Source organism: Brachyistius frenatus, unplaced genomic scaffold (assembly GCF_029030835.1).
Source record: "Brachyistius frenatus isolate BFR_SWC_R1_liver_20210118 unplaced genomic scaffold, ASM2903083v1 Contig_100, whole genome shotgun sequence".
Lineage (NCBI taxonomy): Eukaryota > Metazoa > Chordata > Actinopteri > Embiotocidae > Brachyistius > Brachyistius frenatus.
Window position 1 is genome coordinate 1 of NW_027210699.1, and position 67500 is coordinate 67500.

At 45.0% G+C, this 67500-nt stretch overlaps 5 protein-coding genes across 10 annotated transcripts in view; 3 read left to right on the forward strand and 2 right to left on the reverse strand.

Annotated features, from left to right (window-relative positions):
- Window positions 1–15169: 15169 nt before the first annotated feature.
- Window positions 15170–23904, forward strand: sh3gl3a (SH3-domain GRB2-like 3a). Of its 3 annotated transcripts, XM_069711456.1 has the most exons (10): window positions 15170–15247; window positions 16998–17070; window positions 17177–17320; window positions 17512–17645; window positions 19015–19173; window positions 19913–20016; window positions 20199–20308; window positions 20392–20424; window positions 21299–21364; window positions 22229–23904. In XM_069711456.1, exons 1-10 carry the CDS (start codon window positions 15233–15235, stop codon window positions 22429–22431), a joined length of 1041 nt encoding a protein of 346 aa, XP_069567557.1. In that variant the 5' UTR covers window positions 15170–15232; the 3' UTR covers window positions 22432–23904. The 3 variants fall into 3 exon arrangements, with proteins under 3 accessions (XP_069567557.1, XP_069567555.1, XP_069567556.1); XM_069711454.1 differs by lacking the exon at window positions 21299–21364 and having other exon boundaries at window positions 15182–15247; window positions 22229–23903; XM_069711455.1 differs by lacking the exons at window positions 21299–21364; window positions 22229–23904 and adding an exon at window positions 21070–21289 and having other exon boundaries at window positions 15182–15247.
- A 9591-nt stretch (window positions 23905–33495) lies between these two features.
- Window positions 33496–34707, reverse strand: gjd6 (gap junction protein delta 6). The gene has a single exon (XM_069711481.1). It carries the CDS (start codon window positions 34705–34707, stop codon window positions 33496–33498), a length of 1212 nt encoding a protein of 403 aa, XP_069567582.1.
- A 6506-nt stretch (window positions 34708–41213) lies between these two features.
- On the forward strand, window positions 41214–46411 carry LOC138628434 (E3 ubiquitin-protein ligase MARCHF3). The gene is made up of 4 exons (XM_069711482.1): window positions 41214–41353; window positions 42064–42259; window positions 44956–45162; window positions 46253–46411. Exons 1-4 carry the CDS (start codon window positions 41214–41216, stop codon window positions 46409–46411), a joined length of 702 nt encoding a protein of 233 aa, XP_069567583.1.
- Window positions 46412–48841: 2430 nt separating this feature from the next.
- lmnl3 (lamin L3) lies at window positions 48842–56357 on the reverse strand. 2 transcript variants are annotated; one of them, XM_069711470.1, is made up of 12 exons: window positions 55657–56357; window positions 55123–55279; window positions 53670–53795; window positions 53202–53372; window positions 52980–53105; window positions 51874–52094; window positions 51566–51785; window positions 51132–51239; window positions 50919–51035; window positions 50632–50739; window positions 50503–50541; window positions 48842–49208 (listed from the first exon to the last, which is right to left on the reverse strand). In XM_069711470.1, the coding sequence occupies exons 1-11, from the start codon at window positions 56049–56051 to the stop codon at window positions 50503–50505; spliced, it is 1788 nt and encodes a 595-aa protein (XP_069567571.1). In that variant the 5' UTR covers window positions 56052–56357; the 3' UTR covers window positions 48842–49208. The 2 variants fall into 2 exon arrangements, with proteins under 2 accessions (XP_069567571.1, XP_069567572.1); XM_069711471.1 differs by lacking the exon at window positions 50503–50541.
- Window positions 56358–59442: 3085 nt separating this feature from the next.
- Window positions 59443–67500, forward strand: part of adamtsl3 (ADAMTS-like 3) — a 183190-nt gene continuing 175132 nt past the window's right edge. For all 3 annotated transcript variants that reach the window (XM_069711465.1, XM_069711466.1, XM_069711467.1), the window contains exons 1-2: window positions 59443–59652; window positions 61417–61543. In XM_069711465.1, the coding sequence (XP_069567566.1) occupies window positions 61484–61543 (60 nt within the window). In that variant the 5' untranslated portion in view covers window positions 59443–59652; window positions 61417–61483. The remainder of the gene's footprint in view (window positions 59653–61416; window positions 61544–67500) is intronic.

Below are 67500 nucleotides of genomic sequence, written 5' to 3' on the forward strand. Positions count from 1 at the left end.
TGTGTGTGTGTGTGTGTGTGTGTGTGTGTGTGTGTGTGTGTGTGTGTGTGTGTGTGTGTGTGTGTGTGTGTGTGTGTGTGTGTGTGTGTGTGTGTGTGTGTGTGTGTGTGTGTGTGTGTGTGTGTGTGTGTGTGTGTGTGTGTGTGTGTGTGTGTGTGTGTGTGTGTGTGTGTGTGTGTGTGTGTGTGTGTGTGTGTGTGTGTGTGTGTGTGTGTGTGTGTGTGTGTGTGTGTGTGTGTGTGTGTGTGTGTGTGTGTGTGTGTGTGTGTGTGTGTGTGTGTGTGTGTGTGTGTGTGTGTGTGTGTGTGTGTGTGTGTGTGTGTGTGTGTGTGTGTGTGTGTGTGTGTGTGTGTGTGTGTGTGTGTGTGTGTGTGTGTGTGTGTGTGTGTGTGTGTGTGTGTGTGTGTGTGTGTGTGTGTGTGTGTGTGTGTGTGTGTGTGTGTGTGTGTGTGTGTGTGTGTGTGTGTGTGTGTGTGTGTGTGTGTGTGTGTGTGTGTGTGTGTGTGTGTGTGTGTGTGTGTGTGTGTGTGTGTGTGTGTGTGTGTGTGTGTGTGTGTGTGTGTGTGTGTGTGTGTGTGTGTGTGTGTGTGTGTGTGTGTGTGTGTGTGTGTGTGTGTGTGTGTGTGTGTGTGTGTGTGTGTGTGTGTGTGTGTGTGTGTGTGTGTGTGTGTGTGTGTGTGTGTGTGTGTGTGTGTGTGTGTGTGTGTGTGTGTGTGTGTGTGTGTGTGTGTGTGTGTGTGTGTGTGTGTGTGTGTGTGTGTGTGTGTGTGTGTGTGTGTGTGTGTGTGTGTGTGTGTGTGTGTGTGTGTGTGTGTGTGTGTGTGTGTGTGTGTGTGTGTGTGTGTGTGTGTGTGTGTGTGTGTGTGTGTGTGTGTGTGTGTGTGTGTGTGTGTGTGTGTGTGTGTGTGTGTGTGTGTGTGTGTGTGTGTGTGTGTGTGTGTGTGTGTGTGTGTGTGTGTGTGTGTGTGTGTGTGTGTGTGTGTGTGTGTGTGTGTGTGTGTGTGTGTGTGTGTGTGTGTGTGTGTGTGTGTGTGTGTGTGTGTGTGTGTGTGTGTGTGTGTGTGTGTGTGTGTGTGTGTGTGTGTGTGTGTGTGTGTGTGTGTGTGTGTGTGTGTGTGTGTGTGTGTGTGTGTGTGTGTGTGTGTGTGTGTGTGTGTGTGTGTGTGTGTGTGTGTGTGTGTGTGTGTGTGTGTGTGTGTGTGTGTGTGTGTGTGTGTGTGTGTGTGTGTGTGTGTGTGTGTGTGTGTGTGTGTGTGTGTGTGTGTGTGTGTGTGTGTGTGTGTGTGTGTGTGTGTGTGTGTGTGTGTGTGTGTGTGTGTGTGTGTGTGTGTGTGTGTGTGTGTGTGTGTGTGTGTGTGTGTGTGTGTGTGTGTGTGTGTGTGTGTGTGTGTGTGTGTGTGTGTGTGTGTGTGTGTGTGTGTGTGTGTGTGTGTGTGTGTGTGTGTGTGTGTGTGTGTGTGTGTGTGTGTGTGTGTGTGTGTGTGTGTGTGTGTGTGTGTGTGTGTGTGTGTGTGTGTGTGTGTGTGTGTGTGTGTGTGTGTGTGTGTGTGTGTGTGTGTGTGTGTGTGTGTGTGTGTGTGTGTGTGTGTGTGTGTGTGTGTGTGTGTGTGTGTGTGTGTGTGTGTGTGTGTGTGTGTGTGTGTGTGTGTGTGTGTGTGTGTGTGTGTGTGTGTGTGTGTGTGTGTGTGTGTGTGTGTGTGTGTGTGTGTGTGTGTGTGTGTGTGTGTTGTGTGTGTGTGTGTGTGTGTGTGTGTGTGTGTGTGTGTGTGTGTGTGTGTGTGTGTGTGTGTGTGTGTGTGTGTGTGTGTGTGTGTGTGTGTGTGTGTGTGTGTGTGTGTGTGTGTGTGTGTGTGTGTGTGTGTGTGTGTGTGTGTGTGTGTGTGTGTGTGTGTGTGTGTGTGTGTGTGTGTGTGTGTGTGTGTGTGTGTGTGTGTGTGTGTGTGTGTGTGTGTGTGTGTGTGTGTGTGTGTGTGTGTGTGTGTGTGTGTGTGTGTGTGTGTGTGTGTGTGTGTGTGTGTGTGTGTGTGTGTGTGTGTGTGTGTGTGTGTGTGTGTGTGTGTGTGTGTGTGTGTGTGTGTGTGTGTGTGTGTGTGTGTGTGTGTGTGTGTGTGTGTGTGTGTGTGTGTGTGTGTGTGTGTGTGTGTGTGTGTGTGTGTGTGTGTGTGTGTGTGTGTGTGTGTGTGTGTGTGTGTGTGTGTGTGTGTGTGTGTGTGTGTGTGTGTGTGTGTGTGTGTGTGTGTGTGTGTGTGTGTGTGTGTGTGTGTGTGTGTGTGTGTGTGTGTGTGTGTGTGTGTGTGTGTGTGTGTGTGTGTGTGTGTGTGTGTGTGTGTGTGTGTGTGTGTGTGTGTGTGTGTGTGTGTGTGTGTGTGTGTGTGTGTGTGTGTGTGTGTGTGTGTGTGTGTGTGTGTGTGTGTGTGTGTGTGTGTGTGTGTGTGTGTGTGTGTGTGTGTGTGTGTGTGTGTGTGTGTGTGTGTGTGTGTGTGTGTGTGTGTGTGTGTGTGTGTGTGTGTGTGTGTGTGTGTGTGTGTGTGTGTGTGTGTGTGTGTGTGTGTGTGTGTGTGTGTGTGTGTGTGTGTGTGTGTGTGTGTGTGTGTGTGTGTGTGTGTGTGTGTGTGTGTGTGTGTGTGTGTGTGTGTGTGTGTGTGTGTGTGTGTGTGTGTGTGTGTGTGTGTGTGTGTGTGTGTGTGTGTGTGTGTGTGTGTGTGTGTGTGTGTGTGTGTGTGTGTGTGTGTGTGTGTGTGTGTGTGTGTGTGTGTGTGTGTGTGTGTGTGTGTGTGTGTGTGTGTGTGTGTGTGTGTGTGTGTGTGTGTGTGTGTGTGTGTGTGTGTGTGTGTGTGTGTGTGTGTGTGTGTGTGTGTGTGTGTGTGTGTGTGTGTGTGTGTGTGTGTGTGTGTGTGTGTGTGTGTGTGTGTGTGTGTGTGTGTGTGTGTGTGTGTGTGTGTGTGTGTGTGTGTGTGTGTGTGTGTGTGTGTGTGTGTGTGTGTGTGTGTGTGTGTGTGTGTGTGTGTGTGTGTGTGTGTGTGTGTGTGTGTGTGTGTGTGTGTGTGTGTGTGTGTGTGTGTGTGTGTGTGTGTGTGTGTGTGTGTGTGTGTGTGTGTGTGTGTGTGTGTGTGTGTGTGTGTGTGTGTGTGTGTGTGTGTGTGTGTGTGTGTGTGTGTGTGTGTGTGTGTGTGTGTGTGTGTGTGTGTGTGTGTGTGTGTGTGTGTGTGTGTGTGTGTGTCCGCTGTCCAATCAGCTGCCGTCTTTGTTGAACATTAGAAGTTAGTTTTGTTTTCATGCTGAACGATGAAGGTCTCTGTCTGAGGTCTCTCCAGTTATCTCGGTGTTGTTAGCTAAAGTCACTCCTTCTTATTAGTTTTCTGGAGTTCCATCTGAAAATAATCCCTCATTCATTAGAAAAGAAGATTCAAGAAGACCTGTTTTTGGGGGCGTGTCTGTTTGATTGACAGGCCTGTGGTGCAGTCAGGTTACAGCTATCGGTGGGCGGGACGTAGTATTGTCAGGTTTCCGATCAGATCGGTCAGATCCACCGCTGGCTCCTCCCCCAGCTCGTCCAAATATGGTCACTTCCTGCTCCAAACCGCTCCGAACTAACAAGATGGTGACGGACAGAATCTGAACTGGAGGATTCATAACGTTCACAAACCAACAATGACATCACTGATGGATGATGGTTGATGACATCACTGATGGTTGATGACATCCCTGATGGATGATGACATCACTGATGGGTGATACTTCATTCCCACGCAGCGCCCCCTCATGGACAAAAGAAATCTCTCTAAGAAACATCCATTATAACTCATCAATATTACACTGTTTCATCTTAAAAGCCTTAAAATGCACTGTAATCATTCGTAAACACACTCATCTGTGTTTAATGTCCACAATAACAATTTAAACCTTCAGTGTGGGACACAAACACAAACTGTGTAAAAATAATAACAACCCTGGAATGATTATTTTCATTGTTGAGTATTTGTTTGCTCCATCAATTAATCCTTTAATTTGGAAATAACATTATCACTATTAAAAAATTGTCTGTCTCTATTTCCACAAAGACGCTGGAGCCTCTCAACACACTTTTGGTAAAAATCATCTTAACGTGGAGTTGTGTGACCCAAAGACATTTGAAATATGAGGGGCTTCAGAAAACAACATTTATAACTTTTCTGAAACATAACTTGAAGAGAAGTGAAGCAGTTTTTGATCTGTGGTTTGAAAGCGCTGCAGGAAGCTTCATTTTTTTCAGTTCCTACGTGGAGCACGAAGAAGATTAGTAAAACATCTGCTGCTGAGACGCACAAGAGGAACTTTCACATTATGTCAGTCTACCATCATAATCTGTCTTTTGTTGGGCATTTAAGGAAAAATGAAGGACATGATAGTTTTCTTTCTTCTGTCAGTCAACTCACAGAAATGAATTTAAATAAATGAACAAATCTGAGATGGTGGTGATTTAGAGGACATAATTTACAGGTTCTGGTCCAGTAACTATGACAACAGAAGGATGAAAACGCATGATTTACACAAAAGCATTGATCATAGTTACAAATGTGAACATGAAGAGTGATCCAGAATAAATAAGGAGCAGCAGTGTGACTGTAGTTGTGAGACGGGTGTTATTTTCTGAAGGTGTTTCACCTGATAACAGATCTGTTGTGGTTCTCAGCTTCCTGAACAAAGTCCACAGCCGTTTGTCCAGGTGGAGTTTTATGACTACTATTCCCGTCATCTCACAAATGATGACATCATAAAAACCCTCAGTAACTCAGTTTTCTGTCCTCCACTGTGACTCGTCTACCTCTTCAGGAAATCACACGACATTTCACTCCCAATAATTCAACCAGTCACATTTGGTCACATTTGTAGAAGCTTTCAATGTTGCATAATTTAACAGTTTGTCCACGGTGAAGCATCTCAAACACTGACTTCATCAAATAAAACAAGTCCTCATGTACAGTCAGCTCTTCATCCTCCCTTCATCATCAGCATCATCATCATCACTGGAAAAAACTGCAAAACAGGAAGAAAGGATGTTTATGGGAAATGTGGTCCGACCACGAGAGTCAGGCTGTTAAATACAATTGTATAGGCTGTTCCAGTTGCACTTCGTTTTCATAAAGTCTGTGTTGATTGAAGATGATTTCAAAACCGTTTAAAGCTTTTATTGTTGGCAAAGATGCAGCCGATGTATCTGCGTTTGTAAAGAAGCGTCACTTTTATGACTTTGTAAATTTGAGCCTAAAAAAGGATGAGAACTAAACTATTTGAGGTGTTGTCATAAGGAGGAAAACTGGATTCACCTACGGTATCATGATTTTTTTTTATTTTAAAAATTTTAAATCAATATGATAAAATAGATAAACATATTATTCAATATCTAATTTAAAATTTAGACTGATTTGGTGTAATAAAAGCTAACAGTTAGCCCTGGAGCTGGCTGGTTAGCCTTCAGCATTAATGCGTGAACAAAGCGGACCAAACAAACAGCATGAAAGGTTTCCTGCTCACAGTGAATAAACCCTCACTTTTAACGGAACAATTCAACTTCTCGTCAGTCTCTCTAGGAAGTCGCCATCTTGCGATCGCAGTTATTAATGCAAAATCAAACAAACTGCAATTTGCAGGAGCTTCAAATTTTAAAAATTCCTGCAAAACAGGTTGTCATCAGAATCTGTGCCGAAAGTGTTAAAACATGAAGTAAATCTTTTCAAACAAAACTCTCTTTATTAATAAAAATAACTCCTCATTTAATCAGAAAGTCTCTGCTGCTGTTTTCATCACCAAATAAAACTGTTCACTGGAACAAGAGGAGAAACAGGAAGTGACGGGGTTTGTGGGAAATGTGTTCTTCACATTAAAATGATGTGATTAAATGTTTGTGATCAAAGGAAGTGATTCCATATTACTGGATGTTAAATGAGTTTTCTCCACACGTCCAGTTGTCAGAGACGTCTCTTTGTTTGTTTCATCCAGCAGGTCTATGTGTTGAATGAACATGAATTAAACAGCATCTAAACCTCTTATTTTGAAAGGCTGATGTCGTCCTTGTTTCTATATTCCAGTCACAGACGGTCTGTTCTGGAAACATACGCAGCTTTTAGGACCTTTTAGGAGCTTTTAGGAGCTTTTAGGAACTTTTATCTCCATCGTTCTAAGTTCAAAAAATAAATAAAGATTAGAACTAAATTTCTTTGTGATGTGCAGCATGATTATTATCACAGAAGGTGATTACACATTTATTCCTTCATCAGGTAGTGCTTAAAAAAAAAACACATTTTTCTTTCTCGACTAGCAATGTTATGCAAAAAAACTCCACAAATCACATTGCAATTTTTTAGAAAATGCGTCACAAAACCACTGAAATCCTGGAGGGTCTATCTGACAGCTGGCTGTTGTTGTCCAGAAGCATTAAGTTCACTGCAGCAAAGCTTATTGTGGAGTCCCAGAATAACAGTTCCTTTAACAGGAAACAACAGTTTTACACTTTCTCATAAACATGAAAACTGACAGTTGTGTGAAGAATAAAAACAGGAGAGTTTTAAAGAAAACCTTTTTCACTTTCACATCAGCCGGTAAACAGGAAGTGACTGAAAAAAATAGAAGAAATGATGAAGAAGCGTTGAGGTGCTGTCAATCAATGTGACAGGTCAGAGACGGTCTGAAGCTGTCAGTCAGGCAGCATGTTAACATCCCAACGTTAACGTCTGGAACCTGTGAGTCAGCAGCCTGCAGGGAAGCATGCCTGAGATACAACCGACACCTCGGAGAACAGGATCCATCCATCGTTAATGATGATGATGATGATGATGATGATGGTCGCCCGGCGGTCTGGCAGTTTATTAACATTTCAGCAGCTCATCATCATTATGTGCAGCTTCACTGTGACGCCGATCAGCCACTTAATGAGCAGCTGATACATGAGACCCAGAAACAGAAACAGGCAGTCGGTGTGGATGAAGTCCTAAAGAGTGAAACGAGATCTGGAAGCTTTTCTTTAACCAGAGAAACCTCTCTGCTTCCAACATGTCCAGATAACTAGTCTTCCCTTCGGTCTCGTGTTTCAGTACTTTAAAATCTTCTCACACTACATTTGTACAACATACATATGGAAAAATGTGTATAATGTATAATGTAATTAGTGTGTAGGGGGATTCAGCTCCACACATATCAAACTGTGTGACAACAGTCTTTAAGTTTTATCTGACTGAAAAACGTATGCAGAAACAGTCCGTCCAACTGCAGCACACGTAGAACATCACAGGTTCATTATGTAGAAATGATCTTCCTCGAACAGACCCGGTCCATCTCTCAGCTCCTGGTAGAGGCGGTACCTTCTCCTGGTGGTAGAGGCGGTACCTTCTTCTGGTGGTAGAGATGGTACCTTCTCTTGTTGGTAGAGGCGGTACCTTCTCCTGGTGGTAGAGGCGGTACCTTCTCCTGGTGGTGGAGGCGGTACCTTCTCCTGGTGGTGGAGGCGGTACCTTCTCCTAGTGGTAGAGATGGTACCTTCTCCTGGTGGTAGAGGCGGTACCGTTTCCTGGTGGTAGAGGCGGTACCTTCTGTTGTTGGTAGACGCGGTACCTTCTCCTAGTGGTAGAGACGGTACCTTCTCTTGGTGGTAGAGGTGGTACCGTCTCCTGGTGGTAGAGGCGGTACCGTCTCCTGGTGGTCAGAGTTTCTTCCAGTTCAGAAAATAACAGAAACTTATAGGAACGTATAAATCTGAGATCTGAGTGGTTTCATTAGTTTACAATCTGTCTGGTTGATTTTATGTTCCATGTGGCCTGATTGAAGGAATAATTACTTGTGAGAACGGTTCATCTGCTGGTGACACCACTGATGGTGATGGACATGTGTCCATGCTCTGGAAAGCCCTCTAATGAGCCAATTATTTGGACAGGCAGGATTAACTCGAAGGAGGATTAATCCGATCACGTCATGCCATCCTGTCTGTCTCCATGAAAAACAAGATTAAATCATTTTCTTGTCGATTTTTCAGTTGATCAGGTGCCGACTTGGCGTGTCGGTTCCCTGTGTTGCTGGTTCTGTATGTTGGGTTAGACACATCTGACTGGCCTGAAGGGAAACATCAGCAGTAGGAGATCCTCTATTTATTTAAAGTAAAGGGAATCTATAGCAGCACCTTTGGTACAAACGGCCTCGTAGAAACGGTAGTTAAAGCTCTACCAGTGTGTGTAGTGTGAAAGGTGTGTCGGCCAGAGACCAACGCAAACAGACGATTCATCCAACGCTGCAGATCTACAGTTACTTCTCTGTTTGTCTTCAGTCTGATGAAGACGACAGTTCAGTTACAACCACAGACTGGATAGAAAAGTGTTCGTAGATTCTGGCTCTGAAAAATGGTTCCGATCCAGAAGTGTCTTAAACTGCAATACCACCGAGTGCCATCAGTTATCTCGGTGTTGTTAGCTAAAGTCACTCCTTCTTCTTAGTTTTCTGGAGGTCCATCTGAAAATAATCCCTCATTCATTAGAAAAGAAGATTCAAGAAGACCTGTTTTTGGGGGCGTGTCTGTTTGATTGACAGGTCTGTGGTGCAGTCAGGTTACAGCTATCGGTGGGCGGGACGTAGTATCGTCAGGTTTCCAATCAGATCGGTCAGATCCACCGCTGGCTCCTCCCCCAGCTCATCCAAATATGGTCACTTCCTGCTGCAAACCGCTCCGAACTAGCAAAGATGGTGACGGACAGAATCTGAACTGGAGGATTCATAACGGAGCATGAACATCCAAACAGTTTATTTTCTAATGAATGAGGGATTATTTTCAGATGGACCTCCAGAAAACTAATAAGAAGGAGTGACTTTAGCTAACAACACCGAGATAACTGATGGACACATTTTATTCACTATGGATTTGATGAGAGAAGTTGAATGGGAGTCTATGGAGCCGGAGGCTTTTTGGAGCCGACCTCTAGTGGCACTCGCTGGTATTGCAGCTGAAGACACTTCTGGATCGGAACCATTTTACAGACCTGGAAGTTGTGAACACTTTTATATTCAGTCTGTGGTTTTAACTCACTGAGCTGGCTACTCTTCATCGACTCGTCCAAGCTGTTCAACCTCTTGGTTTTTCCGTTAGTAAATATTACAACGCCTTATTTCACAAGAGTGGCGCTGCAGTGGTGACCAGATGCTTTGCTGAGCACAGCCAGCTCGCTGTCAATGTCCTGCATGTTTTGTATGTATTGTTTACTATAAATTACCGAAAGGATGGACAAAAGGTTCCAGCTGTTGCCGTTGGAAACGCCTGCTAAGACAGCAAGGCCACAAATATGTCCCGAAACAAAACAGGATAATCATTATTGTTTATATTACTGAACACGAGAAGAGAGTAGAAATCTGTTCAGCTTCTTCAATAAACGTTTCAAATTCTTGTTTGGTTGTTCATGATGCCAGCTGTAGTTCACTGGGCGGCTCCAGTTTTTATTAAAGTAAAACAGAATTACAACATATTATTTTGATGTAGTGCCTCAGCGGTGCTGTAGTTTCTCCTCCTTCTGGCCGCTGCAGTTTTAAACTCCTTCAGGAGCCTCAGAGAAACAATATGAGTTCCTGTGTACGTGCTTTACTTCACCGAGAGATTCCTGGTTGTTGTCGAGGGAACGTTGGTTGTCACATAACTTCTCTGAGGAGAAAGCGTGGCGGTGAGTCACCGAGCTGCACACTCCTGTTTCTCACTTTCTCATGACTCGGCATTCTTTTGCTCCATCCTTCCAGCGAACTCCGAATTCCTCATAACTTGTCCAGACAAATTTCCTGCAGGATGGACTCGGCTGTTCAGCTGAGCTGAATCTTATCTGCGTATCAGCGTAACCAGAACGACCTTTCATTAACCTCTGTCTGTAAATTCAGCCCTTTCCTATTAACCCCAAAATCTGAAGTCAGATTTCCTCCAAGTGGTTAAGATGAGACATTTTTTAATTAGTTTCAGTAAAAAAAAACTTCTTCATACCAGAATTATTCAGATAAAAGTGTCGGACCTGATGGTAAATTCAATTTCCTGTGAATAAGGATGCTCTAATTTGAACACAACTTTCCTGCTGCAGCCGACTCTTTCTGCAAACTTCTTCCTCTGTACAGTGAGGTGTTTCGTTATACCTGCTATGTATGAGGGATTAACATTTCAAGCATAGTACCATAAACTAGTTCATTTCCTGTCAGTGCTCGCTGCAGCGTTTTAGATTAATAACATGTTGTGATCAGTTGTGTTCAATGCTGCGTTGAGTTCTAGAAGAGCAAGTATGGATACGAGTCCTTGGTCCGAGGCGGTGAGAAGCCCATCGGTGACTTCACTGCTGGTTTTCTCCTGTAATGTAGTCGACATACTGACCAAAAACCTTCAAACAAACAGACGGTCACATGATTAATCTGTAACAGCTTTTTCAAGGGTTTTAGAAGAAAAGTGGAGTTTGGATGAAGGTCTGTAGACAAAGACACCCATATCAAGGGAAGTCTTTTCAGTGGAGGTTTAATTACAGCAACTTTAAAAGTTTGTGCTGTACAGCTTTTCCATAAGTTTATCAGATCTGATACGTTAAAACAGCCTTGAGAAGTTGGGATTGTTCGTCCTGCATGTCTGTACAAATTACACCTCAGTGTAAAGCATCATTTCATAAGCAATGTAAAGGATTATTCGTAGTAAAAGGAAATAACGATGATATTGAGAGCTCGTGGATTATATCGTTGGTAATATGTTAACTTAGACGATGTTATCGACTTTATAGTTGGTGAACTGACACTTTAAGCAGGTTCAGTGAACTTCATACTGAGGAGAAAGACTGTTGTGATGTCTACATAAACTTATCTCATGCGCACAAATTAATTAAACATGGAAACAAAATAATTAAAATGTGGGAATGAATGAACTAAAACTTAAGAACAAATTAATTAAAATGTGGTAAATAAATAAATTGAAACATGGGAATGAATTAATGAAAACTTGGGAAATAAATAATAAAAACATGGGAACGATTAAATTTTTTTCTCTCTATGGTCACTATGTTACGGAAAGACACAAAAGTCTCGGTAAAGTACTAAAACCATTATTAACTTGCTGTGTACTCGTGTGTGTTTTTATTAGTGTTCAGCTGCTTGGTCATTATTCAGTTTGTTTAGACTGAGAAGTCCGACAAAAAAGACAAAGATGTTGTGCTGCTGTGTGTGTGTGTGTGTGTGTGTGTGTGTGTGTGTGTGTGTGTGTGTGTGTGTGTGTGTGTGTGTGTGTGTGTGTGTGTGTGTGTGTGTGTTGAGTAACAGGAACACAGACACACAATGAAAGAAATGACTGCAGATGATGAACAATGGCCGCCGCTGCTGTGATGTGAGTAGAAGTGAACTTCCTGCTGGAGATCCCAGCTGGCTGCAGAGTGCCTCCATGTCCGAGTCGGCTGGAACGGTTCGACTCAGAGTGATTGTTCAGCTTTGTGTTCGCTGGATCGTTTCAGCTCTAATGTGAACATGAGACGGCGTCAGTGGGGATTAAAAGCAGGGCTGGAAACAGTCATTTACTGCTGTAATGCATCTGGCTGTGGAGCAGGTTGTTGTTTATTCAGACTTGAGCCACACAAACCTTCTAAACCTCAGAGGGTTGAAAACTGCCATTAACATCCATCCTGGAATATCCAATCACTAGTGGTCAGATCTGAGTGCAGGTGGGAACCTCAGACTGGATATAAAAGAGTTTGTAGCTTCAGGTCTGTAAAATGGTTCCGATCCAGAAGTGTCTTCAGCTGCAATACCAGCGAGTGCCACTAGAGGTCGGCTCCAAAAAGCCTCCGGCTCCATAGACTCCCATTCAACTTCTCTCATCAAATCCAAAGTGAATCAAATGTGTCCATCAGTTATCTCGGTGTTGTTAGCTAAAGTCACTCCTTCTTATTAGTTTTCTGGAGGTCCATCTGAAAATAATCCCTCATTCATTAGAAAAGAAGATTCAAGAAGACCTGTTTTTGGGGGCGTGTCTGTTTGATTGACAGGCCTGTGGTGCAGTCAGGTTACAGCTATCGGTGGGCGGGACGTAGTATCGTCAGGTTTCCAATCAGATCGGTCAGATCCACCGCTGGCTCCTCCCCCAGCTCGTCCAAATATGGTCACTTCCTGCTCCAAACCGCTCCAATCTGGCAAGATGGTGATGGACAAATGCTCTCGATACCTCGTTCTATCTTTGTAGTACTTTAATTTTTTAATTTTCTAAACACATAAAAACGCCATCAAAAACTTAGAAAGATGTTGCAATCTTAAAACAATGTTAAACATGAAAGGGGCCGTCTGTAAGATGTTTAGTTTAAAACCTTCCAGTGTGTAGTTACCATCCAGTGACGCTGACCTGACTGCGTTCCTGCTGAGTGAACCGTTAACGCTAACAGCAGCGATGTATCGACGGCTGTAATAATATAACGTCAGCAGTGTTCCTACCATCAGTCATCACATGCTGTCAGAACATCTGACCCTGTCGACCTCTGGGCCTCTGGACAAAGTGCTATTAAAAAAAATTTGATTTAATTCTTACAAACTTCAAAAGCACCTCTAAAACAGCCTTTTACACTTTTTGTCTTGGTTATCCAACGTGTACGTAAACAGAAGTGTTACCATGGTGACCGGTGGTTCTTCAGGGGACTTTCTCAGAAAACAGTTCATCTAAAAACATGGTTGTAATATGTGACGAATGATTTTCAAGGGCCAAGTAGCATGTTTGCAGCGACCCTGTGCAAAAATAGAGCGGGACCACACGGTTCATTTCACTGCCCCCCCCCCCTGCCCTAGAAAGGCTCTGGCAGTCAGGTTGGGCTCATTCCTCCACACTGAGTCTGCTAATTTTACCCGGCTCTGACCCACTTGGTGCCTACAACTGTGCTCCGGCTGGCAGCGCTGATTCTGGAGCTCCGGTCTCACCACCTGCTCCGGGAACCGAGCAGCAGCCTCTCTTTGGACCGAATTGTTTTGACGCATCTAGTATTAAAAAAAATGTTACCAAACAACGAAAAAAAACAGCTTTTCATTTGACAACACTTCAGTCTGGCTACATTGACTGAAGGTTTCTATTTCTTTAGGAAACATCTTTATATTCTAGTACAGAAAATAACCTGGGTTACAGTCTCTCCTTTAAACTGCAGGCACATTGGTCACATGACACGACTACAACTTGGTAATTGTAGTCTAGTGGGATTAAAAGTAATTTCTCCTGCTGTCCGAGGGTTTGATGGAAAAGAGACTGCTCCTGTTGCATCACCAGCAGGAAGCTCAGATCTTATTGAGGAAGTATTCCCAGAGCCAGAGGTGGATCTGACCGATCTGATCGGAAACCTGACGATACTACGTCCCGCCCACCGATAGCTGTAACCTGACTGCACCACAGGCCTGTCAATCAAACAGACACGCCCCCAAAAACAGGTCTTCTTGAATCTTCTTTTCTAATGAATGAGGGATTATTTTCAGATGGACCTCCAGAAAACTAAGAAGAAGGAGTGACTTTAGCTAACAACACCGAGATAACTGATGGACACATTTTATTCACTTTGGATTTGATGAGAGAAGTTGAATGGGAGTCTATGGAGCCGGAGGCTTTTTGGAGCCGACCTCTAGTGGCACTCGCTGGTATTGCAGCTGAAGACACTTCTGGATCAGGACCATTTTACAGACCTGAAGCTACGAACTCTTTTATATCCAGTCTGTGTTTGAGATACTTTGAGAAGTGTCCAGCGCTCATGAAGACGTGTGAAACTCAGGTGATGACGTTGAACAAACTACTTGGAACACTTCCTCACAGAGGTCGTAGCTTCCTGCTGCTCTGTCCACATCACGCTGCGCCGCACTGTTCACGCACAACAGGACCGTCTTAACCTTCGTAGAGTCCAAACGTCCAACACCGATTCCCACAATTCCTACAATGGGAACCATCCCATAATCGCCATAATTCCAACATCTCCAGAGAAAATGATGTTCAGCGCGGAAGAAACAAATATACCGACTGGATTCTGTTCAAGAACAAAGACATGATTATAATCTAGTCATTATAATGTTTCCTCTGATTTTGTTTGGTGATTTATTCACTTTTGAATGAAATATAAACAATATTTCTTTGCACTTTACTATTCTGTTGAAAACCTTTTCTTGTAAAGGTTGTTGTTTTGTGTGTCTCAGCTGTTGAAGAGATGAACTCTGCTACCTGTGGTGGTTTTTAGAGACATTTCATACTTGTGTTACACCAACTTCCACCTTTGTTGCATCTGCGACAAACCAGTGAACCGTTAGAGTCTGTTTAATATTCTGCATGTGACACCTGATGCTGTAAACAGGTTTATTATGGTTTGACCCCCCAGTTCTCCCTTTTTTAACGTAATGACAGATTGAGCTGAACTGAAGTCCAGCGTAGTGAGCTGGTATTCCACCTTCAAGATGAAAATGAATGAACTTGTGGATTTCATCTAAAAGTGAAGTGAAGTAACTTTTAAATTTCAATCACTGCAACTCACAGAATCCAGAAAGTTGAGAAACGTGACCTGCAGTCTGAAGTTTCCTTCTTAACTGGCTTGCTGCCCTCAATCTTTCAGTATTAGTGAAGTTATAATCCTCTTTAATCACCCTCCTCTGTGAGCCACATATTTTACCAGCATGCAGTGTTACAGCTGCTCTTCATCAACAACAGCAGCTTATTGATCTGAAGAATCACAAATGTAAATCTCTTTTTACTTATGTTTTCTGTAGGCTAACAAATTACATTCATAAGTAATAATAACTATTTATGCAGCACTTTTCTTTTATCTATATAAAAAAAGTTTGAAATAGAGTTCAAAGTTTTGTTCAAACTGGAAACACAACTGTATTTAAGAGGAGTCGGAGGATTCGTCTTCATTCATCTGCAGATCAGTTCTTCTTATCTCAGCAGCGACAGACGGCGAGATGATGTCATCACATAAATCCTGGTGAATAATGGAGCAATGTGGTCACGGATTTACTGAGATGTGTCTGGATGGACACACACACACACACACACACACACACACACACACACACACACACACACACACACACACACACACACACACACACACACACACACACACACACACACACACACACACACACACACACCTGCGGAGCTTCAGGTCCGTTGTGTTCTTCCTCCATGATTGGTTTTCTTCTCTGTGTGCAGCTGCTCAGTGAGAAGATCAGCGGGGCGGAGGGCACCAAGCTGGACGAGGACTTCATGGAGATGGAGAGGGTGAGTTCAGACGTCTCACTGATGTCATACAGGACAGGATGTAGAAACAGCTTCCTGAATTAAAGTTCTGTCTCACTCGTCTTTTGGGACGGTCTCTGAGTTCCTATATTTTCTGAGTTATGTCATCAAAATGATGAAATCCCTCCACCAGCCAGTCAAGTTTCACTTTACATCCAGTCGACAACGATTCAAATGTTATGGCGTCAAATAATGTTCCGAAAAGGGTTTTTGCAGGACATTAGGATGTCACAGGGAAGTTCACCTTTTACCTTTTGGATAGAAAATATCATCATTTTGTTATTTATTTATTATTATTATTATTTTATGCTGTTAGATATTTGAGTGTAATTTTTTCACAATTAGCAAATGAGTCACAGTGACCTTTGACCTCCAAAATCAGTTCATCAGCCTCAATGAACGTTAAAAAACTTGATGGGAGTTTTCTAAAGCTACTTGTGTCAAATATTCAGTTAAATCAAAAATCCAAAGCAAAGTGTGATTTGAATAAATATGAATTAAACACTGATAGAGGCTGATTTCTTTGTGTTTCCTGGAACCTGAATACAACAACATGTATTTCTAGTTCTGTTTCTTTTGTGTCTTCCAGTGAGCACAGATTTAGATTTTGGAGACATTGTTCTCAAACCTGACAGGAAGTCGTTCCTTCACCACAGCTGTTGGCGCTTTTATTTCCAGACCTGCTGGTTCCACTTGTTTGGACCAGAAACTGGATTTTTATCTCCGTTTGGTTCCAGAAAAAGTTTCCACGGAACTTCTTCACGTTTCTGTTCTGACTGTTGAACAGACTTCAGCTGCTGACGACGCAGATTCACGTTGGAAGAAAGTGAAACGAAACACAAATATTCTGTTTGTTGTCGGGTTGAAATAGATGTAAAATCTACAAGAAGCAACTACATGTTTTTTCTTTTCTGTTCTACATTGTTTGAGCATCACAAACACCAGATGAACATGCGTAAACGAGTGTTTATTTGTAATCATGATGTGGTTTAAGAAGAGAATGAAAAACAACAGAAGTCTCCTAGATGACAGCATCCCGATAAAAAACAGCACCATGGAAACGGCCTTTTTGGATTCACTTTAATATATTTATTGAAATTTTATTCAAAAAGTCATGTAATATTCAGTTATGAGCTCTACTTGGACTCCTGTAGCAGTAAGTGAAGATAAAAGAGGTAAATCAGGTCAAATGGGCCAAATAAGGTTTGTAATTTTACAGCCAATCACAATACCCGATCTTGTACTGTTGCTAGGACACTGGTTGACATGTAACAACAGTTCTGATTGGTTGGAGGTTGCTCATGTGGGCGGGGCAGATTGTTAAATGAAGTATGTCAAAGAAATGATGTCATCAGAGGCCGACAGCAAATCTCTCATTGCTAATAAGGATGATACAGAAAGGACTATTCAGCTCATTCATTTTTATGCATTTCCCCATTAAATATTTGTTCATCTTTTTATTGAATGAACCGTATTCACAGTGTTGTTACTGACTGCTGATACTCGAACTCTCAGAGTTACAAAACTATTTAACTTTTCACCATTTTTTTAAACAAATAAATATTCACGAGACCGATGCCAATTGAAATAATATCATTTGATCCCATACATAACTTATTAGATGGTCGTATACATCGTTTACCAACAAGTGGCCCATTTTCACTGACTTCTGTATATTTAGTCCTCCACTGAGAGAAACAGACACGTTAACCTTTCTGTCTCGTCCAATCAGAAAATCGAGGTGACCAACAAGTCCATGTTTGACCTTCTGTCCAAAACAACGGAGTACCTGCAGCCCAACCCAGGTAAACCCCGCTCACACCGAGAGGTTCATCTGGTACGTCATTTCCTGTTCCTTTATCTCACACTTCTACAAACAAACACTCTATTATTGGTTGTTTTCCTCCAAAGCCTCTCGAGCCAAACTGAACATGCTGAACACGGTGTCGAAGATCCGCGGGCAGGTGAAGACCACCGGCTACCCTCAGAGCGAAGGCCTGCTGGGAGACTGCATGCTGCGCTACGGACACGAGCTGGGAGACGAGTCCGTGTTCGGTACCAGACCGCATCCTCCAGCACTTTAAATCACTGCAGGGAGGCGCTGATACACTCATGGAGCGGGGCGGGAAGCAGGAGCCCGTGATGTCGTGATAGATTTGAACTATTCCGAAATATCATAACTAACTCGGACTGGAAGTACGTGTTAGAGATGAGTTTGCATTTGTAAAAACGTCTGTGTCCTGCAGGCTGCGCTCTGGTGGACATCGGCGAGGCCATGAGGCAGATGGCCGACGTGAAGGATTCCCTGGACATCAACGTCAAACAGAACTTCATCGACCCGCTGCAGAACCTGCAGGACAAGGACCTCAAGGAGATCACGGTACCTCGCAGTAGCCGTTAATAAATCAGCTGATCTATTAACGACGTGCAGTTCAACATGGTGTCCATTCTGCATGTTTGCCTGCATACATCTGTAATATTTGGCGTTTCTACTCCAACATGTCAAATACTGGGAGGAGAAATGTAAACACATAAATTTATCAGCTGTGATCATATATACTGAACCTGACAGTAGAAACAGGAGAAGTGATTGTTGTGTATTTTAGTACGACTGAAGGTTTTAATCAGATGAACATCAGGAGAGACGGCTGCTCTTATTGTGAAGGGACACGGCTGCTCTTATTGTGAAGGAGACGCAGGAAACCAAAGAATACGTAGAGAACGAGCTTTTACACCCGTTAAACATTTCTGATGTCAGAGGCAGAAATTATTCAGACAGGTCGTCTGTCCAGAGATGATATTTCTGAGTTATTGAATGAACTGAAAGATGATTGACAGCCAGCAGCGTACTGTAGGTATCCTGCTATCAGTCCAGTTCCTCAGGTGAGCTGTCCGTGGTCCTGAAAGCTTCCCACAGAGAGCACAGGTAGCTTCATAAAGTCAGCTGCTCCTCACAGAGAGATGTGGACCTGCTGTGTCTTTGTTAGAGGATCTCATCCACCGTCCTCCTCTTTTTTTGCCGACTTTTTATCACAAGCCGTTTTTTTTCTTCTCTTAATATCTTTCCATCGTCTCTTAATTTCATCTATTGATCTTTTTGTTTTTCCAATATTGACTTTCTCGCTGCTAATTTCCTATGTAGCGTTTTGTTCTTGTTATATTTATATTTCTTGGGATAAAAATTTCCTTTCGCTTTTGTGGCCTTTTCATGGCTGGAATCTAAAGAGTGATTTGCACCTGATATCAGTGACGCAGTTACTCGTAGTAAATCACCGCAAAACGGCTGCAAAATAAATGTGCAAACTTTTGGAATAAACATGCAATTTAGTACCTTCATAAGAGATGTTAGTGAATCAGGCCTTCAGTGTTGTGAAGGTTTGACTGACAGCGTCGACAAACTTGATCTCCATCCTTCAACTTGCCCTCAAAGTCGGTTCATGTTGACAGTGTTTGCAACACAGAGGAATGTGACGACATCACTTCTGCAACCACCTCAATGTCCCCTTCAGTTCATCTGAGCCACCTGTCAGTCATGAAAAATAAAATGTCCCCTTCAGAATAAAATGCATTTGATGATGTCACCAGTCTGTCAGAGATCAGACACGTTAGAGCAGGAAGAGAGAATAAAGATTCCTAATCAGGAAGGCGAAGGAGGATATTATAGATGTCAGACTTTCAGGCTGCTCTTCATGGTTCGGCGTGTCTGCTGAAGATGTCTGTAGACATGTCGTCTCCGTCGTTGTCTGCAGCACCACCTGAAGAAGCTGGAGGGCCGGCGGTTGGACTTTGACTACAAGAAGAAGCGTCAGGGTAAAATCCCCGACGAGGAGATCCGGCAGGCCGTGGAGAAGTTCGAGGAGAGCAAAGATCTGGCGGAGAGGAGCATGTTCAACTTCCTGGAGAACGACGTAAGAGAGAAGTTGTTGAGTGACATCACTGAAATAAATGATAAACTGATCGGATGTGACGTCGTCTGAAGATTCAGCATCTGTCCACATGTTAAACTTTAATGTGCAAGTTAATATTATCACGTGTAGATGGAACATCTACAGTGCAGATCTGTAATATGTCATAATGTCATTTATGCTTTTTATTAATATCTGTATTTTATTTTGGGATATAAAACTGAGATCAGTCACCTCTAATATTGACCTTTCCATTTGAAAGTTACTCATAAATTTTTTTTTTTTTAATGTGTTTAATTTGTCAATTGCAGCTGTCAGCACATCATCAGTCATCTCAGTCTTTACATCAGCTTCACCTGATACTCACCGGCTCTGATGATCTGACAACCTGCTGAGAAAGTTTTTCTGTTGCAACTAGCAAGAAATATTTCAAATATTTCCTAATTTCAAAAAAGAAATTGCCAGCATGTTTTACTTTGAAGTTCCTCCAGATGTCTCAGATTTATTCACAGTATTATCTGATAGAAATCAATAAAGTGATCTTTGATTGTCAATAAACTGATTATTTTTTTTATTTTTTATTTTTTTACAATGTACTAACATGATAAACAAAATCAGATCATTAAACCATGCTTTATTTTAATATATTTCTGGACCAGTAACAGAATAGTTTTTCAAAGTCACTTTGCTGGAGAGTACGTTCACGTGTGTTTTCTTGTGTAATTGTGGACGTGGCCAACAGGTGGAGCAGGTGAGCCAGCTGTCAGCTCTGATCAAGGCTGCATTAGAGTACCACCAGCTGTCCTGTGAGATCCTGGAGGAGCTGAGCGGGATGCTGCAGAACAGGTGAATATTGTTTTATTTTATATTTCAACTCTATTTGTGTTTTATGCATTTATTTCTTTTCTATATTTTGAAATGTTCCCTTATATGTCAAACACGTCTTGCTGTAAAGCACTTTGTGCTGCTATACAGATAACGTTCATTATTATTATTATTATTATTATTATTGATATTACTATCATCAGGATATCCAGCGCCAGCAGCCGGCCCAGGAGAGAGTTCAAACCGAAGTCGATCAGGAGCAGCGTGGAGACTCTGGACCAGCAGCACAACGGCCTGTCGCTCAGGTCCACCGGTATGAAGCTGTCTTTATTCATCTGTGTCACCTCCATCTTCACTGTCTGCTTTGAGTTATTTTATCTCTATTTCTCCCCACAGATACGCAGATCCACCACACACTCAATGGCAAAAGTAGGTCTTCTTTTATACAGCGTTTCAGACACACTCACTGTGTCTCTGTTCATGAATGCAGATCACATTTAAACTGCTGTAGCATGTATTCAGTGTGAGTGGGAGCGTTTATTAACTTGTCGTCATCACCATGACGATAACATCATGTAACATCCATACTGACACATATAACAGAACTGATCTGTTACTTCTAGATCTAGCTGAACTCCAAATTCAATTATTTTTTTTTTAAGTAAATTAAAAATAATGAGTTTAATATATCTAATGTCTAATATGGAAAATTTTACTTTTATTCAGCAATGAAACAAGTATTGAGTGACGCTTTTCATTATTATGTAAATTATATGCAGATTCTGTGTAAGGCCCGAGCTCCTTGCCCCGCCCCTCTGACCCCTCTGACCCCTCCTATCCACGCCAGAACGGTGACAGGAAGTTGAAACTGGAAAACAAAGGATTGGCATTGAAACCTGTGACATTTAAAAAGAAACTGAGAGTGTAACAAAGATCTTTGACTAAAAGAAGACAAACATGAAGAATAGATCTGAAGATTGACATTGAAAAAGGCATCATAATGCAAACAATATAAAAATAAAATAAGATTGTAATAATATTATAATGTTTTAATGATTGTGTTTTATTTTTCAGAGGAAGTGTTTTTTAATGCCAAACCCTCCTGTCACCGTTCTGGCCCCTATCCCTCCTGCTCATCAGTTGTTGTTATCTGAAACGTAACTTGGCGCCCTCTGCTGGTAGACGTCCGACACTGCTTGTGCAGAGGCAGCACACATCCGGGATGATTCTTTCATCATGTGCTCAGTGTTTTGTGTTGTCTGGCGCTCACCAGCATCTCCATCTGTCTCTCCATCTCACCCAGCTGATCATATAACCTCTGTCCCACTGTCATGGCCTGAGAGCCCTGCGACCAATGGCAATATTCACCGTGAGTAACACTCATCATCCCGCAGAGTCACGGACTCCTCACATGGATCAAACATGCAGTTTTCTAATGAGTTTGTCAGTTCTGATCACAGACTGAATATAAAAGTGTTCATAGCTTCAGGTCTGTAAAATGGTTCTGATCCAGAAGTGTCTTCAGCTGCAATACCAGCGAGTGCCACTAGAGGTCGGCTCCAAAAAGCCTCCGGCTCCATAGACTCCCATTCAACTTCTCTCATCAAATCCAAAGTGAATAAAATGTGTCCATCAGTTATCTCGGTGTTGTTAGCTAAAGTCACTCCTTCTTCTTAGTTTTCTGGAGGTCCATCTGAAAATAATCCCTCATTCATTAGAAAAGAAGATTCAAGAAGACCTGTTTTTGGGGGCGTGTCTGTTTGATTGACAGGCCTGTGGTGCAGTCAGGTTACAGCTATCGGTGGGCGGGACGTAGTATCATCAGATCGGTCAGATCCACCGCTGGCTCCTCCCCCAGCTCGTCCAAATATGGTCACTTCCTGCTCCAAACCGCTCCGAACTAGCAAAGATGGTGACGGACAGAATCTGAACTGGAGGATTCATAACGTTCACAAACCAACGATGACATCACTGATGGTTGATGACATCACTGAAATTTATAATTTCCCTAAGCTTTTAACGACATCTCAATGGGATGGTGTTTGCCCAGTTGTCACGGAGACGGCTCAGTATTCGTACTGAATATGGACAACTGAGCAAACTCCCACTGAAGCTCTTTCAACCTGTTTTACTGATGGACGGTCGTCCACAGTGAAAGTAGTCCTGCGTTGTGTCCTCAGTAACCAGAGTCCTCTCTGATGTCCTCTCTGATGTCCTCCCGTGTCCTCCCCAGAGTCGGAGGTGTTGGACCAGCCGTGCTGTCGCTCCCTCTACGACTTCGAGCCGGAGAATGAGGGTGAGCTGGGCTTCAAAGAGGGCGACATCATCATCCTCACCAACCAGATAGACGAGAACTGGTATGAGGGCATGATCCAGGGTGAGTCCGGCTTCTTCCCCATCAACTATGTGGACGTCATCGTCCCGCTGCCTCAGTGAGGACCGGCAGCTCGAGTCCCCCGCGGACGTCCACGCGCCGCCTCCGTCCTCGGACCCGGAGACGCACGCTGACCTGACGAGCTCGCAACTCAAAGACAAACGTCCATCTTGTGATTTTCACGCCGAGACATGGAGGTCGTCGTTCTGTCCCGACTTCAGAGCAAATGATTCCAGTTGTTTTGTTTCTCTTTGATATTTATGAAACTGAAGCCATTAACCGGGACGCTCGGTGAGGTCGGACCACTCGGGTCCTCCGGTTCTGGACGAGGTGAAAGCGTCTGTAACCCAGTTCATCCTCTGACTGAAGACATCCTGACTGCTGCAAACACCTTTCATCACATTAACATCACGTTATCTCAGCGATCACATTTCAAACTATTTGGCTAAAAAAAACCTCAAACTTAATTCCTAGTTAGCGAAGAAGCTAACAAGGTTAAAGGTTAAAGGTCAATGTTTAGAGGGTTGCTTCACCCAGAAGACACGTCCTGTCCACTGATGGAGACTCTTTGGTTTGTCGGGTTTCTACAGCTACCAAAGACATTCAGTAGAAGATCAGGCTTGTGTTCATTTGAGTGAACCAGCCCTTTAAAAAAACCTTCATTTCTGTTATTATCCAAAAACAAGCCTTGTTGTTTTGCCTTCAGGTGAAATCTGCCAAAGTTGAAATATAACTGCAGTTTATTAGTAGTTGTTTTTGTAGTTTTTAACCACCTTTTCTGTCCAGAATTAAAAGATTGGGACATTTTTTAAAAGAGCTTTTGACGGGTCAAAAAGAAAAGAACACGAGCAGCCAGAGAAGAAGACAAATGATTGTTTGATCTGAGCAGAAGTTCAACTGAAAGCAGAACCAGAAGCTGCTTCTCATGATCTGATGGAAGATGTTGGTGAAGTTCACATTTAGAGACATGACGAGAAAAACTCATCATTGTCGCACCGTTTCCTCGTCGTGACCTTTCGGTTTGATTCGAACTCCGTGAAGTTAACGTGTTCGTTAGCGACGTGTTTCATCGTCTGACTGCTCGTGTTTCAGCGGCCATGTTTTAATACGTCTTTGAAACTAAAATACAAAAATACCATCTGACCAGAATCAGATCAGACATCAGATCACAGCTTTTTCTTTCCCACACAAACATTCCTGATCTGTTTATTTGAGTTGAGTTTTCCCTGTGAGGCTTTGAAGCCTTGTCTCTCGGACTCCGGTGGAGGTTCGGTGTTTCTGATGTTTCCTGCCGGCTCGTTGCTCCGCCTCCTGCTGAACTCTGCCTGTCCGCCTGCTGTGCTCTTAAAGGACTCGGAGGAAGTGATGTGAGCGCCGTCGCTCTGAATGTCCGTCTCTCTGTTTACATGTTTGGACTGGCCGGCCGTGGCGTCTAGGGGCGTCGGCCCCGTGGCGTCTAGGGGCGTCGGCCCCGTGGCGTCGAGGGGCGTCGGCCTCGTGGCGTCGGCCCCGTGGCATCTTGGGGCATCAGCCCCATGGCGTCTTGGGGCGTCGGCCTCGTGGCGTGGCGTCGGCCTCGCGGCGTCTAGGGGCGTCGGCCTCGTGGTGTCGAGGGGCGTCGGCCTCGTGGCGTCGAGGGGTGTCGGCCTCGTGGCGTTGAGGGGCGTCGGCCTCGTGGCGTCGGCCTTGTGGCGTCGAGGGACGTCGGCCTCGTGGCGTCGAGGGGCGTCGGCCTCGTGGCATCGGCCTTGTGGCGTCAAGGGGCGTCAGCCTCGTGGCGTCGAGGGGCATCGGCCTCATGGCATCGAGGGGCGCCGGCCTCGTGGCGTCTAGGGGAGTCGGCCTCGTGGCGCCGAGGGGCGTCGGCCTCGTGGCGTCTAGGGGCGTCGGCCTCGTGGCGTCGAGGGGCGTCTGCCTCGTGGCGTCGGCCTTGTGGCGTCGAGGGGCGTCGGGCTCGTGGCATCGAGGGGTGTCGGCCTCGTGGCGTCGAGGGGCATCGGCCCCGTGGCGTCTAGGGGCGTCGGCCTCGTGGCATCGATGGGCGTCGGCCTCATGACGTCGAGGGGCGTCGGCCTCGTGGCGTCGAGGGGCGTCGGCCTCGTGGCGTCGAGGGGCGTCGGCCTTGTGGCGTTGGCCTCACGGCATCGAGGGGCGTCGGCCTCGTGACGTTGAGGGGCGTCGGCCTCGTGGCCTCGTGGCGTCGGCCTCGTGACGTCGAGGGGCGTCAGCCTCGTGGCGTCTAGGGGCGTCGGCCTCATGGCATCGATGGGCGTCGGCTTTGTGGCGTCGGCCTCGTGATGTCGAGGGGCGTCGGCCTCGTGGCATCGAGGGGCGTCGGCCTCATGGCATCGAGGGGCGTCGGCCTTGTGGCGTCAGCCTTGTGACAACGAGGGGCGTCGGCCTCGTGGCGTCGAGGGGCGTCAGCCTCGTGGCGTCGGCCTCGTGGCGTTGAGGGGCGTCGGCCTCGTGGCGTCGAGGGGCGTCGGCCCCGTGGCGTCTAGGGGCGTCGGCCTCATGGCATCGATGGGCGTCGGCCTCGTGACGTCGAGGGGCGTCGGCCTCGTGGCGTCGAGGGGCGTAGGCCTTGTGGCGTTGGCCTCATGGCATCGAGGGGCGTCGGCCTCGTGACGTCGAGGGGCGTCGGGCTCGTGGCCTCGTGGCGTCGGCCTCGTGACGTCGAGGGGCGTCAGCCTCGTGGCGTCTAGGGGTGTCGGCCTCATGGCATCGATGGGCGTCGGCTTTGTGGCGTCGGCCTCGTGACGTCGAGGGGCGTCGGCCTCGTGGCATCGAGGGGCGTCGGCCTTGTGGCGTCGGCCTCGTGGCATCGAGGGGCGTCGGCCTTGTGGCGTCGGCCTCGTGACAACGAGGGGCGTCGGCCTCGTGGCGTCGAGGGGCGTCGGCCCCGTGGCGTCTAGGGGCGTCGGCCTCGTGGCATCAATGGGCGTCGGCCTCATGACGTCGAGGGGCGTCGGCCTCGTGGCGTCGGCCTCGTGACGTCGAGGGGCGTCAGCCTCGTGGCGTCTAGGGGCGTCGGCCTCATGGCATCGATGGGCGTCGGCTTTGTGGCGTCGGCCTCGTGGCGTCGAGGGGCGTCGGCCTCGTGGCATCGAGGGGCGTCGGCCTTGTGGCGTCGGCCTCATGGCATCGAGGGGCGTCGGCCTTGTGGCGTCGGCCTCGTGACAACGAGGGGCGTCGGCCTCGTGGCGTCGAGGGGCGTCGGCCTCGTGGCGTCGAGGGGCGTCGGCCTCGCGGCATCGAGGGGCGTCGGCCTCGTGGCGTCGAGGGGCGTCGGCCTCGCGGCATCGAGGGGCGTCGGCCTCGTGGCATCGATGGGCGTCGGCCTCGTGACAACGAGGGGCGTGGGCGTCGGCCTTGTGGTGTCGGCCTCGTGACGTCGAGGGACGTCGGGCCTAGTGGCGTCGAGGGGCGTCGGCCTCGTGGCATCGATGGGCGTCGGCCTTGTGGTGTCGGCCTCGTGACGTCGAGGGACGTCGGCCTCATGGCATCGATGGGCGTCGGCCTTGTGACAACGAGGGGCGTCGGCCTCGTGGCGTCTAGGGGCGTCGGCCTCATGGCATCGATGGGCGTCGGCCTTGTGGTGTCGGCCTCGTGACGTCGAGGGACGTCGGGCCTAGTGGCGTCGAGGGGCGTCGGCCTTGTGGCGTCGGCCTCATGGCATCGAGGGGCGTCGGCCTTGTGGTGTCGGCCTCGTGACGTCAAGGGGCGTCAGCCTCGTGGCGTCGAGGGGCGTCGGCCTTGTGGCGTCGGCCTCGTGACATCGAGGGGCGTCGGCCTCGTGGCGTCGAAGTGCTTTTTCTTAAAGATGAGGTCTGTGTTGCACCGACGCTTCAGATTCTCTCCTCCTTTGTGTGGTTGTTGCTCTTTGTGTTGAGAACCTATCAGATGTGTGTCAAGGTTCATGTGACCACAGAGGGTCTTTGTACGAGAAACAATCCATGATGTCACTTCCTGTAAGGTAGAGCAGAAACATGGTCGTATCACATCTTTAAATCTGAAGTGGAACGTTTTCTAATTGGATAGTTTCTATTTTCTGGTCATCTCCTGTTTTTCTGTCTCATTTCGGATCATTTAGGAGTTTTACTCTGAACTCCTCCAACAGAAACAGGTTTTAACCACATCTCACCTTGTTTACTGCCAACAGGTCGATGTGGATGGAAATCATACCACGTTAAAAGTCTTAGAAATGAACTTCGCAGATGTTCTATGAAGAAAAAGATGTTCAGTTTATTTGATAGATGTCGAGGATGAACTGAATTCATGGCTTTTTCTTTAAATATACACAAATATACCAGATGAACTGCAGTTCCCATGATGCAATTCAGCAAGAAACATGTATTAACTCAGAGATTAGAACTGTAATTAGCCCCGCTACTGCTGGACAGAAGCTAAAGTTCATCAGTTCCTGCAGGAAATCAGGATCTGGTGAATTATTCATGTGAATTCAACCGATCTCTGAATCAAAGTTTCTGGTTCCGTTAAATCAGAAGAGTTTAAACAGCCTTCCTGTTGAATTTATATGATTTTAAAAGAAGTCAGTTTACTGTTGGATTCTGGGTAAATTTGGATCAATGCAAGAACTAGAACATCAACATTGGAGAGCAGCCGAGGCTCATGGGTAATGTAGTATTTATAAATGTCCACCGTGCTAAAATGAAGGACGAAGACTGAAATGGAAATACAGGAAATGTAAAAAATACAAACCTGATGTTCAGCTTTTAATTTGAAACATTTCCATTTCTTTATTAAACATTTATTGGATTTTCAGAAACTCCCAGAAACAGGTTGTCCCTTCAAACTCACAAACCTGCAGCTGCTTCGATGTTCATGGCGTCGCATGATGAGTTTGTTTCCGTTGCCACGGTGACAGGACACGATGCTCTCCACAAAACAACGGCAGGTTTTTTATTTCAAAGGTTTTGGTTTCTGATTTTTTTGATGGTTGCACTTGTTGTGAAACATTTCCATCTCTAACTATTTGAAGATGGAGTGAAAGTAGGAGGAGCTTGTTGCTCCTCAGAAGGAGTCCCTGTGGTACACTAACTTCACGTCAGCTCGGCCACGAGCTCCGTTTTACTGTTTCAGTAGCATCATTTATGCAAATGTTTTATAGATGTTGTAAATGAATATATTAATAAATATATTGCATAAATAAATGACGAGCAAATATTGATCCAACATCACTTGTGTGTTTTCTTTGTGTGTATTGATCTGTGATCGATGAGGTCGAGATGTCAACCTGATAATGTTGTTATTTATACACGAGGAGGCCAATCACACACAGCACACATCAGTGTGTAGACCACAGTGTGTAGACAACAGTGTGTAGACAGTGTGTAGACCACAGTGTGTAGACATCAGTGTGTAGACCACAGTGTGTAGACAGTGTGTAGACCACAGTGTGTAGACCACAGTGTGTAGACATCAGTGTGTAGACCACAGTGTGTAGACCACAGTGTGTAGACAACAGTGTGTAGACCACAGTGTGTAGACCACAGTGTGTAGACAACAGTGTGTAGACAGTGTGTAGACCACAGTGTGTAGACATCAGTGTGTAGACAGTGTGTAGACCACAGTGTGTAGACAACAGTGTGTAGACAACAGTGTGTAGACAACAGTGTGTAGACAGTGTGTAGACCACAGTGTGTAGACGACAGTGTGTAGACAACAGTGTGTAGACAGTGTGTAGACCACAGTGTGTAGACATCAGTGTGTAGACAGTGTGTAGACAACAGTGTGTATACCACAGTGTGTAGACCACAGTATGTAGACAACAGTGTGTATACCACAGTGTGTAGACCACAGTGTGTAGACAGTGTGTAGACCACAGTGTGTAGACATCAGTGTGTAGACCACAGTGTGTAGACCACAGTGTGTAGACAACAGTGTGTAGACCACAGTGCGTAGACATCAGTGTGTAGACCACAGTGTGTAGACCACAGTGTGTAGACAACAGTGTGTAGACAGTGTGTAGACCACAGTGTGTAGACATCAGTGTGTAGACAGTGTGTAGACCACAGTGTGTAGACAACAGTGTGTAGACAACAGTGTGTAGACAGTGTGTAGACCACAGTCTGTAGACGACAGTGTGTAGACAACAGTGTGTAGACAGTGTGTAGACCACAGTGTGTAGACATCAGTGTGTAGACAGTGTGTAGACAACAGTGTGTATACCACAGTGTGTAGACCACAGTATGTAGACAACAGTGTGTATACCACAGTGTGTAGACCACAGTGCGTAGACAGTGTGTAGACCACAGTGTGTAGACCACAGTGTGTAGACAGTGTGTAGACCACAGTATGTAGACAACAGTGTCAACCACAGTGTGTAGACCACAGTGTGTAGACCACAGTGTGTAGACAACAGTGTGTAGACAGTGTGTAGACCACAGTGTGTAGACATCAGTGTGTAGACCACAGTGTGTAGACCACAGTGTGTAGACAACAGTGTGTAGACCACAGTGTGTAGACATCAGTGTGTAGACCACAGTGTGTAGACCACAGTGTGTAGACAACAGTGTGTAGACAGTGTGTAGACCACAGTGTGTAGACATCAGTGTGTAGACAGTGTGTAGACCACAGTGTGTAGACAACAGTGTGTAGACAACAGTGTGTAGACCACAGTGTGTAGACCACAGTGTGTAGACAACAGTGTGTAGACAGTGTGTAGACCACAGTGTGTAGACATCAGTGTGTAGACAGTGTGTAGACAACAGTGTGTATACCACAGTGTGTAGACCACAGTATGTAGACCACAGTATGTAGACAACAGTGTGTATACCACAGTGTGTAGACCACAGTGTGTAGACAGTGTGTAGACCACAGTGTGTAGACCACAGTGTGTAGACAGTGTGTAGACCACAGTATGTAGACAACAGTGTCAACCACAGTGTGTAGACCACAGTGTGTAGACCACAGTGTGTAGACAACAGTGTGTAGACCACAGTGTGTAGACAGTGTGTAGACCACAGTATGTAGACAACAGTGTCAACAACAGTGTGTAGACCACAGTGTGTAGACCACAGTGTGTAGACAACAGTGTGTAGACCACAGTGTGTATACCACAGTGTGTAGACAACAGTGTGTAGACCACAGTGTGTAGACAACAGTGTGTAGACAACAGTGTGTATACCACAGTGTGTAGACAACAGTGTGTAGACCACAGTGTGCATCTGGCTTTGTGTTACTTTGTGTCAACATGACGTGACCGTTCCGCTGACAAATGGAAGAATCTGAAACTGACGTCGGACGAACAAACTGGTTTCGACCAAGCGACTCCGTCATCCTTTCATCGATGACTCGTCTCCACATGGAACATTTATACACTCAGAAGAAGAGTTGTCAACACATCCACAAACCGTTCTGCCCAAAACTCACATGCCTGGAAAACACATGAAAGCACAAGTTTAAATGTCTCCAGCTTCAAGATCCACTCAACATACCAATGTAGTTACAGGCAAAAACATTTTGGTATCTTCATGAAAATGTGATTTTTTTTTTTTTTTTTTAAACAGCACCGAGTTCATCTGATGAAGATTTTCTCCCAGAAAAGCTGCGTGTGAAGACTTACTACGAGGACATAACCTCGATATCAACATCGGGACTCCAAATGACCTTTGACCCCGCTGTGATTATATAAATATATGTATACAGCTCTGGAAAAAATGAAGAGCCCACTCCAAATGTTTGTTAAATCAGCATCTCTACGTGTACAGCAGCTGTTCCATTCCAGTCTGTTGAATTCACCTGATCCTACATAATGAGGTACTGATCAGGTGATCACCTGAACCAGATCTGATTTAATGAAGAAAAGTATAAAAACCAGTGCTGTGGTCATCACTATCCTCTTACAATAGGACCAGCTGGATCGCAGAAACAGTGCTACTAGAACCTTCTAATGTAATTGGAATAAAAATTTAAAAAAAAGTGACTATTGACCAAAAGAGTTAAAAAGAAAAGTTTTGAGTTAGAAAAGAAAGATTCAACTCTGGTTTTACTGTCAGAGGAATACAGTGATCGTCAGGCTGCTTCCATTCTTCAAATGTCAAAGATGACGGTTCATAAGAACAAGGTCGAGCAGCAGACATTAGGGACAACAAAGCTACAGACATTAGGGACAACAAAGATGCAGACATCAGGGACAGCAAAGCTACAGACATTAGGGACAACAAAGCTACAGACATTAGGGACCACAAAGCTATAGACCTTAGGGACCACAAAGCTGCAGACATTAGGGACAACAAAGCTACAGACATTAGGGACCACAAAGCTATAGACCTTAGGGACAACAAAGCTACAGACATTAGGGACCACAAAGCTATAGACCTTAGGGACCACAACGCTGCAGACATTAGGGACAACAAAGCTACAGACATTAGGGACCACAAAGCTACAGACATTAGGGACCACAAAGCTATAGACCTTAGGGACCACAAAGCTGCAGACATTAGGGATAACAAAGCTACAGACATTAGGGACCACAAAGCTACAGACATTAGGGACAACAAAGCTACAGACATTAGGGACAACAAAGCTACAGACATTAGGGACAACAAAGCTACAGACATTAGGGACCACAAAGCTATAGACCTTAGGGACAACAAAGCTACAGACATTAGGGACCACAAAGCTATAGACCTTAGGGACAACAAAGCTACAGACATTAGGGACCACAAAGCTACAGACATTAGGGACCACAAAGCTATAGACCTTAGGGACCACAAAGCTGCAGACATTAGGGATAACAAAGCTACAGACATTAGGGACCACAAAGCTACAGACATTAGGGACAACAAAGCTACAGACATTAGGGACAACAAAGCTACAGACATTAGGGACCACAAAGCTATAGACCTTAGGGACCACAAAGCTGCAGACATTAGGGACAACAAAGCTACAAACATGAACTGCCGGCTGAGGACCAAAACGACTCTCTGCTCACCAGGATGACCTCCAAATCATTCCAATGTCTCTCAACAAACGTAGGATGACACCAAGTGAACTCCAAAAAGAACATCAGACAGCAGCTGGGGTGAAGAGGACGGTGAGGACAGTGAGGACGGTGAGGACGGTTAGAAACAGGCTCCTAGCGGCTGAAGTCGGGCAAAGATAGAAAATCCCTTCATCATGAGAAGCAAAGAAGAGCCAGGCTGAGGTCTGAAGAAGACCAGAAGGATTGGACCATAGAGGACTGGAGGAAGGTCATCTTCTCTGAGGAGTCCAATGTTCAGCTTTGTCCAACACCTGGTGGTCTAATGGTTAGACGGAGACCTGGAGAGGTCGACGAGCCACAGAGTCTCCACATCCTGTGAAATGTGGTGGCGGATCGGTGAAGATCTGAGGGGCTTCAGCAAGGCTGGAATCGGACAGATTTGTCTCTGTGAAGGACGCATGAATCGAATCAAGTACAAAGTTGTCCTGGAAGAAAACTTGCTTCCTTCTGCTTTGACGATGTTCCCCAACTCTGAGGAGGGTTCTTCCAGCAGGACGATGCTCCATGAAACACAGCCAGGTCAGTGAAGGTGTGGATGAAGGACCACCAGATCAGGACCCTGTCATGGCCGGCCAGATCTCCAGACCTGAATCCCATTGAAAACCTCTGGAATAAAGTCATAAAGTCTCCCAACATCAAAGTGAAAGAGGTGGAGAGACGCCAAGACGCATGAAGCTGGGATTGGAAATCAATAATCAATTATTCCACCAAATATTGATTTCTGAACTCTTCCTCAGTTAAAACATTCATATTGTGTTGTTTAAAAATGAATATGAACTTGTTTTCTTTGCATTATTCCAGATCTGAAAACTCTCCATCTTTTTTGTTATTTTGACAAGTTGTCATTTTCTGCAAATAAATGTTCTCAGTGAAAATATTTGTATCTGAAATTTGGGAGAAATGTTGTCAGTAGTTTATAGAATGAAACAAACATTTTCATTTTACTCAAACACACCAATAAATAGTAAAACCAGAGAAACGGATCATTTTGAAGTTTTTCATTTTTTTCCAGACCTGTATCTACTGTATATCTCCATATGTAGAATCCATTAACTAAGGACAGCTGTAATGAAGGGATGTAAAGGATTATTGTTGGTAAACGACAATAACGTGATATTGAGAGTTTGTGGATTATATCGTTAGCAACATGCTAACTGTGATGATGTTACCGACTTTATAGTTGGTCAGCTATATATATATAAAGTCTTACTATCATATATATATATATGATAGACCATATATAAAGTCTAACTATGGTATGACTTTTTTCATATTTTGAACGGGAAAAAAAAGTAATAATTCATATTTTGAACAACATACTATGGTATGATATTTTTATGACTTTTTGATACATTTTAGACAACATATTATACTATGACAAAAGTCCTCCTCTAATATGTTGTCCACAATGCCATAAAAATGTTATGTGATAGCATGTCGCCCAAAATGTGAAAAGAATGTCATAGTATTGTATGCTCTCTAAATTGTCATAAAAACCTTACACTACAATATGTTATCCAAAGTGTCATAAAAATATCATACTGTCATCCAAAATATCACAAAAACTTCATACTACTGTTTGTCATCGTAAATGTCAAACAATGTCATATATACAGTATTTCACACATATGTATGAACATATAGTATGTCTTCCAAAATATCATGAAAATGTAATAAAATGGTTTCGTATTGAACATCACAACATTGTGTTTTCCTTCACAATGGGAAAAAAAAAAACTGAAAATAAACAGCAAATAACAAGAGACAGAAGCATTGATGGTGTTCATAAAAGGAGAATATATTGAACATATTTTCTTCCCTATACTGGGAGGAAGGATTGGTATTTTATCAGTTTTGCTGGGGAATATTTTAACCTTTACCTCTCTACGCTAGAACGACACGTACCGAGGAAACCACTGAACATCACAAAACCAGTTCAACTCCTGTGCATTTAGGTAGAAATCTCTGAACAAAAACACAACAATGGTCTGCATGCTGTGTTCATTTATTGTCCATTGGGGCAAAATGGAAAAAAATAATCACGTGCTCACGAGAAACTTGAATAGATTTTTTGTTTTTTAAAATACAGGCATGAACACGCTCCTCCACAGTCAGACTATATCCAGACCTCGGTGCTCCTCTGCTCGGACCCTCTGGTCTCCCTCTTGGTCTCCCTCTTGGTCTCCCTCTTGGTCTTCAGAGGCTGCCTCTCTCCTCTGTGGGAGTCCTGTCGAGTGTTCCCAACCTCCTCCGGCTCCCTCATCCTCCCACAGTTCACAGCGCAGGTCCAGTCCGGCCGGTGACCCACCACCAGGTCCAGAGTGGGCAGCGAGGTGGTGCTGGTCACCTTCCCAAACCCTCGAGAAGATGTGAGCGAGGGGCTGTCAGGGGGAAAGGTTTCGTAGCCCCCCTCGACCCCCGGACATCGTCCCCAGGACGCCCTCTCTCTCAGCCTCACCACCTGCCGGATCTTCTTCCAGCCCAGGTGGTTGAGCTCCAGCAGGTTGAGCAGGATGCAGAAAACCCCCACGCAAAACATGAAGAGTAGGAAAATGGTCTTCTCCGTGGGCCTGGAGACGTAGCAGTCCACCGGCTGGCTGCAGGGCGGCGAGGAGCAGAGGAAGTGGACGGGCACCTGGAAGCCGAACAGCTTCCACTGGGCCAGGACGAAGCCCACCTCCAGGACGGCTCGCAGACACACGTGGAAGACGTAACATTTGGACAGAACCCCTCCGGACACCACGGGACCCTCTGCGCTCCCCTCCCTGCAGGCGAAGGCCCGGGCCTGGCTGAGGGGTACCACGTGGGTGGGGCCCCCCCTCTGCAGGCCGCGGGCCGGGACGCCCTCCAGACCATCCGCCAGGCTGTGACCGAGATGTTTGTGCGAGTGGATGGAGCAGCTGTCGGAGTCGCAGCTCCGATCGTACGCCCGCTGCCCACCGTCCCTCCCCGTCTCCGGGCCCCTCTGCCCTGGGACGTCCCCCGGTCGCTGCCCCGGCCGCGGGGGGGTGTTGTGGGGCAGCTTGGACAGGTTGTGCCACGTGTAGATGATGAAGCAGAGAGACGGCGTGGAGACGCTGATGATGTGGAAGACCCAGAAGCGAGGCTGAGAGATGGGTGCGAAGGCGTCGTAGCACACGGTGGAACATCCCGGCTGCAGCGTGTTGCACACGAACATCTCCTGCTCGTCCGTGTACACGTCCTCAGTCGCCACAGCGACGATGAGCAGCCGGAAGATGACCATGACGGTGAGCCACAGGCGCCCGATCATGGTGGAGTGCTGGTGGACAGCATCCAGCAGACGTTTGAGCAGAGTCCACTCCGTCATGGTGGCCTGTGGCTGCCGGCTGCCTCGAGGAGGGACGAGCTGCCTGGAGTGGAGCAGTCTGCTCCGGACCGATCCACCTCTCCTCCGCCCGAACACCCACCCCGCTGCACCTGCCGCTACCTCGCCGCCCTGCAGACGTCCTGATCTGGGGGACAGCCGCTCACTGGATCTACACCAACATCTGGAGTTTAGTTCTCACAGAAAGTTCCTGGAACATCAGAGCAGCAGGCATCTTCTGAGCCTGAATGTTCGCCGGCCCGACTGCTCTGACAACACTGGAGAGAAACACCCATCTTTCACAGATAAGGACGTCCACTTGACGCGAGTCACTTGGCACGCTCACTTCTCTCTTGTCCGTCGGATCCATTTTAAAAGCCAGAGACAGCAGCCTTCCTCTGCTGGAGGAGCTGATAGTGCACCCTGATAGAGCATTCTGCACAGATTAGTCCTCGGAAAGCTGATGTGCTCTTCCTTTAATGGAGAGGCACACTTCAAAAGATGACGTAACACACATGGATCCAAACAGAAGCAGATCAGGCAGTGTGAGTCCGGATGACTGAGCTCAGGAATAAACATGAAGACTGGTGGAAAAGCGTCCAGGGTTCAGTCAGCTGTTCGTGGACGTTCACTGTTGTGGCTGCTCCTCTCGAGCCACTTGCCAATCCTCTTATCTGCCGTTTTAAAAAAAGCCCCTTGAAAGGTCTGCTAGCATCGAATCATCGTGTCCCCCAGATAAAACACTCAGTGACCCCTTTCCTTACTTCAAACGGCCCCGTCTGAGTCCCTGTTTCTATTTCTGACAACCGTTTGGTGTCGCACGTCGTAGAAAATGATATTTCATGTTTTTAAGGCCTCGGTACGAAATGGTTGGAGCATCATCCATCCTGTTTTTAAAAACTCAATCTGAGATTGTGCAGCTGTTTCCTTAAAGCCTCGATCATCTGAGAGACCTCAGCAGCACCGGAGAGACGGATTCAGGTTCTGGGCTGTCTGTCCGTCCGTCTGTCCCAGGCTCGCTATTGTGATTTCTCGGGAACTACTGGAGGGAACTTGTTCAAACTTTGGGCAAATATTCACTTGAACTCAAGGATCACCTGATTCAATTTTAGGTGTCAAAGGTCACTGTGGCTGCACAAAACACATTCCTGGCCATAAATCAAGAATTCACACACTAATCCCAGCAAACTTTCCCACAAATGTCCAAATGGATAAAATGATGAAGTTATAACATTTTATATTCAAAATGTCAGAGGTCACCTTCAATGAGACATCATAATGTTCTGCAAAAACACTTCAGACTAAACTAAGAGTTGACATGAAGTCATTTAATAGATCCGGTAGGTCAGACAACCTGGAAGTTTGGCTTTCAGCAAGTCTCCGCCCCCTTTTGGGGAAAAACAAGAGACCCTCTCCACAGACTTTAATGTAAAATATCGGTACAAAACCAAACCAGCAGACATAAATTAGTTTATAAATGACCCAAAAACTCCATGTTAAGTAAATATGTCCACCCTGACAGAGAACACTGACCTCTAAAGATAATGTGCTAGCTAACATTAGCACCGTGCTAACTGGCCGAGCTCCATTTTAACCTGCAGCGTCCTGATGTCTTGTATAAAGTGGTGCCATATCTTCTATCAGGATCTTTTTTAGGACATAACAGGGAAACAAATCGGAGATAAGAGTTTTTCACATCATCGTTGGTTCAACTAACTACACAGCAACTCTTCAGCATGACTTTTTTATTTAAACCGGTTAGTTTAAAGCAGAAGTTTGGAGAAGAAAAGTCTCAACTTCCTCCGATTATCCGTTGATGTCGATGCAGGATCGTTTTCACCGAGAAAGGGGCGGAGTGTTGAGAACCCGCTCTGAAAGACGCAAAATGCCAGTCTGATGGATGTAAAATGGTTCCGATCCAGAAGTGTCTTCAGCTGCAATACCAGCGAGTGCCACTAGAGATCGGCTCCAAAAAGCCTCCGGCTACAACAACACTTTATTCAAAGCATACTGAGCCCTCCTTCTATCATCATGATGGTGAACAGGTGAGATGAACTCCTGAGTGTGAGTTCCTGTCCAGACAGCCTCCTATGGTGCTTTTGTCTGCTATCGATCCAGACGGAGGTACACTAACTAAAGACTAACATCTTTGAAGGGCTGTTACCGGACCTGATGAAGCCAGTGATCGATAGACTGGAGAGCGGCCCCTGCTCCTGTCCTGAGCGGGATTAGAGAGGGCCCCCATCCCATCTGACACAATGCAGACGGAGGAGGGGGGCAAGAGGCTACCCTGATCACAAATAGACCTTGACAAAAGCCAGACACAACCTCAGCCGACCCAGACCTGCAGCAGGAGGCAGCAACCAACAGGAAGTGGCTCTTCTCTGTATGTTTTCATGCAGTACCTCTGCTGTCAAAGGAATTATTCACCCTCCCAGTCTGCTCATGAAGGAATTCCCAAAGATGTGCCTTCCCTCTGGGCTTTGTCAGGAGCAGCCTGGGAATGAATAACAGACAGGATTAGAGGGAGGAGAGAGAAACTCCTTCTACTTCTGTCTCTGCTGGCTCAGGAGCTGTTTCTTCAGCACAACTTTTATTTGATAAATAATACATAAATAAATATAAATATGAATGGAAGGGCTTTGTTCAGAAACCCCTGCTGGGCTCCTGATCTGCTCCACACACACACACACACACACACACACACACACACACACACACACACACACACACACACACACACACACACACACACACACACACACACACACACACACACTGTATTATGTTTCACAATATAGAGTGACAGAGAAGACACTTGATTTCCTGACCAAAAATAATTATTGAAGTAGGGTAGCAGCTCATTTTCTGCTGTCAGCTACCTGATCCCAAATTATTCTGCATCATAAATCAAATTTAAAAGTCGTTACAGCTTCCATGTCTGAGTCCAGCTCTCCCCTGGTTCTGTCTGGCCCTCTGGGGGGATTATGGGATGCAGGGAGGTAGAGAACAGACTTCAGAGGTCTATTGAATGTGTCTCTGCTTTAAAATGTTTTCATCCTCGGGACAACACAGACCAAGGCTTCAGTACGGTAGCTCTGAAGGTCAAACACAAAAACATTTCAGAAGACACAAAAAACATTAAAGAAAACACACAAAATTCAGAAAATGTGAAATGTTTGCATGTGTTCTGAAATGTTTGGAACACGCTGCTTCACCGACCTGCTAAAAGTAAAAAGAAATATTATGCAATTTGAAACGCAGGCCATATTTTCCTTGTATGTTGTCTCGGACCTCATCAACCAAAACGTGTTTTTATTTTATTTTTCATCCCGGTTTATTTATCTATACACATTAGATTGTTCTTTATTCCCCACGTTAGTTATTTCCTGAGTTGTAAAGATGTCACATAAATGAAAGTTCTAAAATTACAATTATAAATGCAGAATAACAGACCACTTCATGAAGTCTGATCTTCTGTTTTCTCTAAAAATCTTCTCAGATTCTGTAAATCATTTAATTAGTGTTAAACTCAATGAATAATTTGTACTCATGTTGTGACTTCTGTAGTTTGATTGTCAGATAAATGCAGGCGTTGAACTCAAAGGAGCAAAAACAGTTTGAAACAACAACGGTGATGTATAACTGGAGAGGTTCTGAACATGAGTCTTGTTCTCCTGTTCAGTCTTCTGTAGGGAGGAAGACCTTCAGTACAACCAGAGCATCAGTGCTGAGCCTTTTAGTTCCAATCAATCCCAGGGTCAAAGGTCAGAGCCACAGGTAATGAAAGTGTTCCTGCATCCTCAGAAACACATGATGACATGAGAAATGGACTTTCTGATTATGTCAGTAAGATAGATGAGCATCTTAATAGTCTCTCACGCTCTCTAAATGCAGCTCTCAGGATTTTCCCTCCACAGGTTGGATGCAAAGTTCCTTCTGATCATCTCACAAACCCGCGAAGAGAAAGAGAAGGAACATAAAACTTCAAATCTATTCTAATCATGTTTTTATGCTGTATATTTCTCTGTGTGCATAAATCAGAATGGAGATGTCTCTCCTCAACAGATATACAAGGTCAACAACAACAACAACAACAACAACAACAACACAACCTCATGTGGGTGGTGATCTTCCTGCAGGAGCAGGAGGCCGGTCCGAGGCTCGCTCCGCCTGCCGGAGCCCCTAACAGGATTAAAGGGGGCGCGGCGAGGTGAGGTGGTGTAACTCACTCTGATGTGATTTCCATTCCTCTTACTTTCCCCTTCGTTTAATCCCTCACTTTCTAATCTGCTGGCAGGCTGTAGGAGGAGAAGCCTCCACACAGACGCTCTGCAACGCCGACGCTGCTTCACCGACCTCACACCGTCGGCCCGTTAGGACGTCCGGCTGCCGGTAAAATGACTGCTCCTCTCCACGGTGTGTTGTGCTCGGCTGTCATTGGCTCTGCATGTCTGACCTGTCTGCTCTGTTTCATGTGTCACTGCTTTCACACGTGTTGTTCTGTTGAATGAAGGTGAGCTGTGCGCTGACTCGGCATACTTCTCTACAACAGTACTGTCTTGTTTACGGAAATGTAGAAGTGAAAACAGGAGTGTCGTTTTACTTCTGCTTTGGTCTCCACCAGTCAAGATGAAGCGGTTCAATCAGAATATTTCTGTCTTCTGAGCAAATCTGTTTCTATCTCAAAACAAGCAAAACTAAAACAGTTTGTTGTACAAGAAGAAAAGAGAAATACAAGTTAAAAAAAATAAATAATTTTGTTTATAGACAGCAGGTTAAAAAAACTAAGAGATTGTTTCACTTTTTTTTGTGACTTTGAAGCCACATTATTTATTTTTTGGCCACTTGAGGGCAAAAAGAAACAAAAAACACTGACATAATATCCATTTATATTGTTAGTGAAGCAACATTAATATTGATTTAGATTAATCAGTCCTTTTACTTCTGCATTGGTCTCCACCAGCTCCTGGGAAACACCTGGCTGTTCACTAGTTCACCAGCTAGTGGCTAACTGTGTCTATCAGCTGATTGGTGGATTTATCAAAGGTTTCATTGAAACCAGCTGCTGGAAATCAGGTTGGTGATGGAAGAGAGTTTAAAAAAAAAAAAACCCAGTAGATTCTCATAAAACCAAAACTAAGCGAGAATATTTTGTTCTAAAATTTTTGCGGGTCAGTTAGTGAGTTAGTTAGTTCGTTAGTGAGCAATCTATGCAGGTTTCTTCACATCTGGCCAAAGGGGACATGTGAAATGTGAAGACTCAGGGTCCTGGTACAAAAACAAATGCCATAATGAACGTTTCAGTGTGTGGAGGATCCATTGTTGACATGAACATTCTCGTGTCTTTCTGATCAGTCTCATTTAAATCTTCTACTTTGTTTAATTCTCTTCATTCACACTTCACCATGTCGATGGAAGGACACTGAACCAGTAACATTTCTTAAGAAAAGAAAACTGGCTTTGTTCTTGTTTTCCTCTATCAATGATAGATAAAATGTGGTTCTGGCATTATTCATTAAAATAGTAGAAAAACTTTCTTTCCAGCTTTCACAATGTCTGCTTTAAAGAGCACATTTACAAATTATAGCAAGCAGCTGTTTCACTGCTCTTTTTCACTGTATCACATGCAGGAAGGCTGCAGCACTATCAACAGGAGGTTAAATAAAGTGGAGGTAATTGACTTCAAAAGTATCTGCACATGGTATTGAAGTTAATGATAATTCAATTCAATTTTATTTATATAGCGCCAAATGATAAGGGAATGAATTACTTAAATTTGGTCACAGCATCATCAGACAGACATCTTTTAAATTAGGATTTTTTTTTTCCCCAAATACTTTATAGTCCATTATTGCAAATTTTAAAGTTACAAAAAATGTTCGTACAAAAGAGGGTTTTGAGGAAATACGACTAAATGTTCCGTTTCTGTCATATACTGTATGTCAGAACAGGGGTATGGTTATATATATAAATAGTTCACCAATAGTTCACTAACATTTTAAAAGCCAATATATATGTATATGTATATATCATGAATTGCACTGCTGAGGCTGTCGTTGTCAACATCACCATGAATATTTAAGTCCCCCAGTTTGATCACTTTATCTACTAAGGCGGTGCACGTGTGCGATAAACAACAACAAATAGAATAGGATATATTTTTCTGGCTGCAGCTGGTTTCAGATCAGAAACCAACAGCAACATATGAAAGTTTGAATCATTCATTTAAAATTTTTGAGTTTTTGTTATGCCAAGTTCAGATTTTTCAGATCAGTTTAGTAAAGAAAGAAGATTTTCTTGAAAGGATTGTCTTTATGATAACAGGCCATACCACAAGAGGAAGAATAGTTTTTCCTGAACTCGTGTGTGTGTGTGTGTGTGTGTGTGTGTGTGTGTGTGTGTGTGTGTGTGTGTGTGTGTGTGTGTGTGTGTGTGTGTGTGTGTGTGTGTGTGTGTGTGTGTGCTAACAGATGTGACATGAGTGAATGGCCCCTCATATAGCTGACATGACAGCAGATGATGCTGAGGGCCTGTGGGTGTCCAGCCCTGCAGGAGAGGTGAAGCTGAGGCCTGAACGTGTGCTGAACGAACTCAACAGCTGCAACCACGAAGCGACGTGCTGCCACGTGGACATGCTCACTGAGAGGTAACACAACGCCAGGAATCAGCACTATCACACACTTACGGTGTGGAGCTGCCACTGTAGTTTGAACCCGTCTGAAGTCCACATTTAAAGATGGAGCTATTTTATATTCTCTGCTGAAAACAAGCCCTGATGGACATTTCTGCAGCCAGCATGCAAACTGCTCATTCTCTCAAAGCTCGTGACAGATGTGGCATGTGGATGGATTATCTTGGCAAAGGTGCAGTGATTTACAAATTTGTGAACCAAATTTAAATAAAAACAGAATGTGATTATTTGCAAATCCCATAAACCCATATTTAATTGAAAATTGACCAAAGACAACAAAAAAAAATTATGTTTTATAAAAAATATCTGCTCAATTTGAATTTGATGGCCACTGGGACAGGCTCAACAAAAGACTGGCCAAGTTGTGTAATGCTAAAAAAAAAAAACACCTGGTGGACTGATAACTAATCAGGTTACCATGGCAACAGATCAGTAAGATGATTGGGTATAAAAGATGATTTCAGAGAGGTGGAGTCTCTCAGCAGTGAAGATGGGGAGAGGTTCACCACTCTGAAAGACTGTGTTGGAAAATAGTTCAACAAGCTAAGAATAATGTTCCTCAATGTAAAACTACAAAGTGGAATTAGTGGATTTCATCGTCTACGGTTCATAATATTACCTTTCAGCCGGCCTCCTCTGACTGCTCTGTGTCCTTGTGTGTGCAGCGAGGATTTGTTCTGCAGGATCTGCCATGAAGGCCGGGCCTCCGGGGAGCTCCTGTCCCTGTGTCAGTGTGCCGGTAGCCTGGCCATGGTGCACCAGGGCTGCCTGGAGCACTGGCTGTCTGCCTCCAACAGCGCCCACTGTGAGCTCTGCCAACACCAGTTTGAACTGGAGCGCCTGCCGAAGCCTCTGACCGAGGTAGGACCATCGTACGCAGCGCTGGGACGCTGTTCTCACTGCTGAGAGGGTTTTATTGATCCAAGCATTCACATATCAGTCGAGTAAACCACTGAGATTAGTACCTTCACTTAGACACACTGGCTATGACCAATATCTGGACTAAGATACAATAGATAGATAGATAGATAGATAGATAGATAGATAGATAGATAGATAGATAGATAGATAGATAGATAGATAGATAGATAGATAGATAGATAGATAGATAGATAGATAGATAGATAGATAGATAGATAGATAGATAGATGGATGGATGGATGGATGGATGGATGGATGGATAATAGATATAGTTGATAGATAGATAGATAATAGGTAATAGATAGATAGATAGAAAGAAAGATAACTGTTCACAGACGATGGTTTTCAGAAGTGTTCCTGAGCCCATGCAGTGATTTCCACTACAGATTTGTGTCTGCAAAGTTGTCTGAGGGGCCCGAAGAAAAAAAACCTAGTTTTGGTTTTCGGCCTCGTCCCTCGCATACATCAGCAGAACAAAACACTGAAAATAATGATTTATTTGGGCGAAAACGTGATTCCTAGTTGAACACAGGGAGACCCTGTGTGAGCAGCCTCTCAGAGGCCCGTTGTCAGTCACAATGCTGGGTTTGGTACCAGTACCGGGACCAGAGACTACAGGACAAGTAACGGACAGAAGAAGCAGAGAAGCCCAGCTCTTTTTTCTGAAATCAGTGGGAGGAGCTTATGGGCAGGTTGCTGTCTTCACGTTGGAGAGCCTGCTGCTGTTAGCTCGACCGCCTCTAAAGCCACTTAGCCGGAGAGCCAGATTAGAAGGTGTTCCCCTGCCTGGCAGTGAAGCCTACCAGTGAAGCCTACCAGTGAAGCCTACCAGTGAAGCCTATCAGTGGCCTCGGCCTCCTCCTGCTCCTCCGACTGGATGTGTGGTCGGACAGTAATCTGCTGATTAAGCACCATGTGGTCTGTCGGGTTAAGCTACGCACTGAACAGCATAAGCCTGCTTCCAGGCAACACTGCGTACAGGTGATGTCACCTCTGTGGCTGATAAGGGGTGTGTGTGTGTGTGTGTGTGTGTGTGTGTGTGTGTGTGTGTGTGTGTGTGTGTGTGAGACATTTCTGATGTGTGTAAAAATCACAGACTACAGAGTCTGAGTGCAGTTTGTTACCTGGTAGTGAATTAAAGTCCTAAATACAGTCATAGAACATAGATCATAGAACATAGAACATAGAACATAGACGATCTATGTTCTATGATATATGATCTATGTTCTATGATCTATGTTCTATTATCTATGTTCTATGTTCAATGTTCTATACTCTATGATCTATGTTCAATGTTCTATGATTTATGTTCTGAACGAAGGGGAACTCCGGTCATCACACACTCACACTTGAAGTTGTCCGTTATTCAGAGAGCAGGAAATGAAGCAGATTTTTTTGTAATGTGATTCCACCTTAATAAATGCAGGAGTTTGCTGGTCTAACGCTGCGTTCAAACGGTGTTGTATTCACAGTGTACACGAGAAGAGTGCGTATGAACGGCGCCCTCTTGTGGAATTCACAATGTGGAACTTTTCTACAAGCCTCAAGTTTTCAGGAGACATGTTTGTTGACGTGTACAGAAAGGTCAGAGGTCATGGAGGTTTATGTGTGGTTGGATGTTAAGTTAATATATTGTAATTTTAGTCATGTAGAGTTTGTCTTCGTAACTTAGATAACAGTCTACGTCTGAGGAACATGTTGATCTTCCCAACGGACTCACCTTTTCCGTCTGTATCTTTGTATTTTCAGCATTATGTTAGCTCGCTAAATCATTAGCCTCTTTGGCTTCTAGACGCCGTCCATGTCGGTGTTTTTTCGGACTTAACCACTTGAACGGCGAGCATAAGGTGCACACGACTGCCTGTGTTGTAACCGCGAGTGGACAAGTTCCATCTGAACGCAGCACAACTCTTCTTGAAGCCCATCTTCAGTGTGAGCACAGTCTCATCAGCATCAATCATGACAAACACGTTACACCTTCCAACAAACAATATTATGGAGAGACGTCAGGGCATCGATGAAGAGGATGAGGGTGTAAACCTGTTTACAAACAATATTAATGTCAACAACACATTAAAAACACCTGAAAAAACCAATAAATGAACATTTAACTGACCCATCAATCAGACTGGGAGAGAAGGAACCTTCGATAACTATAATCATACAAAATTTTACAAATTCATTAAACAATCAATAAAAATAAACAAGGAAAAACGTTTCTAATGTGCAACCAGAGTTGAGACTTTTAATTTGATTGAACATCACATCTGGATTAAATAAAATGATATACCCAAATAAAATGTGGTCTATAGTTAGATTTAATCATTCCAAGTAAACTGATTTTTAATCTGTGTTTTCTTCAATAATGTCATGTTTAGTGAATAAATATCACCAAGTACATGAGAGAGTGCATGATCACCACTTCTCCACATTCAGGTTCCTGCAGGATGAAGAGAGAGTTTTTAGTTGTACTAGTTGTGTTAGTTGTAAAAGTGTCTTCATGCAGCCAATCACAGGATCCAAACACTCGGAGATACTTTCCACGTGTTTCCATCGAGCCCTTCAGGATGTGGAGCTGGACTTATGTGGTATAACGTGCTGTTACTGAGCCCCCGCCCTCCTCTTCCTCCCTGCAGTGGTTGTGTTCTCCGTCCATGCGGCAGCAGAGGAGGACGCTGTGCGGTGACGCGGCGTGTTTCCTCTTCATCACGCCGCTGGCCAGCCTGTCGGGGTGGCTGTGTGTCCAAGGAGCCATGGACCTCCACTACACCAACGGCATGGAGGCCCTGGGGCTGCTGGTGCTCACACTGGCCCTCTTCATCATCTACGTGTTCTGGGCCATGGTGAGTTAGAGTCTGTTCATTCAGACAGAACATGAGGTGATTATTTCAAAACCCTCAAGTGGTGTCACCTTAACTATCATGAACTGCACAGTTCGTCATGATCAGTGTCCACTTCCCCAAATATGACTGTGACCGGGTCACCTGACAGGGAAGCCACTACGCCACCCAGACAATACTTAAAAAAGAGCTTCTAGTTTCAAATGAAACATTTATGAAGAATTACGCAGGTGCATTCCTCCAATTAGGAAGAAAGTTAAAGGTATAAATGTCTTTACTACAAAAGGATGTTACAAAAACTCAAAAATGTCCAGAGATGCTCACTGGAGGGTGGAGCAAGTGCCTCACCACCACCCATATGGAAAACACACATTGGTCACACTCGCACTGAAAGACAAGAACACAGAGGTTAAGAAGACAGCAATAACTGGCATGCAGGAGACGACCCAGGAAAAGAAAAGGATAGCTCCACCTAGTGGCCAACAGTCCTGTTACAAAAGAACCAGCGACCTGCAACAGCTGGTTTACAGATAACAATCAGGAAAACTCCCTCCAGGATGAACAACTGATATAATTGCTCCAGATAATATTTGAGCACGCAGCCACACAAGATATAAATATAAAATAGCCAAGAAGGCCGGCTAGTTAAATGGGTCCACGAACCAAAATCAGATTAAATCAAGTAGGCAACAAACACAACAAAGAAACCAAAGTAAGGGGAGTAACTAAGGGACAACAGATCTCCTCCTGACAGGGCAAATAAACTCACTATTAACAAGTAGAAACAATAGTCATATAATAACCAGGTGGGCGGCCATGAATCACAGCAGGGAGCCTCACTCATCACATGCAATAACAGATTGGACTGTTAATATACAATTATTGGTTCACAGATCAAATCAGTTCTTAAAGAATGACTAACGTTTGAGTCAATACTTCTTGGGAACACAATATTGACAAAAAAACAAGTCCAGCTCCGCAGCATGTTGGAGTTTTCTCAGTTGTCAACATGTGACCTACAGGTATGGTGCTGGATTTGACCTTTGACCTATGCCAGCTCTACCCACATTTGTCGGCTCTGTTGTTTTGCCAGGTGTCTGTGCGCTACCACGTGCATCTGTTCACCACGTGGAAGAAGACGGACCAGACGGTGCGGCTGACGGTTCCCCCGTCCGCCCAGACGAGGTGTCACCAGCTGACGCCGTCCATCAACGCGCTCAGCAAAGACACCAACAAGGAGACCATGGTGTAGAGAGACCAGAGTCTCCTCAGAGAGACGGGACATGTCCCGGTCCTGAAGACATGGGAGGAGGAGGAGGGTTACACCGGTGTTACCACCAGCGTTACCATGGAAACTGTCTCCGGAAGAGAAGGTGAAAATCTCAGCTATAAACGGATGAAAACTGATGTCAGTCTGAGTCTGGATACTGTGGACATTTTTATATTTTATATAGTCTTCAGGGACGATCAGGATCTTCTCCTGAAGACGATGATGAGTTCTGGACGAAGCTGCAGATCTTATTTTTACCACATTGTGGATTTAAGTCCAGATCACGACCTGATGAGGACCGTTGCATCTTTGTGGTTCGAGTGTCGTCGATGAAAGCGTGTTTGAACCGAGAACTTCCTGCAGACACAAACAGTTCCAACAGGCTCGTCATTCATGGCGCCACTGAAAGTTAGATTTGTTCAGGTTTTGACACATCTGTCTGAAACATGTGCCTCCAAACACACAGACGGTGACGGGAGTTTGGTTCATAGAGAAACAGGCGGCAGGAGACTCTTCACACCTCGTAGTCGCTACTTTTAAACTGTTTGTCATGTTTTAGTCAAATAAACATATTTAACGAGGCATGACAAAATTATTGGAGCGTTAGCAGCTGATAAAACATGTCACTGCTGCCTCCCAACTAAAGCAGGGTGATTCTTTTATACCCTGTGATGTCTTTTTATCAGACACAGGTGATGTAACAGCTGCAGGTAACAATACTCAATGTCACCTCAATTATTTGGTCTTCTGAAGTGCAGTCACGTTAACGACTGGCTGTTCTTTCAACTGACCAGCAGGTGGCGGTAACACGTTGAGAGATGCACCATGCCAACAGAAGCAGAGAGGAAGACATCATGTTAGTGAACATGGAGGTTAACAAAGGTTTTGGAAGGATGGAAATGCCACCGACATGTTTGTTAGACCTCAACAATACACAACCTGTCCCACTGATGAGAACGTCACTTTGGTTTTGGCCTCTTCAGTCAGCTGGAGGCACAGAGGACACCAGGCCATTTTCGTTTGGTTGGTATTTGGTCATAAAGTTTTGGACAAATACAAATTCTCACCTTCTGAATAAAACGTCACCATTGTTTCCTTCACGTCGTGGAACATCTGGACACCAGTAGCAGCTTCCTAGTCAGAGACTGAGACATCCTGCAGCATCTTTGATTTGACATAACTTGTATCACTTAACAAAAAAAACCTTTTCAGCAACAAACCTGTATTTTCGACCCACATAAAGGTTGCCAGGAAATCTGCCCATAATCTGGTTTGATTCTTATTTCCTTCGGTTGTAACTGCTGCACTCTGCCAACTGCTGATAAAGACCAGGGTGGACCAACAAGGTCCTGTTGAACAGCACAGCGACGTGCACGGAGCAGGAGGAAGATGGAACCAATAATGAGTACAAATTTTGTCGCTTCATCAAAATCAGCACCTGAGTTACACGTTTTTGGAAACGCTGGTCACGTCCGTCTGTGATTTCTCCGTCGACATAACCAGAGGACGCACATCAAACTCGAACGTCTTCGGAAAGTCTACGTCGATGAAGCAGTGAGCCGGCCAGGTGTTCTGATGACATCATGTTTCAAGAGGGGGCGGAGCTTCACTGTCCAAGACCAATGAAAGATCGTCAGGTCAGGAGACACCAGCTGGGTTTCCTTTGTGTCACTGTGAATTCGCCCCCCGGAGTCAGACTGTCAACACCGAGTTCCACCGGGACCTTCTGAGGGGAACATTCACTGTGGACCACCTGAACTGTGTCGCCATGGCAACAGGCTCCTCCAACATGACAACACAGCACTCACAGCACTGGTGCTTCTTTCTGTTCCTCAATAACTTGTCACAAACTTTGATGTTTCTCTGCTCAACTTTCAGGGGCTTTAGAAAAAAAGAAAAAGAAAACCACCACTGCTCACAAAAGCTTGTGGAGCTCATGAGCTGATTTTGATTAAGTGATGAAACTTGAGTTCTTACTCAGCAAGGTTGCAGCTTCTCCACACATCATGATGCTGCACACCGTTCAGACGCAACAGGAGCAGTCTTTAAACTTACTGATCCAGTGTCAACCAGAGGAGACGAGTCGGTGCAAAAATCAAATGCATTCGTTTTCTTTTTGGACAAAAATAGACGTGTGGATTTGACCTGTCCGAAACACACAGGTGTGTGGAGTTAACTCTATTATTAAGATGATTATTGTTATATCTTGAGCATACAAGGTCAGAGGAAGCAGAAAACTCAGACATTTGAAAACCTGAACCAGAACTTTTAGTTAGATTTAAAGTGAAGATTTCTGAAAATGTTTTTGGGGATAATTTTGGTGAACCGACACTTTAACTCGTTGCTGAAACTTCCACCACATTACATGTGCTGTAATAAACAGTCATATAGAGGCAAGCGTCTGGATTTAAATTCTTTAGAAAACTTTATTGGGCCAATAATTTTATTTAAATCTCACACACACACACACACACACACACACACACACACACACACACACACACACACACACACACACACACACACACACACACACACACACACACACACACACACACGATGAAATCAGGGCAGAGCTCCTCTTGTGCAGTCGGAGCGATGAAGATGAGGTTGATCTGTTGCTGTAAGGCGTCGCAGCTGTTCACAGTCAAACGGGTCGCCGTCCTGCAGGAAGCAGAGAGCAGGTCCAGGTGATGGAGGACGCAGCACGTCCAGGTGATGGAGGACACCAGGAGACGGACAATCACATGAGAGCACAACTGGCCTCCTTAGATATGTCCTGAGGGGGACAAAAAGAACCAACTGCAGTGTCATCACATTTAATCCATGGTGGAGGAGCTGTGTTAGCACAGAGCATGCAGTCAGAGGGGAGCAAGGCAGCCGTTACCGTGGAAACCACAGGGAGACCCCGATTACTGGGTTTGGATGTTTCCTTTTAATTGAAAGGACTGTTGCTCTAATGGTGTGTCCGGGCTCGCTGGGAAGTGGGAATGTTCACACCTGCTCACCTCAGACTCCCCAGTTGAGAGCGTTCCCATGACGACAATAAAAGAGGCAACAGAAAATCTGCTTTTTGAAGACAGCAAAGTGACAAACAACCTCGTCATTGCCTTGGTAGGCCATGACAGGGAAGAAATGGAGTCATACGCGACATTTCTACGTGTTTTTTTTTTTTTTTTTTTTTAGGAGATAAAGTTTAAAACAGGCAGAAAACTGTACTCTGATAAATGAACAATGAAGTTACTTTTTTTTTTTTTAAGCGAATCCATTTCACCACAAACGTTGCCATGACGACTGACGTCAGACCGACTTCTCGAAACACTCAAAAACTTCAGACTTTCCAAGTGGGGAAGTTCCCAGTTCAGGTGATTTCTCCCACTTCTCACTTGCTTTTGAACGCACCATATAAACCGTCCGTTATAATCCTCCAGTTCAGATTCTGTCCGTCACCATCTTTGCTAGTTCGGAGCGGTTTGGAGCAGGAAGTGACCATATTTGGACGAGCTGGGGGAGGAGCCAGCGGTGGATCTGACCGATCTGATCGGAAACCTGACGATACTACGTCCCGCCCACCAATAGCTGAAACCTGACTGCACCACAGGCCTGTCAATCAAACAGACACGCCCCCAAAAACAGGTCTTCTTGAATCTTCTTTTCTAATGAATGAGGGATTATTTTCAGATGGACCTCCAGAAAACTAAGAAGAAGGAGTGACTTTAGCTAACAACACCGAGATAACTGATGGACACATTTTATTCACTTTGGATTTGATGAGAGAAGTTGAATGGGAGTCTATGGAGCCGGAGGCTTTTTGGAGCCGACCTCTAGTGGCACTCGCTGGTATTGCAGCTGAAGACACTTCTGGATCGGAACCATTTTACAGACCTGAAGCTACGAACTCTTTTACATTCAGTCTGTGATCTGGACACACTGAGCTGTTAGTTGAACACCGGTTGATGAGCAGCTTTATGATCAAGAGTTACCACTAATGTAATGTTAAATCAGGCAGAAGTTCTTAAACATGCCGTGTTGTGAGCAGCACAGAGACACAGCATGCAGACGGGCGTCCTCACCTACTGCACAGAGCAACACTTCTTCTTCTTCCTCTTGGGCTTCAGCGTGGCGGGAAACAACGAGGACGTCAGGTTTGATACAGTAAAGAGTTTCTGCCTTTAACAAACCTCATGACTCGGCATCTTTACCTGTCTGCGAAAGCGCTGGATGTCACTGCCGGCCACGAACTCTTCATCAAACTCCAGCTCGCCGTCTCCTCCTCCTCCCTGCGTGCTCACACTGCGCTCGGCCACCTCCTGGAAAGATCACATGACGTCTTTGTGAATATGTTGGAAAGACTTTGATTTAGCTCGACATCTGACTCAAAGAGGCTTTGACCAAAAGACCTTTTAAAAAGGTTCATGTCCTCACTTTCAGGTTCTGTTTTCAAGGTGTGCAAAGGTGCATTCTGGGACATGGAGTTTGCTTCACTGACCTCGTGGTCGGGGTTCAGGAGGATCACCCTGACATCACTGACGGACCCCCAACTCCTGTGACCCTGCAGAACCAGGTCACCTGACAGAGCCTCCTCCTCCGAGTCTGCTGACCAGATCTGAGAGGCACACATCAAAACCATGTTTCCCTCCGATCATACGTGTTTCCCTGATCATGCGTGTTTCCCTCCAGTCGATCAGCTGTAACGACTCACCGTGAGCGTCTGACCTCCAGCCAGGACGCAGGATGACGGGATGTGGAAGGAAATATCTCCAGAATCTGTGAACTTCCTCCGAACCACCCAGCCACCTAGTGGCTGCTCCTGGAAACGCAGGAAGGAGAGCGCAGCAGTTACAATCCTCCTCTCTATTTTAACTTCCTCAGCACAGACAAACCTCAACAACATGGAAATGAAGTTTTTTGGCTATTAAAACGTAAATTCACTGAAACCAGACAACTTTTTCTGCTGCTGCTGTTGTTGTTGTTGTTTTCCAGGATTTTTCCATGACTAGAAAGCTGCACAGAAAAAGTCTCAACACTGATGATCACTGCTCCGTAGAGAAGCATCACTTCATTAACACTAGTCTGAGTGTGACGGTGGACGATATTCATTGAAGAAGAAGAAGAATTCCTCCACGGCAGCCCTACGGTGTCCGAGTTGTTCTTCAGCCGGACGTATTTCCCGTCCACGTCGATCTCGGCCACGCTCACGGCGCCGCGCTCCGCTGACCGACTGGACATCTTGTAGGCGGGCGAGCTGCCCGACACGCCCTCGTGTTTCCGTTTCCTCCCTCGGACCCGGCGGCCGCCGTGTTCGTGTGCCGGCGGTCCGGCCGAGCACTGGGACGGGGACGGAGACAGCTGCAGCCTGACAACACAGACAAACACTCTCTGGGACTCCAGCAGAACATCAGAACAGGAACCGTGCCGTGCGATGGACGGACGACGCTCGGTACCTCTGCTCCTCCACCTCCAGCATCTTCCTGTAGGCGTTGATCTCCATGTCCAGAGCCAGCTTCACGTCCAGCAGGTTCTCGTAGTCCTCCAGCTGACTGAACATCTGGCTCCTCATCTTCAGAAGCTCCTGCTCCTTCTGACTCAGCTTCTGCTGCCACATCTCCCGCTCCCGGTCCAGAGCCCTCTCCAGCTCCTGGGACCGGCTCTCCAGAACCCTTTTCTGTCGGAGACAAACGTCAGCAGCAGCAACATCATTACCAGGACACACCAGAACAATACAGCTGGGCCTGATACGACACAAACACCTGGATCACAGACATTAAAGTCCAACAGGATTTTTAGATTAAAGATGAACAATAAGGAGCTAAAAAACAACAACAACAAGCTTCAAGTCAGAGACACATAAAACATACAGGAAATGAACATTTTATTCATTTGTTGGCACGTTTTAATGAATTTGTTTGCACGTTTATATAGACGGAGAGAGACAGCTCAGCACGGCAGGCTTTATAGGTGGTCAACTGACATGAAGCAGGTGCAGCGAACTTCACACTGAGAGGAGAAAGACTGTTTGTTGTGCTCTCTCTCTCTCTCTCTCTCTATATATATAAACTTATCTGGTGCGAACAAATTATTTAAAACATGCGAACGAAATGCTATTTCATGCGCACAATCTAAATTCTGTTTTTCCTCTATGGCCAGTAGGGGGCGCCGTAGGCAGGAGATTTCTATGACTATGATGTTTTCTATGATTTCTTCCCTCAGTGTGTTTTGGACTGAATGTTGGACGGAGGCAGGATATCGTTTAGTTTCTCTCCCTGATGTAAAACACCGAGGTGGTCATCAACTCACCAAACCAACACCGGGAGGTTCATAACCACGTCCGAGTTATTGTGCTGAAACAATCATTTTTACATCTGCTGTGCGAAATGATTTCTGCTGAACAGGAGTCGATTTGACCCGTGTGTCCGTCATCAGATGGAAACCAGCCGGTACATTTAAATGGCTGAAGGTGCTGATTGGGAGTTCTTGTTGCTACCAGCAGGACTCTGGTTTCTGTTGCTACGTGCGGGATCGTGTTTCATCCGTTTCCAGCTGAACTCACATCTTTCTGGTGCTGCTGCAGCTGCGAGCTGAGCGTCTCCACGCGGAGCCTGGAGCTCGCCAGCTCGTCTCTGGTGGCCGACGCCACGTCGTTCTTCTCCAGCGCCGCCTGCTGGGCGTTCTGCAACTGTAGAAAGAGCCGAAGCAAAAACAAAAAAAGCTTTTAAATTCAAGAAAATAAAAAGCATTGTGCTGTAAAGTTTTCTGAGCGGCGTGTTTGAACCTTTGAACTGAAGGTGCGGTCGATCTCCTCTTTGTACTGCTGCAGCTGAGACTCGTGGTCCCGACGCAGCTGCTGCATCGTCTCCGACAGTTTACTCTCAAACTCTCGGTGACGTCCCGTCTCCACCTCCACCAGGCGGCTCTCGTGTCGGCTTCGGATCTCCAGGATCTCCTGTGGAAATATTTAAAAAAGATAAACGATGGTGAGCTTCCATTTTTTTCTTCTGAATTAATGAAGAATCTTAAATAATCAGAATCACAATTTGTGTCTTTAACAGCTGGAAATACTTTGAAAAGATGTTGATGTTTTCAAGAATCTTGAAATAGTTTATTATTATTCTTGTTTCTCAGTAACTCACATCTTCAAGCCTGATTCATCCCACTGGAACGAGATTCTGTTACTCACTGATGCTGGTTTCATGTTGTGTGTGTGTGTGTGTGTGTGTGTGTGTGTGTGTGTGTGTGTTACCTGTTCCCCGATGTTCCTCTGGAGTTCCAGCTGTTCTCTCAGTGTTTGCACCTGGTTCTCCATTTCTACTCTTCTTAAGATCTCAGAGCTCAGCTGGTTCTTAGTGTCGGCCAGTACAGCCTCGACCTGGAGACACACACACACGGACGCACACACAGACACACACGGAGACGGACACACGGACACACATCAACCTTTAGCCTGTCAAACACTTCCTTCCTTTTAATGTATGTGGAGAATTTTGATTGATTGTTGCCATGACAACAGACTTTGATTGTCTTTTGACCCACAACACAAGAAAACCCAGGACTCTTACTGTGTCGTCATGTTGTTTCAAACCACACTGACAGGAAATGACCTCATCATGTGAACACATCAGCCTCCAAAATATCTGCAGCTTTAATTATTTTACCCAGAATTCAGTGTGTTTTTGTGTCCTCTGTTTAACACTCAATAAACACACTGATTCTTCTGTCCAGCAGCAGCGGAGAACAAACACTTTGTGTTCAGGAACAGCTGCAGCTTCCTCACACGCTTTTAATTTGAAAATCCTTTACGATGGTGGCCCCGCCCCTTCCTCTACAGAGCCAAGATGTCCAGAGCTTCACACTTCTTTTTTTGGAGCGTTTTGAGTGCATCATCCTGGTACTTGTAGTGTTCTGATGTTAGTACACAAGTACAGCATCTGGAAAACCGCATCGGTCGGCACAAAACGTCGCCATTAGATGTTTCAGTGTCGACAACATCAGACAGGTTCTATCAACCAGCTGTCGGGCTCCTGAACCGGACCTGACCCACTTATGAGTGCTACACTTCATACCTGAGGAGGAGAAACACATCGAGACGGGAAGGTTTCAAAATGAGAAAACAACAGAGAGACTTCAGCTCATCCAGAGCCAAGAGGAGAGAACATCGGTCCACTTCCAGCCGCTGACTACCGACTACCTGGAAGACACAGGACTGACTTTAAGCTCCTCCTCCTCGCATATGAAGCTCTTAATTGGCTCGGGCCAAGTTACTTTCTGGTGAACTATGTTCCTTCATGGAGATTCAGCAGCTTGGGTCGGTTCTGCTCCAAACTACCTGCAGATATCAGGGAAACATTTCTCTTTACTTCAGCCTTTAACCAGCGACTCCTGAAGCTCTCCTGCACTCTGAACTACCGCACCATCTGAATGCATTTTGCTTTATTTAATTGTGTTTAATTTGATGTATTTTATTTATTTTCTATATTTCTAAATGTTCCTTTATATGTTAAACACTACGTCATTTTCTTGCTGTAAACCACTTCCATGCCGAATTTATTGTACGAAAGGTGCTTTACAAATAAAGTTTATTATTATTCCTGGTTTCCTTCTGAAGCCGGTCTTAATGCCGAGCTCGGCTAACCTCTGTGTCCAACCCTCCGACTTCCTGTCTGTCCATCAGTGTGACTGATGTCTGTGGTTCCTACGTTTTCCAGCTGTCCCTGCAGGTCGGAGACGTCCTCGCTCAGCGTCCTGTTGTCAGACAGCAGCTTGGTGAACTCGGCATCCTTGGAGGTCAGAGTGGCCTCCACCTCCCTCCACTGGGCCACGGCGTTGGCCAGCTCGCTCTCCTTCTTCTGGTTCCTGTCGGACACATCAGCACAACGATCGCACCGTCCATCAAATAAATATCCGTGTCCATGTTTCATGTTGCCTTGACAACAGAAGTCAGAAGATGTCAGCTGATCACCTCTGCTTGTCAAATGCAACATAAAACTAGAACTCACTTGTTTATTGGGGATCAATATTCACATGTTTTATGAAACATTAAAATGGTTGGGAGGACTTTTGTTTTGAACAGGTTTGGGTCCCATCACCTCTGAGGGGCAGCAGGGAGCTCGTGACCTTTAAAAAGTGCGTTGACGTGTTGAGTGGTGCGTTTGAGGGCAGATTGTATTTAATAAGAACTTTAAACTGGAGTTTATTATAACGGAAAAAAACTCCCGACGGGGTGTAAATACCTGGCCTGGAGCTTCCGGTACTCCTCGCACAGATTTCCGTACTCGATCTGCAGCCGGGCCCTCTCCCCGGCCAGCCCGTCCAGAGACTTCCTGATATCGGCCAACTCCTCCTCGTACAGCCGGCGCACGTTGTCCATCTCGCGGCTCTTCGACTCGTCCTTGTCCTCCAGCTGCAGCAGCATGAAGGACCGCTCGCCCTCCAGCTCCTGGACCCGCTGGATGTAGTTGGCGAGGCGGTCGTTGAGGTGTCGGAGGTCATCTTTCTCCTGGACGCGGGACATGCAGGTCGGGCTGGTGCTGGCGGAGGACAGGCCGGCGGCGGCGACGCTGCGGCGGCTGGCGGAGCGGCTGGAGCGGCTACCGGGGGCGGCGGGGGTGGAGGTGGCCGAGGCCATGATGGTGGACGGCAGCTCGGTCTTCGTCAAGTGATCCAGATGGTTCGGTCGGTTCTTCCAAACGTCAACACAACTATGGGCCGCAGTGAGGTTCACCCATCCGAACTAACAAGCAATGATGCGGCCCGAACAGCTGATATAAAAGTCACGTGGAGGCCCTGCCGGTGAGTTCCCAGGTCAATGCGGCACGCGGGACTCTCACCTGGGCTCCTACCTACCTGGCAATTAGCTCTTCTCCAGCAGTAAAGTCGTCCACAGCTGAAATGAATCAAATCAGACGAGTTGACGCACTGAGACAGTGAAGAGCGCAAACAGCGTCAAGAGACCCAGATTTACGCTCAGTGTTTCCGGGTAAGACTTTCAAAATAAAACTATGACTCTTACAATCGCGTGAAGAATAACAGTTTAATTTAAGGTTCATTTAAAAAAAAAAAAAAAAAAAAAAAAAGAATTTCAATATATCCTTATTGTCGCAAATAATCAATAATAAGAAATTATTGGCGACGTTTACACTCGCACACATTTGTTTGTTAGCCTTGAAATTAAAGAAAAAAATGAAAGAAAACACCAAATTTCATTTTTGCCAAATTATACTTGTTCAGGTAAATTTCCACAACCATTGTCTACAGGCTGCTGTTTGGGAAAGAAAGATACGTTTAATGAGCCTTTTGTTTGGATGATATTATATTCTGCTGTAGACCAGTAATGTGTCAAACTACCAAAATAATAAAACCGATAACACAAAACAGGAGAAAAAGTCCTAATGACTCCTGAACAGGAAAGGCCATGCAGCATTTAATAAACAAAGACATAAATGAAATACATGATAATGATTTAAAAGTGGAGCTGATTGGATAGTACAGTTGATGAAGATAATAACGTTATGTACTGAGAAGGAAGAAATATAAAAATGCACTATATCATACGTTAAGTTCATGACACTGAATTATTTATTAAATATAACAAATTAAACAGCATTCTATGGCAGATCAATTTCTGTGATAAATTGTTATGATTTTACTCTGAAGGTAAAACCGCTCCACTTCCGGTCCGTGTCGGTGAAACTCGGCACGTTTGACGTCGGTGAGGTTCCTGCAGAACATCAGCTGACGGAGATGACTCGTCAAAAGCCGGCTGCTGATGACACTCACCACAAGACCACGTTAGAGGGAACCTTTTGTTTCCCAGCTGTTTGAATGCACCTCCTGACATGTTGAATCCGGTTTAGGATTCATTTCTAACAATAAAGTGCACTGAATGTTCAATGAAAATAAATTAGATAAAATGAACGAACTGTAAAGCTGATTATTTTAATAATGACTCGAGAGAAAACAAGCTGTTTTAATGTTGTTGCACAGATGCTGTGTGGATGACAGGGGGCGCTAGACCTCCATATCACACTTTTAAAGAGGATGATATTTGTATAATTGTATCGGTCAGTCATCTGTTTCGTATTTCAGTGATACGGTGTGTTGTCATCTGAGGACTTTCTGATGTCCTCATTGGGCCAAACCTGCCCCTTGATACTCTGCCAGCTCCTCTTCTTCACCTCATAATAAAAGCTGTGTGTGTGTGTGTGTGTGTGTGTGTACAGTGGGGAGTGAAGATAACACACACACACACACACACACACACACACACACACACACACACACACACACACACACACACACACACACACACACACACACACACACACACACACACACACACACACACACACACACACACACACACACACACACACACTCTCCCCCTTTGATCCCGTGCTGATGACAGGCAGCAGGACTCAGGTGTGTGTGCTCCTCTCAGGTGGATGCTGACAGAAACCTGCTGCTGGATGTGGAGCTCCAAAATAAAGCCTTTAATAGTGAGTTTGGTAAAGGACAAGGTCAGAGTTATTCTTATGTTGGTGTCAACAAATCCCATGAAACAATTTCTACTGTCCATACTCTGCCCATAAATCTCTTCTACAAATATGCAGTGTCATTTTTAATTTGAAAGACTCCGTCAATAAATGTTTCATGAAAACTTTCAGCTGCAGATTTGGTGCTTTGAATAATTTGTCCAGAGGGAGTAGAGTGGATGTGTTCATGGTAATAAAGGGACATATTGCAAACTTTATTACTTGTTAATTTTGACCTTTCCATTGTTGAAATAAAGAAAAAATATAAAATAACATCACATGAATCCTATAAAATGGCCAAAACCTTTAGAAAACATTCCAGTTCAGTTGATGAGTTTTGTGCATCTGAAGTACGTCTCCAGGTATTAATGTGCACTAAATATCTTGTATTTTTAAGTTTAGATTTAAACTGAAGCACAGACTTATCATGGAAATACGATTTATGACTGAAGGTCCTGTCAGGGTTATTTTATTGGATTGAGGTGCATTAATGTGGAAGCAGAATTATCTAAATTGTCAAGGTTTAGCTTGAATTAATTTTACTGTGTGAAACAGGAAAAAAATGTTGTCTGACCAGCAGGAATAACAGTTAAACTTCAGCTCAGAAAGAGAAACACCATCAAAAAGAAAGATACAAATGAGTTGGATGACGTTATGATCACTGCTGGGTTCATTTATGGACTCCGGGGGTCAATATGAACAAATTGGCTTCCTGCTGTCTTTTTCCACGTCATTCCTGTGAATGTCACGTGGTCCCAGGTTACCTGTGTGATCATCTGATCCAACAACAGTGAACATGAACTATGGAAAGTCTCCATCAGGTGAAACATGAAATAATCCTCAAGCTAAATGTTGACAGGCGTAATTCCAGGTGACAGGTGTAGAGAACATGACAAAGAGAACAGCCCGAAGTGGCCTGCCATCAACAACAGGTGGGGCGCGTGAGTGAGCATGAGGAATAATGCAGCTCCTCTTGCAGCTGGACATCACCAGAAATGCACTGCTCCTCCACACCACCGACACAGAGCTGCTCATCACACCACCACCAACACAGAGCTGCACCAAGCGGCTCGAGACACCCAGGGTACACCGGAAATTACATATGCAAGCCTTCACAATTACTGCAGAGGTTTCAATAAAATGAGGATAGGGATTTGTCTCCCAGCTGATGAGCTGCAGTTACCTGAAAAACTCCATCTGCTTTACATAGATTGCCGATAATTAAAAACGATATCCTACATTGTGTTTTATCAACAGAAATAAAAGTTATAGGCAAGTTAGGAGTAGCGTGTCTGTTTGTTTTACTTTGAAAGGGTTGAGCGGAAGCTGTATATGTGTGTCTACCTTGACCGTGGACCCAAGTTGTGTGTGTGTGTGTGCGTGTGTGTGTGTGTGCGTGTGTGTGTGTGTGCGTGTGTGAGAGAGAGAGCGAGAGAGAGAGAGAGAGAGAGAGAGACAGACGCGTTGCGCGCTGCTGGAGCCCGGATCACTTTACCGGAGACACTTCGCGGGGCTCCCGGTGCAGCGTGTTCCTCTCCGCGCTCGTTCTCTCGGGACGTGTGTGGGTTCGGTTCGGTTCGGTTCGGTTCGGGGTGTGGACTCAGCGGAGCTCGGTTTGAAGTCGGAGCGGATAATAACTGATGTTACATGTCCATATGAGCGCATAGGGAGCGCAGGACGTCTCCGCCTCACGAGGTAAGGTGTTTATTTCTCCGGGACAAACACGCACGTGTGGCTGAACGCCGCCGTTCACCTGCGGTTCGGTCCGGACGGCCTCGGTCACACCGTCAGGTCTACACGCTGCTGCTGAGGCGTGAGATGCCTCAGTCTCAGCCAGTAGAAACTTCAACAACTTGCTGTGATCTCTGGATGAGCGTCTCGGCGCTGTTTACCTGCACAGGAGAAAATATACATGAATTAAAAATGAGAGTCTGTAATACACGAAGGCCAATAAAACAGCTGTGGTTGTGGACCGAAGGGTTCCGGGTGATTTTCCCTTTCTGTGCCTGTAAGAGCTCTATATTCCGTAATATCAATATATTCCTCCGATGACTTTGACTTCAGCAGCACTGACCATTAATTATTCTAATAAGGCTAGCCTATTTATTAAACCAGCCAATAATCAATAATCTAACAAAAAAACAACCCACTGGAAGTCTATTTTCCAAACTGATGGTGCTTCTTTGTCTGTAAAAACATTCCTTACCCCAAAGACAAGTCATTTATAGTCACATGAAATAGAAAAAAGAAGACTGTGCCGATCTAATATGCTGTTTTTTTCATTAATTTATGACTTGGCCTGAATAATAAATCAACTATCAAGTTTCTCTGTTTTTGTATATTAATGTTAGTCTGACATTTTGTCTTGCAAAAAAAACCAACTCTCAAAAACGAATCCACTATTTTCCTTCTCATGAATGAGTTCATGATTTCTTGGTGAGACAGGATCACCCAGCAGGCAGACTGCTGCTCCAGTCCAGACTCCACCAGCCCTCATTCACTCCCACTGAATTAACAGCACATTAGTTGGGTGATACTGTACAACACTGAAGATACGAGGCTGATGCCATAACTGTGAAGTAGAAGCAGAAACTGAATCATTATGAAACTATCTTTCAGAGTTTAATCCTGGTTTTAAAGAAATTATTTAGTTCTGCATTTCCATAGAGATGACTGACGTGGAGGGACAGATTTCATAGAGAACGGTCAAAACCACAGACTGTTCATGAAATAAAATAAAATAAAATAAAATAAAATAAAATAAAATAAAACTGGATATAAAAACGTCGTAGCTTCAGGTCTGTAAAATGGTTCCAATCCAGAAGTGTCTTCAGCTGCAATACCAGCGAGTGCCACTAGAGGTCGGCTCCAAAAAGCCTCCGGCTCCATAGACTCCCATTCAACTTCTCTCATCAAATCCAAAGTGAATCAAATGTGTCCATCAGTTATCTCGGTGATGTGAACCAACGATGACATCACTGATGGTTGATGACATCACTGGTGGTTGATGACATCACTAATGGTTCTGATTGGTCCAAACCATTGGGGTAGATATCCTGACTTTTAATCCCTAAGTATAGATGAAGCTCCAAAAATACTGGACCTACATTACCCATAATGCATCTCTAATGGGAGCTTCTTTTATTGGACCCATGCAGGTGTTTCCAGAGAAGAGTACAGCCTGTTTAAGGACTTTTATAGTGTGATTACATACATTTTAAATACATTTTTCTAACTCAAGTTATCACAAACAAATTACTAAACACTAAACACAGAGTGAGCGCTTCATGATGTGGAGATTTAGGGGCCACAGCTCAGTTTGGCCCTTTCAGTCTTTCAGTGAGTCTAACTGCACATGATGTCATATTTTTGTTCTGGTGTTGTGTCACTTTAATATCAGCGTCGAGCCGTGTGCTGCTGCTGAACTATTTTAATCTGGACTGCCCACTTCCTGCACAGGTTGGGGCTCACCCTGCTGCACAGACACCCCGACCGACTCGGGGGGGGGGGGGAAACCCAGACCAAGATGGAGTCCTTCATCCTCTGGAGGGCCGTCCTCATCCTCCTCCTGCCGGCCTCTGTCCAGGTAGGCCAATTAAAACGGATGAACGGATGAAATGAAATGAAAAGCTGCTTTTTACTCTATGAACTGATGACCAAATCAGATGCAGCCCCTCAGTGTCCGTCAAACATTTCAATTATAGATACTTTGTTAATTCTAAAAGGAAATTAAGGAAGTCTTCTGCGGTGCCGCCGGCCTCTCGGTGGCAGCAGACTGTCTGCGGGTGAATAAAACGAATGTGGGTCCAATTAGAGGTTCCTCATCAGGGTTCACACTCTGAACACGTCCCTCTGTGGCTGCTGCTTCATGTGATCTGACCTGCCAGGGGGGCCGAGAGCCCGCTGGACCCTCCCTACGTGTGTGTGTGTGTGTGTGTGTGTGTGTGTGTGTGTGTGTGTGTGTGTGTGTGTGTGTGTGTGTGTGTGAGAGTGTGTGAGAGAGTGTGTGAGTGAGTGAGTGTGTGTGTGTGTGTGTGTGTGTGTGTGTGTGTGTGTGTGTGTGTGTGTGTGTGTGTGTGTGAGAGTGTGTGAGAGAGTGTGTGAGTGAGTGTGTGTGAGTGTGTGTGAGTGTGTGAGTGAGTGTGTGTGTGTGAGTGTGTGAGTGAGTGTGTGTGTGAGAGTGTGTGTGTGTGTGTGTGTGTGTGTGTGTGTGTGTGTGTGTGTGTGTGTGTGTGTGTGTGTGTGTGAGAGAGAGCTGGGGTGAATGTCACCTCCTTATATGAAGCAATACTGAGCGCAGGATTTTCTCTGGCAAATATAGCAGCTACTTAATCCCTGACAACAGGCTGCTGTGGACCCGGTGTTCTCCACCATCAGATCTTTATTTGGAACACATCTGAGCACTACTGAGAGAAAAACAACACGTTGAAATGTTTTTAGTCTGGGTTTTATTCTGTTACTCGGCTCCCTGTTGGGCCTGAACCCTTCATGGAGGAAGGAGTAATTATTCCATCTATTTTCAGGAGGCTGGGACTTTAATCGTTGCCGTGGTTACTATTGATCGCTTGCTATTCTGGTCAACCGGGAACTTAAGTTTGAAGGTGTGGGACATTGTGTTTACTGGTCATAATATGTACACAATCCATGTGGAGTTTGTGTTTTTATAGTTTTAAACATCACAGTTTAATGTCAGTTAATCTGAAAGAATTAATGGGATAAAACCATAAATGTAGATGAGCATGTAAAACACTGAATATTGACAAAATACCACATGCAGCATATATTAACCTTCATAAGTCCCACGAGTGTGAAATGAAAACACTTGTAAAATCTGAGATGAATTCAATATTAATGCTCAAAACAGGAATTAGCAGAATTACGAGGGTTTTGTATTCTTGTCTTATTATTGTTATTCTATTTTTGACATTTATCATCCCGTAAATGCCTTCAAATCTTTTGAAGGAGCCTCTACTGCAGGGGTGTCAAACATACGGCCCGCGGGCCGGATCCGGCCCGCCAGGGGGTCCAGCTCGGCCCGCCGGATGACTTTGCTAAGTGTGAAAATTACAGAAAGACATAAATTGCATTTCTATGAGAATATGGAGGTTTATGAGTACAAACGTTTTGTTATTTATTTTTTTTAATCGATCCAGTAATTGCTTCAAAAACAGCGTAAATGCGACGTCTGCTCCGGAGGAAGAAGCGCTCGCTGCCACAGGCAGGCAGCCGCGCTCGCTGCTCGCTTTGTGACGCGTTTGAAAGCGAGTGAATCTGCAGAGGAGAGCCGGGGCAGATAAACAGTGGGCTGATGTCTGAGTTTTTGCTCTTTATGTTTCTAGTTTATTGTAGAAAGACCTTAAAATAGGGTTTATCATCCAAAAACCTTCACCAATGATTTAAACAGAGAAATATTGTTGTTATTATGCTATGATTCTACTGGTATGGCCCACTTGAGATCAAAGTGGGCCGTATGTGGCCCCTTAACTAAAATGAGTTTGACACCCCTGCTCTACTGTATGTGTCCACTGGTGTAGACTGATTCTAGTTTGCTGCTGCGATGTGCCACATAAAGATGGCATGCCGCTTGGGTTCCCCTGACGGGTGCCAACTTATCCCGAATCCCTCCGTGCCGGCAGCTCTAACGACTACTGAACTCTACTGGTCGATGATTCAGTGTGGCTAGCAGTAGCAATGTCAGCCCTGTATGACTAGCGTAGGAAGTCTGGGGATGTCACCAAGATGATGCCAACTTTATGAAGAGGTGATGCCACTTGTTTTCCTACCGGAAGTACCGTAGATGCTGCCGGTACCACAGATTCTGGACGATGACAACAACATCTGAAATGACATCATCAAGTGAAGGAGCACCAACATATGGAGAAATATTTTTTTTCTAAATCTCTACATTTCACAATCTCTTCATTCATACCGGATTTTTCTTTATTTGCAAAAAAAACATGCATCGTAAAAAAATGTACAAGTGAATAAGTAAATGAACACGTGCAGAAACAGGAGGAGAGGAGTTTAACACAGTGACATCTGTCTTTTTGACATTTATGACCTATTTCGCATTTGTAAATGTCAGATTTGTAATTCGCGACCTGAGCCGTCAGGACCCGCTTGGTTGGAGTCCGATTATGTGATTGTTATTATTGGGCTCTGAGCTGCTGTGGATCAATGACGTGTGCGAGGAGGTGGTGGCTCTTTCACAGCTGTGGGTTTGATGTGTCTGAAATTACATGAAAGATAAAAAAAAATGAAATGCAGAGGAGGCTTTGGTGTTTTAACCTGCGTGCATGAACACGTGTACTTTTATCGGACCACCTGTGGTTGGATCACCTGGGACGGATCACATTGTAGTTCAGTACCAGGTGTGTCTCAGTCTGTATCTGGGCTGCGATGTGTTGTGGGACACCGTGGTGTCACAACATCCGGCCCCTTTGAATATCTCAACTGAAAGAAACATCTTCGAAAGCCAGATTAAACAAATGAACACGCAGATGTTTTTGGTTCTTTATGCACCATTTCTTTGGGCCGTACGTGGAACTGCAGACTTCTGAACATTGGATGTGGCTCAACTCAGCCTCCGTCCAGCTCCGTCCTGCTCACCTGGCTTTGAGCATCTAAAGGTGTCACATGGTCGGCTCTGCATTTCCTCAGCGTGAACTTTAACTTTGCACACCACTGCAGGCAGATGCTGACGTAGCATTAATGACGGTCATGGAGTATTGTGTTTGCCCTGGACCAGGTAACATGGTGACAAGGTGAGGAGGCAGGACTCTGGACCGTTCTTCTTCCACATGCAAAAAAAACTCACTGAAAACTCTGCAAGTTAAATCAACATTTTTGTGAAAATCTGCCACAAAATCAAACATTTTTATGTCATTTGTTCTTTTTCTGTCACTATAAGTACAACATAATATATGTTATTACAGGCCTGTAAGATATGAAATATGGACTTTTATGTTTATTTTCCATTTCATGGAATCTTCAAAAGGAGTGAAGTGACTTCCCTGAATGACTCCGACGGGTGATGAGTCGGCGTCTGGGGAACATTATCTGGCAGCCCGTCCAGGGAATTGGATTCTTTTTTGGATTATTCCCAGATTTCCTGGAAGTTTAGTCCAAGATGAGGTTCTATCTTGTGGACGGACAGCGGTGGTGAAGATCTGCGAGGGTTTTAATTGTCTCATCAGCCTTCACACTTTGTTTCGGGGATTCTTCATGAGGACAGTTTGGATCCATTTAAATTCACGCACTTTGGGAATATTAAGATTTTTGGGGGTTTTGGGGAAAATTCGGTGTGTAATAATTCTGTGATGAGGTTGGTGTGTGTGTCACCCTCCTGGCCTTTCACCTAATTTTCTTTTCTTTGATATAGGGCGTATTTGCAACCTATTTGTGTCAGTTTTTGTTCATATATAGTTTTTGTTCAGATCACGGTGATGCCAACGGGAGGTTCTTTTGTTTGTTTCTTGAGTTTTCCGGTGTTTAGGAGGTCAGCCGGCGGTGTCTGTTTACGGCGTATCAGGTCCGCCTCCAACACGTTTTGATCTACGATATTAAAAGTTGAATTTATCAGCCTGACTCTGGTACACTGAGAAGTGGAGGAATGTTTTGGGTGCAGCGGTGATTGGGTGGGTGGGATGGGGGTGTTGGTGGTGGAGGGTTAGCGTGTCCGCTTGGCTAGCTGCGTGGATTATCACAGGCAGATGTGGGATCACAATCACGCCCGATTGCCTTTTATTGTGTTTTCCTAGACGTGCTGCAAGATTTAGAACCGTGACCTCGGCTGATCTCGAACCTCCTCTGTTCCAGGATTTGACCTAATAGCCCCTTTTTGGCACTTTGATTTTACTACGCTAACTAAAAATACAATGAGGGGGGGATGACATGACAAAGCTTGTTAATGACGGCGTTGCACGACCCAGGAGGAAGCAGAGGAATGAGGGACAACAGGAGTGTTCGAGGAGAAAGTAGAAGCAAGAAGAAGAGTGACACCTCCTCCAGGTACCGGCCTGTCATCCTTCAGCCTCCTTGCAGCAGCAGCTGTTCAAATATAGCACCAGCTCTGGCTTTTTCCACCTCGCCCACCCTGCAGCCCCCCCCACCGACACCAGCTTCCTCTTCCCATGCACTCACAAACAACAACCGGACGAAATCACCAAGCCTTTTCTTTCAGCCTACTCTGAAAACAGCATTGTCTGTGATGCCAATGAGCTATGAGGTATGGCTTTGAGGAATGCAGTTTGCAATTGCCATTGTGTGTAGAAATGATGACTGAGGTAGAGCAACTGCACAGAGCAGCCGGGACGAGAAGGAAACGGGCACACAGAGAAAGATCAAAGATCCAAAACAGCTATTTTCTGGTGGCATTCTCCTTTAAGATGAAGTTACATGTTTATAACTCTTCAGGTTCACACCACAAAAATATATTCGGCTGTTAAATGGTTTAAAATGACGTGAAAACTAGAATCTGTTCGGCCACCAGTTCAGCTTCATAAGTACACTTGTCAGAGTGTCAAGTGGAATGAAAAGTGTGTTTATACCCACAATTAAACGTGTTTAAACCTCACTACATATGGCCTTTCACACATCTTGGAGGGAGTTACCACAACCCTGTTTCCCAAAAAGTTGTGATGCTGTGTAAAATGTAAATGAAAACAGAATCTGACAATTTGTAAATCATATAAACCCATATTTAATTGAAAATAGACCAAAAAAAAAAAAAAACATGTCAAATGTTGAAACTGAAAAATGTTATTGTTTGGTAGTAACACAAAAGATTGGAAAAAGTTGTGTAACGCTAAAAGAAACATCTGTCGAACATCTCAAAACAGATCAGTGACATGATCGGGTATAAAAGATGATTTCAGAGAGGCGGAGTCTCTCAGCAGTGAAGATGGGGAGAGGTTCACCACTCTGAAAGACTGTGTTGGAAAATAGTTCAACAATCTAAAAATAATGTTCCTCAACGTAAAACTACAAAGAATTAGTGGATTTCATCGTCTACGGTTCATAATATCATTAAAAGATTCAGAGAATCTGGAGAAATCTCTGAACACAAGGGACAAGGCTGGAAACCAATATTGGATGGTGGTGATCTTCGGGCCCTCAGGCAGCACTGCATTAAAAACACACTATTCTGGAGTGGAAATCACTGCATGGGCTCAGGAACACTTGTGAAAACCATCGTCTGTGAACACAGTTCATCGCTGCGTCCACAAATGATGTTAAAACTCTCCAAAGAAGAAACCAGATAGAAACATGATCCAGAAACACCGCCGCCTTCTCTGGACCGAGATCATTGAAGATGGACTGAGGTGAAGTGGACAACTGTCCTGAGGTCTGATGGATCACAATCTGAGATTCTGTTTGGAAATCATGGACGCTGCATCCTCCAGGTTAAAGAGGAGAGGGACCATCCAGCTTGTTATCAGCTCAGTTCTAAAGCCAGCATCTGTGATGGTACAAGGATGCATTAGTGCACATGGCATGGGTAGCTTGAACATCTGGAAGGAAGCATTAATGCTGAATGATATA

Excerpts from the sequence above, each read along its gene's own strand:
- LOC138628434 (XM_069711482.1), top strand. The coding sequence starts at position 41,214 with ATGACAGCAGATGATGCTGAGGGCCTGTGGGTGTCCAGCCCTGCAGGA. Across the intron at positions 41,354-42,063 it reads GTGGACATGCTCACTGAGAG|CGAGGATTTGTTCTGCAGGA; the intron begins GTAACACAACGC and ends TTGTGTGTGCAG. Across the intron at positions 45,163-46,252 it reads TCTACGTGTTCTGGGCCATG|GTGTCTGTGCGCTACCACGT; the intron begins GTGAGTTAGAGT and ends TTGTTTTGCCAG.
- lmnl3 (XM_069711470.1), bottom strand. The coding sequence starts at position 56,051 with ATGGCCTCGGCCACCTCCACCCCCGCCGCCCCCGGTAGCCGCTCCAGC. Across the intron at positions 52,095-52,979 it reads TGCAGCAGCACCAGAAAGAT|AAAAGGGTTCTGGAGAGCCG; the intron begins GTGAGTTCAGCT and ends TGTCTCCGACAG. Across the intron at positions 51,240-51,565 it reads TGAAGAACAACTCGGACACC|GAGCAGCCACTAGGTGGCTG; the intron begins GTAGGGCTGCCG and ends CTGCGTTTCCAG.
- sh3gl3a (XM_069711456.1), top strand. Across the intron at positions 17,071-17,176 it reads GTACCTGCAGCCCAACCCAG|CCTCTCGAGCCAAACTGAAC; the intron begins GTAAACCCCGCT and ends TTTCCTCCAAAG. Across the intron at positions 17,646-19,014 it reads AGGACCTCAAGGAGATCACG|CACCACCTGAAGAAGCTGGA; the intron begins GTACCTCGCAGT and ends CGTTGTCTGCAG.
- gjd6 (XM_069711481.1), bottom strand. The coding sequence starts at position 34,707 with ATGACGGAGTGGACTCTGCTCAAACGTCTGCTGGATGCTGTCCACCAG.